General features: G+C 36.7%; 1 protein-coding gene and 1 non-coding gene across 3 annotated transcripts; one reads left to right on the top strand and one right to left on the bottom strand.

Moving 5' to 3' along the window:
• The first annotated feature begins 25,397 nt into the window (after positions 1-25,397).
• Positions 25,398-25,499, top strand: LOC112584070. Its single transcript, XR_003108425.1, has one exon. It is a non-coding gene; the product is annotated as a U6 spliceosomal RNA (small nuclear RNA).
• A 1,262-nt stretch (positions 25,500-26,761) lies between these two features.
• On the bottom strand, positions 26,762-63,064 carry CYLC2 (cylicin 2). Of its 2 annotated transcripts, XR_006549228.2 has the most exons (6): positions 63,002-63,064; positions 49,256-49,299; positions 47,823-47,944; positions 44,059-45,976; positions 43,675-43,739; positions 26,762-27,001 (listed from the first exon to the last, which is right to left on the bottom strand). XR_006549228.2 is itself a non-coding variant. In XM_006046440.4 (4 exons), the coding sequence occupies exons 1-4, from the start codon at positions 63,016-63,018 to the stop codon at positions 44,702-44,704; spliced, it is 1,458 nt and encodes a 485-aa protein (XP_006046502.4). In that variant the 5' UTR covers positions 63,019-63,064; the 3' UTR covers positions 43,989-44,701. The 2 variants fall into 2 exon arrangements, 1 of the variants encoding a protein (XP_006046502.4); XM_006046440.4 differs by lacking the exons at positions 26,762-27,001; positions 43,675-43,739 and having other exon boundaries at positions 43,989-45,976.
• Positions 63,065-72,089: the final 9,025 nt, after the last annotated feature.

The raw sequence follows: 72,089 nt of genomic DNA, 5'->3' as shown, positions 1-72,089 counted from the left end.
CTCCCACCTCCCTCCCCATACCATCCCTCTGGGTCATCTCAGTGCACCACCCCCAAGCTTCCTGTATCCTGCATCGAACCTAGACTGGTGATTCATTTCTTATATGATATTATACATATTTTAATGCCATTCTCCCAAATCATCCCCCCCCTCTCCCACAGAGTCTAAAAGACTGTTCTATACATCTGTGTCTCTTTTGCTGTCTTGCATACAGTGTTGTCGTTACCATCTTTCTAAATTCCATATATATGTGTTAGTATGCTGTATTGGTGTTTTTCTTTCTGGCTTACTTCATTCTGTATAATAGGCTCCAGTAAGCCAGAAAGAATTAATGCTTTTGAACTGTGGTGTTGGAGAAGACTCTTGAGAGTCCCTTGGACTGCAAGGAGATCCAACCAGTCCATTCTGAAGGAGATCAGCCCTGGGATTTCTTTGGAAGGAATGATGCTAAAGCTGAAACTCCAGTACTTTGGCCACCTCATGCGAAGAGTTGACTCATTGGAAAAGACCCTGATGCTGGGAGGGATTGCGGGCAGGAGGAGAAGGGGACGACAGAGGATGAGATGGCTGGATGGCATCACTACTTGGTGGATGTGAGTCTGAGTGAACTCCGGGAGTTGGTGATGGACAGGGAGGCCTGGCATGCTGCAATTCATGGGGTCGCAAAGAGTCAGACATGACTGAGTGACTGAAGTTAACTGAACTGAACTGAAGCAACACAGAATCTAAAAAAAAAAAAAAAAAACCAATAATCAAAACCAAAGCATCATATCAAGTCACATTTGTTGACTTTGCTTTGATGTGGTAAAATTAGTATTAGACCAAAATAGAGCGTGGAAAAGAAGGGTCAGACACAGAGTTGGATTTCTTTCGTAATTGAGATTCTGTATGATACTGTGTGATATCCCATTTTTCCAGTCCTAGTATCATAATAAGAAAAGAGATAAGTAGGCAAAGCAGAAACTTTTTGGTTATTGATTAAATTATAGAAATTCAAACTGTTTTTCCAGTTCATAAAATTGAACATAAGCAAAACAAATCTTACCATGTAAGCATGAATTGGCTTGAAATTATGGACCATAAAAGGGTCTGTGTTAAAGTTTATAGCAAGGCTATTCCCAGATGTCATCTGCATCAGTATTCTTTTTTATTTACTTATTTATTTTATTATTATTATTTTTTTTTTGGCTGTGCTGGGTCTTCACTGCTATGTGGGCTTTTTCTCTGTTTTCAGAGAGTGGAGGCTACTCGCCAGTTGCCATGCATGGAGGCTTCTCATTATGGTGGCTACTTTTGCTGCAGAGGACTGGCTCTAGGGTGCAGGAGCTTCAGTAGTAGCATCATGTGGGCTCAGTAGTTGTAGCTCTGGGCTCTATAGCACAGGCTCATTAGTTGTGGTGCACAGGCTTAGTTGCTCTGTGGCATGTAGGTTCTTCCCTGATCAGGGATTAAAGCCTTGTTTCCTGAGTTGGCAAGCAGATTCTTTACCACTGAATCACCAGGGCAGGGCCTCCCTGGAAGGGCCTCCCTGGTAAAGAATCGTCCTGTAATGCAGGATACCTCAGTTTGATTCCTGGGTCTAAAAGATCCCCCTGAGGAGGGGATGACAATCTTCTCCAGTATTCTTGCCTGGAGAATCCCCATGGACAGAGGAGTATGGAGGACTACAGTCCATGAAGTCTCAAAGATTCAAACACGACTGAGCGATTCAGCACAACGCAGCACAGCACTAGAACAACACTCGTTATTCTTATTTATTTGTTTTACTTGGGTTTTAGTCGCTGTAATTGCAAGAAAATTATATAAAGTGTAAGGATTAGAACATTTTTTTTTCACTCTGCAGGTGATAGGACTATCTATCTAAACAATCATATGATAATCTAATGAACAAATATCAAAAATATAAGTATTTCAATTAAGTGTTTTGTTATAAAATAAATATACAAATATCATAGATTTCTTTTTTTACTAGAGTGATAGTAAGGAGAATAACATGAAATAAAATATCTCATTCAGAGCAGTGATAAAAATGTAAAAAAAATAAAATTAAAGAAAAATGTGAACTATGCAGTAGCTATGCTTTTTAAGACTCTAAACTCTACAGTAGAGATTTGCCATGAACTTGGGCTCAGGAGATTATATATTCTAGACCTACTGTTGCTGCTGCTACTCTAGAAGATCTTCCCAACCAAGGGATTGAACCCACCATGAAGATTCTTTACCACTAGTGCCACCTGGCAAGCCCTTAGACCTACTAAATCTCTCAAAATAAAATTCACTAAATATATGACTTTCCATTATAGAACCTAATTTACATAAAATTTAACAAAATGATTCTGTAGTACTTCTGAAAGAGTATACTTGCAAATACTCTGGAAGATTTCAAATGGAAGAGTAATGAAGGAATTTATCCTTTAGATGTCAAATGTATTTTAAAACCACAGGGTTCAGATTATACATCATAAAATTAAAGTAGGTTATAAACAACATGTGAAAAGGATCATTTCTTTCTGTGGTTGTTTTACTTCTAAAATATTTTTACGTGAGATTCTTTTAAATATTGACTTAAAATGTAATGGGAATTTTTGAAAAAGCTGTATGGTGAACTACAACAGAAGCATGTATTTATAGACAGGTTAAGTATTCATTTATTTACATTAAATTAATATATGAAAGTAATTTTTCTCTGTTTTTCTATTAGCTGATTAGATTTGTCATTACATCTTACTGCACAGTCAAAGTATACTAAAGGGCAATTAGTATAATCTGATTAAGATTAAAATAATCTGAATTTTTAATATTTAGCAACTTTATTAACTTATAAAAATAAAATTTATTTTATAGAATCTTCATACATGTTTACTTCTGGAATAACAATCGGTATATAGGATAGCTGCAAAGAAAATACCATGTGTTCTGATGTACCCCTTATTTAGTTTGTTTGACATTATAATAGTTTACCTTGACACTTCAACACTAATAAATCAACTTTGGTATATTGCTATTAACTCAGTTCCAGTCTGTATTCATATTCACTTTCACTAACTTTTCTATTGGTGTCCTTTTTATATTCCAGAATATCACATTGCACTTATTTGTCAAATCTCTGGGTTAAACTCCCCTGTACTGTGTACTGTGCTTTAGTCATGTCTGATTCTATATGACCCTATGGGCCATGGCCCTCCAGGCTCCTCTGTCCGAGGAATTCTCCATGCATGAATACTAGAGTGGGTTGCCATCGCCTCCTCCAGGAGATCTTCCCAACTGAGGGATCAAACTCCTGTCTCTTCTATCTCCTGCATTGGCAGGCGGTTTCTTTACCACTAGCACCACATGGGATCTCCCTTGGTCTATGACAGTTTCCCAGTCAATTCCTTGTTTTTTATGTCTTTGAATGCTTTAAAGACTACTAGTCAATATTTTGTAGGTTTCTCAATTTGAGTTTGTCTGATGTTTTTCTAATGATTAGACTTGGTTGATTAGTTTTAGAGAAGAATATCATTGAGTTAAAGTACCTTTTTTCCCCCTTAGAGTTCTTATTATTTATATCATTTATAGGGTTGTTTGATAGCCACATAACATCATTGGTAGTTTTAGCCTTGATCATTTGATCAAGGTAGTATCTGCCAGGTTTCTCCACTTTAAAATGCTTGTTTCCCCTTTTCAGTATCCTTTATTTGGAAGTAAGTCACTATGTCCTGCCCATAGTTAAGGGGCAAGTGTTTAAACTCTACTGCCTTGAGAAGAGAATATTTACATGTAATATTTGAATTTTTTTTTCTGCTGGATGATTTGTCTCTTATTTACTTATTTATTTTATAATGTATAATAATATGACCTTGATATATATTTTATTTTTACCTTGCTAACTGAACTGAACTGAATATAATACTGTCATCTATTTTTGAATATTTTGCTCAGATTATTTCAATGGGACACTGTTTCCATTGGGAATCTTTCAGGTGGGGACACTGTTTCCATTGGGAAATCTTTCAGGTTGGTTCTTGTGCCACTATGACAATGTGGTTTTGGTTTTGAGTACTTTCTTTTCAGTACTGTAAAATGCATCTCAGTTCTCTTAGAGGCTAGAGCTGGGTAATATATGTATGATTAACTATTCATGCATATACACACATATCTATAATTGTTTATTATATATTTATCTGTATGTAGCCACACATACACACACATCAAAAAATGAGTTTATATGGATGTCTCTAACACAGGCTCTAGACTAGCTTTCCTTCTTGTCTATTTATAACTTCCATCTCTGACAGTGAAACACTTAGCTCCCAGTATTCTTGTTAATCCTTGCCACCAGGAAATATGAAATTACCAACCAGAGTGCATTGCTTATGTTGAGGAAATCCTTTTGTTTTTAACTTTAGAGTCTCCAGTCAAAACATCATTTCCCCAAATTATGTAAGATTCTGTATCCCCCCCCCACCCTTTTAAGAGAGTAAAGTGATATATCTGTAATACACTTAGATTTATTTATAATAGTTGCATTCCATCCTAGTATTCTTCACCATTATTTACATTTTTTTTTTGCATACATGAAAGATCACTCTTGGTAATAAGCGGTTCTATGGGTTTTGACAAATGCCTGATCATGTATCTTCCCTCCCTAGTTCTCCACCATTCATTATACTCTGGTAACCACAGATGATCTACTTTTTTAATGCCTCTAATTTTACCTCTTTATTAAATAATAAAAAATATAACCTATTTTTATTTTCAGGTAAAGTTTAGGTTCCCTTTTTATTATGCTTCACGTCTCATCTCTCTGACTTCCCAGGAAAGAAGTATGAGACGTTGGCATTTATTAGAAAACACAATCACCAAGGAAAAGGAGTGCATTAAGAAAAAGGAGTACTATTTGTAGGATGCAGATTGAAGCACTGAGAGTTGTCCAAGGATAGAATCTACGTGGAATGCTTTGTTTCAGTGTGTTGTTTCTCCTTGTTTAAATGTATGATAATTTAAGATCCAGTACTTTCACAAGGGTTTAGAATCACAGCAGGTCTTTTGACTGCATTGTTTTAGAATTGAAGACCTTAAGAATAGGGAAAAGAATTCTGAGCAGCGACCAGCACAGCTTACCAAAGCAGAACGTTGGGATTTCAAGCCAAAATTTTTTATGTAAACCCTTTGCTCTGTACATCACTTACCTATTGCTGAGTAACAAATTACACAAATCTTAACAGATTCAGTCCACAGTGAATATTTATCTTTTCATAATTTCTGTGCAAGAATTTGATGTCTGCCTAACTGATCAGATTTGATATTGGCATCAAGTGCTGAAAGCCTCAAAGTTGCACATTTATGGACCCTCAACCAGAGGTTAGTGAAATGAAGTGATGGTTTTAGCAGCCTAGTGCTAGCTTTTATTTCCTAATATGGATTAATTTGAAGAATAGACTGGCTAAAACTGGGATTTACATGATTGTTTCAATATAATGTATTTCTCTATGAAGGTGTATTGAGTTGTTTAGGACATCAGAAATTGTTTAAATTCCATGCCAAGTCTTTTACATGTAGCTGTTGAGTTTTCCCAGCACAATTTATTGAAGAGGCTGTCTTTGTCCTATTGTATATTCATTGCTCCTTTGTAAAAAATGAGGTACCCAGAGGTACATGGGTTTATTTCTGGGCTTTCTGTCTTGTTCCATTTGTCTATATTTCCATTTTTTGTCCAGTAACATACTTCCCAGGCTTCCCTGATAGCTCAGTAGATAAAGAATCCACCTGCACTGCAGAAGACCCTCGTTCAATTCCTGGATCAGGAAAATCACCTGGAGAAGGGAAAGAGTACCCACTCTAGTATTCTGGCCTGGAAAATTCCATGGACTATTCCATGGGGACACAAAGAGTCGGACATGACTGAGCGACTTTCACTTTCACCAAAAAATCTTGATGACTATAGCTTTGTAGTATAATCTGAAGTCAGAAAGGTTGATTCCTCCAGTCCCATTCTTCTTTCTCAAGACTGCTTTGGTTATTTGGGGTCTTTTGTGATACCATATGAATTGTGAAATTTTTTATTATAGTTCTGTGAAAAATGCCATTGGTAATTCGATAGGGATCACATTGAATCTGCAGATTGCATTTGATAGTATAGTCATTTTCACAATATTGATTCTTCCTACCCAGGAACATGCAATATCTCTCCTGTTTAAGTCATCTTTGATTTCTTTCATCAGTGTCTTTTAATTTTCTGTGTACAGTTATTTTGTCTACTTCAGTTCAGTTCAGTTCAGTTCAGTAGCTCAGTCGTGTCTGACTCTTGGCAACCCCGTGAATCACAGCACGCCAGGCCTCCCTGTCCATCACCAAATCCCGGAGTTCACTCAGACTCACGTCCATCGAGGCAGTGATGCCATCCAGCCACCTCATCCTCTGTCATCCCCTTCTCCTCTTGCCCCCAATCCCTCCAAGCATCAGGGTCTTTTCCAGTGGGTCAAGTCTTCACATGAGGTGGCCAAAGTACTGGAGTTTCAGCTTTAGCATCATTCCCTCCAAAGAAATCCCAGGGCTGATCTCCTTCAGAATGGACTGGTTGGATCTTCTTGCAGTCAAGGGACTCTCAAGAGTCTTCTCCAACACCACAGTTCAAAAGCATTAATTCTTCGGTGCTCAGCCTTCTTCACAGTCCAACTCTCACGTCCATACATGACCACAGGAAAAACCATAGCCTTGACTAGACAGACCTTTGTTGCCAAAATAATGTCTCTGCTTTTGAATATGCTATCTAGGTTGGTCATAACTTTCCTTCCAAGGAGCAAGCGTCTGTTAATTTCATGGCTGCAGTCACCAGCTGCAGTGATTTTGGAGCCCCCCCCTAAAAAAGTCGGACACTGTTTCCCCTACTATTTCCCATGAAGTGATGGGACCGGATGCCATGATCTTCGTTTTCTGAATGTTGAGCTTTAAGCCAATTTTTTCACTCTCCTCTTTCACTCTCATCAAGAGGCTCTTTAGCTCTTCTTCACTTTCTGCCATAAGGGTGGTGTCATCTGCATATCTGAGGTTATTGATATTTCTCCCAGCAATCTTGATTCCAGCTTGTGCTTCTTCCAGTCCAGCGTTTCTCATGATGTACTCTGCATAGAAGTTAAAGAAGCAGGGCGATAATATACAGCCTTGACGTACTCCTTTTTCTATTTGGAACCAGTCTGTTGTTCCATGTCCAGTTCTAACTGTTGCTTCCTGACCTGCATACAGATTTCTCAAGAGGAGGTCAGGTGGTCTAGTATTCCCATTTCTTTCAGAATGTCCCACAGTTTATTGTGATCCACTAAGTCAAAGGCTTTGGCATAGTCAATAAAGCAGAAATAGATGTTTTTATGGAACTCTCTTGCTTTTTCCACGATCCAGCAGATGTTGGCTAGATCTCTGCTTCTTCTGACTTCTAAAACCAGCTTGAACATCAGGAAGTTCACGGTTCACGTAGTGCTGAAGTCTGGCTTGGAGAATTTTGAGCATTACTTTACTAGCGTGTGAGATGAGTGCAATTGTGTGGTAATTTGAGCATTCTTTGGCATTGCCTTTCTTTGGGATTGGAATGAAAACTGACCTTTTCCAGTCCTGTGGCCACTGCTGAGTTTTCCAAATTTGCTGGCATATTGAGTGCAGCACTTTCACAGCATCATCTTTCAGGATTTGAAATAGCTCAACCGGAATTCCATCACCTCCACTAGCTTTGTTCGTAGTGATGCTTTCTGAGGCCCACTTGACTTCACATTCCAAGATGTCTGGCTCTAGGTCAGTGATCACACCATCGTGATTATCTGGGTCGTGAAGATCATTTTGTACAGTTCTTCTGTGTATTCTTGCCACCTCTTCTTAATATCTTCTGCTTCTGTTAGTTCCATACCATTTCTGTCCTTTATTGAGCCCATCTTTGCATGAAATATTCCCTTGGTATCTCTAATTTTCTTGAAGAGATCTCTAGTCTTTCCCATTCTGTTGTTTTCCTCTATTTCTTTGCATTGTTCGCTGAGGAAGGCTTTCATATCTCTTCTTGCTATTCTTTGGAACTCTGCATTCAGATGCTTATATCTTTCCTTTTCTCCTTTGCTTTTCACTTCTCTTCTTTTCACAGATATTCTTAAGTGCCGGGAGCCGGCATATTGCATATTGAGTGAGGATCTGTAATAGCTCAACTGGAATTCTATCACTGCCTGGAGCCAGCGTGAGGCACTCCGCCCATGACAAAGGTCATGAGGAAGGAGGCTCGGCATATGCAAAGGCGGGATCGAGCCTCAGGAGTCCCCCTGGAAATTCTCGAGCATCTACCCCCAAAACCAGAGTCTGCCTACTTTCTGCTTTGTGCTTTCACCTACACCTCTGACTTTACGGGGGGCTGTCTCCCACTACCTCTCTCTGAAAAAAGAGTTAGCTTACAGCTCCAGTTAATAATTCTTGGATGTGACAGTGTTTAACCTACAAACTCCTTTGGAAATCCTCTAGCCTGCCTGAATGGGTTTTTTCCGGCCACATGTGATTGTTCAGAGTCTCCCAACTGTGAGAGGCAGGAGATGTTCTAAACTGCCTAAACACAGATTCCTTTGAGTAGTTAAAAGATTGATTAGAAATTGTATTGGTGAAGGGTTTTTCACTTGTTGGGCCAATGTTTGCTGCTAAGTCTCCATACTCCTTACCTACTGTGTCCTTGGCAGTGTATTGATTGATATAATGGGTGTATAGAAATGTAAAATGCAGCTTTGTCCAGTGCTTTTTGGAAGGCTGGCGCCTGACTTTGGAATAATCACCTTTAGAGAAAGATAAGTTTCTTAAAATGTTAACAGGCCTCCGGGCCAGAAGATGATGTCTATCACCTGAACTTTTGCATATGATAAGTTTACAGGAAAAAAGCCTGGCTTGCTGCATGACTCTACCCCTTCCCCCATTATCCTCTATGCATAACTTAAGGTATAAAAACTACTTTGGAAAATAAAGTGCGGGCCTTGTTCACTGAAACTTGGTCTCCCCATGTCACTCTCTCTCCCAAATTCCAGCTGAGTGTCCATCTGGAGCGCGGATGTCCTCTGCGACCATTTATTTGCCTGGGCTTCTAAGACCCACTCGAGAAGGTGTCTAAGGTGGGGCACCTTCCGCTATTCGAGAGGGCGCCTGCGGCCTCCGTGGTCAGAGCTAACCTGGTGTCACGGGTTATATTGATTTTCCGCGTAAACCAAGCCACTTAGCTTCTTTTCTCCACTGAATTTTCCTACTGAGCTATCCTTATTTCAGCCGCTTTTCTCCACTGAATTTCCTCACTGAGCTATCCTTATTCTATTACTCTTTATATCTTTGATAAATAAATAATTAAATAAGTCGCCGACGCCGTCCCTGCTTCGAATACCCTGGAATAGCCGGGGCTGGTCCCCGGCAGGTGGCACCTGAACAGGGACATTCGAAGGTAGGTCCCCAACCCTTTCCCCCAGTGTTGAATTTTAGGGACGGATAGGACCCCACTCAGGGTGCCGCGGACCCCCCTGTAGGATAGACAGGGCGAGTAGGAGTGGGAAGTGTTGAAAGTGTTGAAGAGTTAGAGAGAAAAAACAGTTTCTGAAGTTAAAAGGCCAAAGAAAAGCCTGTTCTTTTAAAAGCTAAAAGCTTTATCTTCTATTATACTTAATTTTCTGACATGGGTAACACTGAAACTAAGAATGGCAACTCTTTATACAAGTAATCTTGAAACTGATAAAGAGGCTACTGTTAATTTAGATACTTGGGTAAAGGTAAAAAACAACTAAAAACTTATCCTATAAATATGATTAAAAATGTTCTGGACCCTCCTCATGAGGCTGTGGGATAGCCTATGGGAGAAGCTATAGCGGTAGATGGTAGTGGGTCTCCACCTTCTGCACAGATCATATTTTCTGCCATTAACGAGGAAAAGGAGGGAGACTGTGCTCTACCTCCCTAGGAGTGAGAGGGCTTACAGGACGCTACGGCCGGGCGCCCTGGCGAGCCCCCTCCCCCTCTACACAAACCTTTAAAAATTTATCCAACAATTTCTGATTTAAGGCAACTACCCCACCTCCGCTTGCACCTCCCAGGGCCTAAAAATTCCCCAGTTTACATCCAAAGTCTCCCAGAGCATTGCCTAAAGCTGAAAAAGATAAAAAAGATTTTTTTTAAAACAAAGGAGCTTTTAAAGAATACATAATATACAGAGCCTGCTCATTGCAGAAAAACCCCTCGGGGGGGCCTCACCCAAGCAAAAAAAAAAAAAGAGTAAAATAAAAAGAGAAAAAGAAAAAGAAAAAAGAAAAAAAAAGTGAAAAAAAAAAAAAAAGAAAAGAAAATAGAAAAAGATCTAGAGAAAGAGCTAAAGAGTGAAAAGGAGAGGAACGGAGAAGGAAGGAATCAGAGAACGCATCAAGATAGAGAAAGGAAGTTAAAAAAGGAGATACAGAGAAAAAGATAGGGAGAAAAAAAAAAAACAACAACAAAGATTAGGGAAGAGAAGAGGGTAAAGGGAAAGAAACGAAGGAAAGAGAAGGGTAGCGAAAAAGGAAGGGTGAGAAAAAAAGTGAGAAAGGCAGGAAGAGAGAGAGAGACAGTAAAAGACGCTGTGACCAGGTGCCCTGGCGAGCTCCCTCCCGCTCTGCGCAAACCTTTAAAAAACAAAAAACTTATCCACCACTTTCTGATTTAAGGCCATCGCTGCCGCCTCCGTTTGCGCCTTCTAGGGCCCAAGAGTTCCCCGCTTTGCCCCCAAAGCCTCTCAAAGTGTTGCCTAAGCCTGAAAAAGATAAAAAGTTTTTTAAACAGTGGAGCTTTTAAAACAAGACTGCATGCACAATATGCAGAGCATGCTCCTAGGAGAAAACCCCCTCAGGGGGGCTCTCACCCAGGCTAAGAGAAAAATGGTAAGGGGATTTAGCAACAATATTAACCCTTGACCAGCTGGTTACTCCAATTCCAATGGGATGCCCGAGGGCATTGTAGGACTTGTGCTAGGGCGTAGCTCGCTTTCTTAAAAAAAAAAAAAAAAAAAAAAAAAAAGAAGAAAGAAAAAAAAAAAAATTCGATGGTGCATGGTGTAGTAGATTCCGATTATATTGGAGAAATTAAAGTTTTGATCCCGCTGCTTACCAAATCTGTGCAAATTAATAAAGGTCAAAGAGTAACACAGTTTTTGCTTTTACCTTATCAGACAGGAAAAAAACTTGACTTCTCAAGCTAAGAGCCACAGAGCGTTTAGATCTAGCGATCTAGCTTTTTGGGTGCAGGAAATTACAGCTTCTAGGCCTTTAAAAATTTTTTTTTTAATTCAAGAAAATAAAATGTCAGGGCTATTAGACACAGGAACAGACGTCTCTTAACATTGCTGGAAAAAACTGGCCCAGTTCCTGGCCCACGCATACTACTGAAAATGAGTTGGTGAGATTAGAGAAAGTGGTATGCAGGGTGGGAATGCTGTAGAAAAAAAGGTGAGGGAGAGTTTAAAACCTTGAAGAGTAGTGAGTTCCCTGTTTCTGGAAGTATTCAAGCAAAGATTAGATGGTTACTTGTCATATAAAAAGCTATAGACCAGATTTAGTTTACAAAACAATAACTGGAGAAGCTTATAAAGATGTTGTGTAGCACCTCTTTACTTGCTTCTCATATTTAGGTGCCAAAAGTTTTAAAAATTGATAATGCCCATTTGAAGCTGCAGAGAGATTGTTTACTAACTTTAAATGATTTCCAAAAATTATTAGGGGTTATTAGGGGACAGTAATTGGATACGCCCACATTTAAAACTGACTACTGCAGATTTAAAGCCTTTGATTACTTAAAAAGCAATCCTAATTCCAGTTCTAAGAGAAAGTTGACTAAATGAGACAGACGGCTCTTGTTAAAGTAGATGAGACTTTAAATGATCAGTTAATTAGGATTAATATTACCAAAAGATGAGATTAAACTATTCTTGCCACAAAGCATACACCTACAAGGTGCTTGGGACAAAAAGGCCCATTGGTTCCATCTACCAGTAACTCCAAGAAAAATAGTTTTATCTTATCCCAGCTTGGTGACACAATTAATTATAAAAGGAGGAAAAAAAAAGTGTGAAACTTTTTAAAAAAGAAGTAGCAAATATAATAATTTCACTCAATAAGGATCAACTACAAGTCTTTTACAAAATAGTGATAATTGGCAAGTTGCCTGATAGATTTCAGGAGTCAAATTTTGTTTCATTTGCCCTCAAGCCCCCACAGTAGTTAAAAGTTCAAAAATGTTAAATTGGCAGTTTGAAGATACCTGTGGAACTTTCCAACCCTATGTAGTTCCTACGCTCCCCTTTACCCTATGGGGGAGGGACATGCTATCTCAAATAAGAGATATTCAGAGAAGTTTTCTCAATTTCTTAGTTATCAACAAGAGGTACAATTAACAATACTTTATATATTGTTATAAATATATTTGCCTAATTACAGTTTGCCTAATTAGGTATGGGTATAAATAAAATATAATAAAGGTATACCTAATTCTATTTATAGATCTATACTTAATTAATTTGTATATAAATTAATATGTATACTATATATGCATATTATATATTTACTGTATAATTAAATATATATTACAGTAATATAATGTGTGAGTGGCTGATATTAATTGGTATGGATTGATCTACTGTGATATATGTTCTATATACTATATTATTATATATGTGTGACATGTATTATTACAGTGCATTGGTTTGTGTTGGTTGGTATTAGCTGTGTACGTGTTGTATTGCTGTAGTATATATATTGATTAATATATTAATTATAAAGATTAATTCAAGCATATTGATTTATATATATGTCAATAAGTTTATACTTGTTGCCATATATAAATACATATATAAATACATTTTGCATTTAGGTATATCTGTATACTAAAATGAGATAAGGAGGTTATACATTTATTATTTAAATTTATACAGAGACCTAAACTAAACATTAGACCTAAATTAACATATCTCTAAATTCATGTTGTTAAAATGTAAATTTTAAAAATTAAATTGACAACTGCTTGACAATTCCTTTGCCATAAAACCCCCATAGGTGTAATTGGGGAAGCCAGACAAAAAATTGGATTTATGGCAAAACGGCCCCCTAGAGTGGGTCCATCTTCCCGCTCAAACTAAAAAAGTAGCGGCTTCTTATCCAGGATTGATAGCTACTTTGATAGTAAAGAAAAAAAGCGGAACATTGAATTATTTAAAGAGCCATCAGAAATTGTAATTCCATATAATAAAGAACAACTTGATGTGCTTCTAATGTTTGAAAATTGGCAGATTGCTATAGGAAACTATTTTGGTCAAAATTTTTACATCGTTTACCTTCACATGTTTTGCTGAATTTTATATCCAGACATCCAGTTAATTTTCCTGTCAGATATAAACAATCTCCTGTTCCAAATGTTCAAATAGTTTTTACTGATGAGTCAGCAAATGGTAAAGCCTTCATAGTTACTAAAAATCACCAAAAAGTTTTAAAAACACAAAAAACTTCAGCTAAAAGAGCTGAAATAACAGCAGTCATAGAGGCTTTTGCTATGTTTGCAGATGAAGAATTTAACTTTTATTCTGATTCTCAGTATATTGTCAGGTTGTTTCCACACATTGAAACTGCGGTTTTGCCTGAAAATAAAACTATGTTTCATTTGTTAACTAAATTACAACAACAATTTGGAAAAGAAATAAAATATTTTTCATTGGACATATTCGGGCTCATTCCAGATTGCCCGGCCCTTTAAATGCCTTTAATGATTTGGCTGACTTGTTAACCAGAAATACAGTGGCCACTGTGATTGAGGAGGCCAGAGCCTCTCACTCACTTTCATCAATACGCTACTGCCTTAAGATAGCAATTCCAAATTCCCAGAGAGACTGCTCCAGCGATTGTGTGTTCTTGCTTACACTGCCCCACTGTTTATAATAGTCTACCTATGGGAGTTAATCCCTGTGGTCTCAAACCTAACGTACTCTAGCAAATGGATGTAACTCATGTTTCTTCATTTGGAAAACTGTCCTTTGTTCATGTAACTGTAGATACCTTTTATCACGTTATTATTACAACTGCTCGTACTGGAGAGGCAGGTAAAGATGTGATACAACATCTCTTTACTTGTTTTTCATATTTGGGCCTGCCAAAAGCTTTGAAAACTGACAATGCTCCTGCTTACACTTCTAAGTCTTTTCAGAAATTTTATATAAAGTTTCAAATTAAACATAATACAGGCATCCCTTATTACCCACAGGGACAAGCCATTGTTGAAAAAACCCATCAAACATTAAAAATCCAAATTCAAAAATTAAAAGAAGGGGAGTTTAAGTATAGCTCTCCCCATCAAATCTTGCAACATGCTCTTTTCATAATAAATATTCTAAATACTGATCTGGCTGGAACTACTGCAGTGCTTCCTCATTGGTGCCTGGAGCAATTAAATGCAAAACCATTAGTCAAATGAAAGGACCTCCTCTCAGGACAATGGAAGGGTCCTGACCCATTATTAACTAGCGGTCGAGGATGTGCGTGTATTTTTCCACAGAATGCAGATTCTTCAATTTAGACAGGCTGATTCGCCATGTTGCAGTCCCCCAGACATCCAGTTCCCCCACTGCTTCGATCACAAAAGAGGAGCCCGCCAGAAGGGGAGGCAAGATAAACATCGAGATCCCGGCGGGACCGACGGGGCTGCTGCAGCCCGAACTCCAACCAGAAAATAATTCTACTTGTTCTGATTTGGCTTGTCTACCCTCTTCTTATGTTTTTCTCTTTACCAACGATTCTGGAAAACTTAATGTACATGTGACTTTAAACTGGTGGACCCAATGTAGTGACCTGTGAATAATGTATGCTCTCATCTTGTTTAAACCCTCAATATAATGTTTGCTCCTTTGTAGTGTTACAACGTCCACCTTATCTTACAATGTAACCACTTATTGATATAACTATAGTCTTACTGTATTACAACAACTTCAGGATTTAATGCCATTGCGACGATTTGTGGGCTTACTTATTTTAGGAATATGAGCTTTAATAACCGCAATTACTTCTGTTACTGTGGCAGCAATATCATTGACTCAACAAGTGCATACTGCCCAATATGTTGATACCATGTCTAAAAATGTTTCACTAACTCTAGCAACACAGGAAGCTATAGATAGGAAATTAGAGATGAGAGTAGATGCCTTAGAAGAGGCAATAATGCATATTGGGACTGAGTTACAGGCTTTAAAAGTGAAAATGGCTCTGTCTTGCCACGCTGATTACCAGTGGATATGCGTGACATCTTTAAAGGTAAACGAGACAGATTATAAATGGGAAAAAATCAAAAATCATATCTCAGATGTTTGGAACAGCTCTGACATTGGCCTGGACTTAGGGAAACTTCATAATCAAATACAGACCCTGGAACACTCTTGACTGGATTTTACCGCCACTGGAGCAGCTAATAACTTTTTTCACACCTTTTCTAACTTTTATTCTGGAGAAAACATTCTGTCTAATCTTCTCATAATCATTTTTCCTTGTATTGTCAGGATTCTTCGGCAGAACATTCAGAAGCTCGCGACTGAGCTGCATCTGGCTGTTTTAAGAAATAAAAAAGGGGGAGATGCCGGGAGCCGGCATATTGCATATTGAGTGAGGATCTGTAATAGCTCAACTGGAATTCTATCACTGCCTGGAGCCAGCGTGAGAAACTCCGCCCATGACAAAGGTCATGAGGAAGGAGGCTCGGCATATGCAAAGGCGGGATCGAGCCTCAGGAGTCCCCCTGGAAATTCTCGAGCATCTACCCCCAAAACCAGAGTCTGCCTACTTTCTGCTTTGTGCTTTCACCTACACCTCTGACTTTACGGGGGGCTGTCTCCCACTACCTCTCTCTGAAAAAAGAGTTAGCTTACAGCTCCAGTTAATAATTCTTGGATGTGACAGTGTTTAACCTACAAACTCCTTTGGAAATCCTCTAGCCTGCCTGAATGGGTTTTTTCCGGCCACATGTGATTGTTCAGAGTCTCCCAACTGTGAGAGGCAGGAGATGTTCTAAACTGCCTAAACACAGATTCCTTTGAGTAGTTAAAAGATTGATTAGAAATTGTATTGGTGAAGGGTTTTTCACTTGTTGGGCCAATGTTTGCTGCTAAGTCTCCATACTCCTTACCTACTGTGTCCTTGGCAGTGTATTGATTGATATAATGGGTGTATAGAAATGTAAAATGCAGCTTTGTCCAGTGCTTTTTGGAAGGCTGGCGCCTGACTTTGGAATAATCACCTTTAGAGAAAGATAAGTTTCTTAAAATGTTAACAGGCCTCCGGGCCAGAAGATGATGTCTATCACCTGAACTTTTGCATATGATAAGTTTACAGGAAAAAAGCCTGGCTTGCTGCATGACTCTACCCCTTCCCCCATTATCCTCTATGCATAACTTAAGGTATAAAAACTACTTTGGAAAATAAAGTGCGGGCCTTGTTCACTGAAACTTGGTCTCCCCATGTCACTCTCTCTCCCAAATTCCAGCTGAGTGTCCATCTGGAGCGCGGATGTCCTCTGCGACCATTTATTTGCCTGGGCTTCTAAGACCCACTCGAGAAGGTGTCTAAGGTGGGGCACCTTCCGCTATTCGAGAGGGCGCCTGCGGCCTCCGTGGTCAGAGCTAACCTGGTGTCACGGGTTATATTGATTTTCCGCGTAAACCAAGCCACTCAGCTTCTTTTCTCCACTGAATTTTCCTACTGAGCTATCCTTATTTCAGCCGCTTTTCTCCACTGAATTTCCTCACTGAGCTATCCTTATTCTATTACTCTTTATATCTTTGATGAATAAATAATTAAATAAGTCGCCGACGCCGTCCCCGCTTCGAATACCCTGGATCAGCCGGGGCTGGTCCCCGGCACTTAAGGCCTCCCTAGACAGCCATTTTGCCTTTTTGTGTTTCTTTTCCATGCAGGTGGTCTTGATCCCTAGCTCCTGTACAATGTCATGAACCTCATTCCATAGTTCATCAGGCACTCTATCTATCAGATCTAGGCCCTTAAATCTATTTCTCACTTCCACTGTATAATCATAAGGGATTTGATTTAGGTCATACCTGAATGGTCTAGTGGTTTTCCCTACTTTCTTCAATTTAAGTCTGAATTTGGTAATAAGGAGTTCATGATCTGAGCCACAGTCAGCCCCCAGTCTTGTTTTTGTTGACTGTATAGAGCTTCTCCATCTTTGGCTGCAAAGAATATAATCAATCTGTTTTCGGTGTTGACCATCTGGTGATGTCTATATGTAGAATCTTCTCTTGTGTTGTTGGAAGAGGGTGTTTGCTATGACCTGTGCATTTTCTTGGCAAAACTCTATTAGTCTTTTCCCTGCTTCGTTCCGTATTCCAAGGCCAAATTTGCCTGGTTCTCCAGGTGTTTCTTGACTTCCTACTTTTGCATTCCTGTCCCCTATAATGAAAAGGACATCTTTTTTGTGTGTTAGTTCTAAAAGGTCTTGTAAGTCTTCATAGAACCATTCAACATCAGCTTCTTCAGCGTTACTGGTTGGGGCATAGGCTTGGATTACTGTGCTATTGAATGGTTTGCCTTGGAAACGAACAGAGATCATTCTGTCGTTTCTGAGATTGCATCCAAGTACTGCATTTCAGACTTTTTTGTTGACCATAATGGCTACTCCATTTCTTCTAAGGGATTCCTGCCAACAGTAGTAGATATAATGATCATCTGAGTTAAATTCACCCATTCCAGTCCATTTTAGTTCTCTGATTCCTAGAATGTCGACATTCACTCTTGCCATCTCTTGTTTGACCACTTCCAATTTGCCTTGATTCATGGACCTGACATTCCAGGTTCCTATGCAATATTGCTCTTTACAGCATCGAACCTTGCTTCTATCACCAGTCACATCCAGAGCTGGCTATTGTTTTTGCTTTGGCTCCATCCCTTCATTCTTTCTGGAGTTATTTCTCCACTGATCTCCAGTAGCGTATTGGGCACCTACTGACCTGGGGAGTTCCTCTTTCAGTATCCTATCATTTTGCCTTTTCATACTTAAGTAAGTTTATTTCCAGATATTTAACTCTCTTTGTTGTGATGGTGAAAGGGGTTGATTCCTTAATTGCTCTTCCTGATTTTTCATTGTTAGTATACAGAAATGCAAGTGATTTCTGTGTATTGATTTTGTATCCTGCAACTTTGCTAATTTCACTAATTAGCTCTAGCAATTTTCTGATACTATTTTTAGAGTTTTCTATGTATGGAATCATGTCATCTGCAAACAGTGAAAGCTTTAATTCTTTTCCAATATGGATTCCTTGTATTTCTTTTTCTTCTCTGATTCTGTAGCTAGGACTTCCAGAACTATGTTGAATAATAGTGGTGAAAGTGGACACCTTCGTCTTGTTACTGATCTTAGGGGAAATGCTTTCAGTTTTTCACCATTGAGAATAATGCTTGTTGTAGGCTTATCATATATAGCCTTTACTATATTGAGGTAGATTCCTTTTATGTTCATTTTTTGAAGAGTTTGAATCATAAATGGGTGCTGAAATTTGTCAAAGGCTTTTTCTGCATCTATTGAGATTATCATATGGTTTTTATCTTTCAATTTCTTAATGTGGTATATCACATTGTTTGGTTAGCATATATGGAAAATTCCTTGCATTCCTGAAATAAATCCAACTTGATCATGGTGTATGAGCTTTTTCATGTGTCGCTGAATTCTGTTTGCTAAAATTTTGTTAGAGATTTTTGCATCTGTGTTCATCAGTGATATTGGCCTGCCTTTTTCTTTTTTTGTGTTGTCTTTGTCTGGTTTTGGTATCAGGGTGATGGTGGCCTCATAGAATGAGTTTGGAAGTGTTTTAGAAGGATAGGCATTAGTTCTTCTCTAAATGTTTGATAGAATTCTCCTGTGAAGACATTTGGCCTTGGACTTTTGTATTTGGGAAATTTTTGATCACAGCTTCAATTTCAGTGCTTATAATTGGATTGGTCATAATTTCTATTTCTTCCAGGTTCAGTCTTGGCAGATTGAACTTTTCTAAGACTATGTTCATTTCTTCCAGGTTATCCATTTGAGTGCTAAATAGTTGTCCATGATAGTCTCTTATAATCCTTTGTATTTCTGCATTGCCTGTTGTAACCTCTTCTTTTTCATTTCTAATTTTGTTGATTTGATTCTTCTCTCTTTTTTCTTGATGAGTCTGGCTAAAAGTTTGTCAGTTTTGTTTATCTTCTCAAAGAACCAGATTTAGTTTTATTAATCTTCACTATTGTTTCTTTCATTTCTTTTTCATTTATTTCTTCTTGGATCTTTTTTATTTCTTTCCTTCTACTAATTTTGTTTTTGTTGTTGTTGTTGTTGTTCTTCTTCTTTTTCCAGTTGTTTAGGTATAAAATTAGGTTGTCTATTCAATGTTTTTTTTGTTTCTTCAGGTAAGATTGTCTTGCTACAAACTACCCTCGTAGAACTGCTTTTGCCGCATCCCATAGGTTTTGAGTTATCATGTTTTCAATGTCATATTTTTATAGAAGTTTTCTGATTTCCCATTTGATTTCTTCAGTAACCTATTGGTCATTTAGAAACGTGTTGTTAGTCTCCATGTGTTTGTGTTTCTTACATTTGTTGTTGTTGTGATTAATATCTAATTTCATAGCATTGTGGTCGGAGAAGATGCTTGATATAATTTCAATTTTTTAAAATTTACTGAGACTTGATTTGTGACCCAAGATGTGATCTATCCTGGAGAATGTTCCATGTGCACTTGAAGAGGTGTATTCTTCTGCATTAACATGGAATGCCTTGAAGATGTCAATGAGATCCATGTCATCTAATGTATCATTTAAGATTCATGTTTCTTTATTAATACTCTGTTTTGATGATCTGTCCATTGGTGTAAGTGGGGGGTTAAAGTCTCCTACTATTATTGTGTTACTGTCAATTTCTCCTTTTATATCTGTTAGTGTTTGTCTTATGTATTGAGGTGTTTTTATGTTGGGTGCATAGTTATTTACAATTGTTATTTCTTCTTCTTGGATTGATCCCTTGATCATTATGTAGTGTCCTTCCTTATCTCTTTTAATCTTTATTTTAAGGTATTTTGTCTGATATGAGAATTGCTACTCCAGTTTTCATTTGCTTCCCATTTTCATGGAATATATTTTTTCTCTCACTTTCAGTCTATATGTGTTTTTAGGTCTGAAGCGGGTTTATTATAGACAGTATATATATGGGTCTTGTTTTTGTATCCATTCAGCCAGCCTGGGTCTTTTTATTGGAACATTTAATTCATTTACGTTTAAATTAATTATTGATATATATGTTCCTACTGCCATTTTCTTAATTGTTTCATGTAGATTTTGTAGATGTTTTTCTTCTCTTATATATCATGGCTATGTAAGTCCTTGTAACATTTATTATAAAGCTGGTTTGGTGGTACTGAATTCTCTTAACTTTTGCTTGTCTGAAAAGCTTTTTATTTTTCCATCAATTTTGAATGAGATCCTTGCTGGGTACTGTAATCTTGGTTGTAGATTTTTCCCTTCCAACACTCTAAATATATCCTGCCATTCCCTTCTGGGCTGCAGAGTTTCTGCTGAATGATCAGCCATTAAGTGTATGGGATTTCCCTTTTATGTTACTTGTTGCTTTTCCCTTACTGCTTTTGATACTCTTTTTTGTGTGTTTAGTCTTTGTTAGTTTGATTAGTATGTGCCTTAGCAAGTTTCTCCTTGGGTTTATCCTGTATGAGATTATTTGTGCCTCTTGGATTTCATTGACTATTTCCTTTTCCATGTTGGGGAAATTTTCAACTATAATACCTTCAAAAATTTTCTCATACCCCTTCTTTTCTCTTCTTATTCTTGGAGCTCTATAATTTGAAAGTTGGTGCATCTGATATTGTCCCAGAAGTCTCTAAGACTATCTTCAGTTCTTTTCATTCTACTTTATTCTGATCTTCAGAAGTTATTTCCATCATTTTATCTTTCAGTTTACTGATTCGTTCTTCTGCTTCATATATTCTGCTATTGATTCCTTCTAAAGTATTTTTTATTTCAGTAAGTGTGCTGTTTTTCTATGTATGTTTATTCTTCAATTCTTCTATATCACTGTTAATTGATTCATTTTCTCCATTTTGTTTTCAAGGTTTTTGATCATCTTTACTATCATTATTCTGAATTCTTTTTCCAGTAGTTTGCCTATCTCCTCTTCATCTATTTGGACTTCTGTGTTTCTAGTTTGTTCCTTCATTTGTGTATTTCTCTGCCTTTTCATTATTTTTTTTTCAAAATATTGTGTATGAGGTTTCCTTTTCCCAGGCTTCAGGGTTGAATTCTTTTTTCCTTTTGGTTTCTTCCCTCCCAAGGTTGGTCCAGCGGTTTGTGTAGGCTTTGCATAGGGTGAAATTTATCCTGAGGTTTTGTTTATTTTTCCTCTGATGGGTAAGGCTGAGTGATGTGGTAATCTTGTCTGCTGATGATTAAGTTTGTATTTTTGTTTTTGTTGTTTAGATTAAGCATCCTGCACAACATGCTACTGGTGGTTGGGTGATGCTGGGTCTTATATTCAAGTGGTTTGCATTGTGTGAGTTCTCTCTGATACTCCCTAGGGTTAGTTCTCTGGTAGTCTAGGGTCTTGAAGTTGGCGCTCCCACTCCAAAGCCTCAGAACTTGATATCTTGAAGCCAGAGTGAATGCTGCATGCCCTGGATCCAGATAAGTTCCTTGGTACTAGGCTTCCTTCATATTTTCCTAGTTATCTGTGTTGGAGGAAAACTGTCTGAAGCAAGGTCCTGGAATGACAATCTCACTGAGTAGTGCCTTAACTTTTTAAAATTGTGAATCACTGTTTTGCACACCTGAAACTTGTATAGTAGTATAAATCAATTATACCTTAATTAAAAAATAAATCTCTAAAGAGAGATCTTGTGATGTAGAGGTTAACTGCATAGACTCTGTAATTGGAGAGTCATGATTCAATCCTGGCTGTCACACTTGTAATCAATGTGAAAGACTGCAAACCACCTTTCTGTCCCTTAATTTCCTTATCCATCTAATGATGGTATCTGCTTCAGAATAGTTTTATGGAATAAAAAATTGTCTCTTACACATTTAATGCTAAGTGTCTGAGATAATTTTTGTGCTAGTTAGTTTTTATCCTTTTCTCTCCAGCAGAAGGAGAATAGGAAATTCACATATCTGAGTTGAGTTCTTATACCTAGTGAATCAGCACAGTGGTTGGAACACCCCATTCTCATGGGTTATCCCTGGTTTGCACCATGGTGCACTTCTCCAATAGATCTCCCTTACTTAGTCACTCTTCACAAAATTATTGTTCAAGCCTGTATTTAATTTTTATTGACCATTGGGAGATATTTTATTGAAGAGTACTATATGCTATTGTTATTGTTTAGTCATTGAGTTGAGTCCAACTATTTTGCCACTCCATGGGCTGTATCCCACCAAGCTCCTCTGTTCATGAACTTTCCTAGGTAAGAATATTGGAGTGGGTTGCCATTTCCTTCCCTAAGGGATCTTCTCAACCCAGGGATAGAACCTGCTTCTCCTGTGTTGGCAGGTGGATTATTTGCCACTGAGCCACCAGGAAAGCCTTAATATATGCCATTACTATTCAACAAAAAGTTGTTCAAATGTCTCTGAGTAATTCTCACTAACCATCAATAATCATGATGTGTTAATTATATCATTTTCTGTCTTTGATTCCCCTCTCCCCCTTCTAAGGGCTCTATGTTTACTTTCCTTAGGTGGTCTTGGAAAATCTAAATTTCTCAATTAATTTTTAAAATTAAATTTTTTGTGTGTCAGTGTTTTTATTTCCAGGCCATGCCCTGTGTGATATATTTTAGGAGTTATTTAGCAACTCAATGTGCTTTACTGAGTTAATGATAGAAGATAATTGCTTTAGAGTAAAAAAGTAATTAAAATTTACTGAAAGTCTATAAATAGTTCATTTCAGATTTAAACAAATAAAAATAAGAAAAAAATGTGATATTTGGAAACCAGAATAAACATCTAAAAGGTGGTGGGTCCAAAATCAGGACACACACAGTTTATATATTGCACTATGTTGAAATCTCCCTTTATTACTTCCATACATATAACTTTTTTCTCAAATTCTTCCTTTATGTTATATATATATATATATATATATATATATATATATATATATATATATACATATACATATATCTTACCTTCAGAGCTGTATTAAGTTTAACATGATAATACTGTGTATTGAAACCATTCAGGAGAAAAAAAGTATATAATCAATGGCTGTGGAGTGAATTTACCCCTCTGTGTTTCTCTTGTTTAATTTTAAATGTTGAACTGTGTGAGTGGCAGTGTGAGAAGGAGCTTCACTTACCTCAGAATAATTGGTATGGAGTGGTTCTTTGCTCATTCACTGGAGCATTCATTGTAATTCATTGGAGGCATGATTTACTATATAACGTGAGGGACCCAAGCCAAAAAAAAAAAAGCAAGGCTCTGGCTGGGGGCAAAACATAAGTTTCCTTTCCCTAGAGTCCACCACCCTGACACTTTCAGTGTCCCAAATGGATTACAATATCCATGAGGGTTGTACTAAGTGTCTAGATAGGGATTAGGTGAGAAGCCCTCATTAAGTCCCCCTGGAAAGTACCATGGAGCTGCCTGGATGAATCAAGGATGGACAGCAACTTACCTAGACCCAGATGCTGCAGGGTTCTCATTTAAATTTGACGCTTCCCACTCCCATTCTGCATTTTTTGATAGGATTCATTTATAAAACACACAAAGATAAAATTTCAAAACAATGACTACAGAATATTCAACTCCAAGCACAGCTAAACCCTAGCAAGTTCACTGGTCCATGAAGCCAAATTTGATGAGAAGAATTTATGGAGTTAAGCACTGTTCTTTTGGACCAATTATACTGCTATCCATAACTTACCCTGATTTCTGTTTATGAAAATAAAGAGAGCTCAACATTTCTCTAGTATACACCCACCTGGGGCCTTAAGCTCAGATTATAGGACTGGAAACTTGCTGTGAAGATAACTGCTTAAATAGGAACACTGGAGGATATTAAGAAAAAAAAAAAACAAAAAAACACAGAAACAGTGAAAGAAAATGATATTCTAGGTCAAGTAAATAGCATGATATATACACTAAGAAAGGAAATATAAACCATATTTTGGGGGGAAAAAAGAACATTGACATATATTGTTGAGTTAAGGAAGAGAGGTAAAATAATAGTGGGAATCAGATTGAAAAAAATAAATTGCTTTGATTGTAAATCATTTTCACTCAATGTAAAGACTATTTGAAACTCAAAAGTGATCTACTAAAGGGAATTATATGGCCTGATATTAATTGGTTGATATAGATTTCAGTTTTATTGATAAAATTTTGTGTTTTGTTTTGTTTTCTCTCTTAGCCTATTAATAACTACCATTGTGGCTGGACTGACCTTATAGTTCTTATTATGATTTCAAGACACCGTTCAGCAATATCATCAAGAAACTTTGAAAAAATAAAGGTTGATTAATTATGATGAAAGTGAAAGCCATTCAGTTGTGTCTGACTCCTTGCAACATGAACCCATCAGACTCCTCTGTCCATGGAATTCTCCAGGGAAGAATACTGGAGCATGTAGGCCATTTTCTTCTCCAGGGGATCTTCCCAACCTAGGGATTGAACTCAGGTTTTCCACATTTCAGGTAGATTCTTTGCCACTGAGCCACCAGGGAGCCCAAAATGTTAGTCAGTCAGTCATGTCCAACTCCTTGAAACCCCTTGGACTGTGGCCCACCAGGCTCCTCTATCCATGGAATTCTCCAGGAAAGAATAACAGAATGGGTAGCCCTTCCCTTCTCCAGGAATCTTCCCGACCCTGGAATCAAACCCAGGTCTCCCACATTGCAGGCAGACTCTTTACCATTGAGGCACCAAGGAAACCCTGATTAATTATAAGACCTAGAAATTGCACAGTGCAACTGGAGTCATACAGCAGGGAGTTGGGAATGGAAAATGTGGAGAGTGAAGGAGAATCAGAGCTAGAGTGGGTAAAAGAGTGCACTGGTCTGAGGTTCTGCTTTTATTGGGGATGAAGGTAATAGTCTAGAAGTTTTGTGGGCTCACTATTGCTGAATTTAAAACAAAAGTGGTAATTTGAAGTGTGGGGGAAAAATAAAAAGTGGCCCAAATTATCAGTTATGGAAATCAACCAGGATTTCTAAAAAAAATAAGCCTCAGTGTTGAGAGGTGGCCTGGTACTTTATCTAGTCAAGTTTCTGGGGATGTATTTATTCTAGATAGCTGACTTGGCAGTAGATAGTCCTTGAAGTGGTTGCCTCAGCAATCAAAGTTTAAGCTAGGCACTTGCATCAAAAGAAAAGAAAAGAAAATGTTCATTTTGGCAGTACGTATACTAAAATTGGAATGATACAGAGATTAGCATGGCCCCCGTTCTAGGATGAAGCACAAATTCATGAATCATTTAATATTTTTTCAAGGCAAGATCCTCTATGACCCCTCTCCTAGAGTAATGCAAATAAAAACAAAAGTAAATGAGTGGGACCTGAATTAAACTTAAACACTTTTGCACAGCAAAGGAAACTATAATGAAGTCACTCAGTCGTGTCCAGCTGTTTGTGATCCCATGGACTGTAGTCTACCAGGCTTCTCTGTCCATGGGATTTTCCAGGCAAGGGTACTGGAGTGGGTTGCCATTTCCTTCTCCAGGGGATCTTCCTGACCCAGGGATCGAACCCAGGTCTCCTGCATTGCAGGCATATGCTTTGCCCTCTGAGCCACCAGGGAAGCAAGGTGAAAAGACAGCCCTCAGAATGGGAGAAAATCATAGTAAATGAAACAACTGACAAAGGATTAATTTCCAAAATATATAAGCAGCTCATGCAACTCAATACCAGAAAAACAAACATCACTGACTTGATGGACGTGAGTCTGAGTGAACTCCGGGAGTTGGTGATGGACAGGGAGGCCTGGCATGCTGCAATTCATGGGGTCACAAAGAGTCAGACACGACTGAGCTACTGAACTGAACTGAATAATGGTTTGAGACTTCCCTGGTGGCTCAGATGATAAAGAATCTGCCTGCACTGCAGGAGACGTGGGTTTGATCCTTGGGTTGGAAAGATCCCCTAGAGAAGGAAATGGCAACCCACTCTAGTATTCTTGTCTGGGAAATCATATTGATATAGGAGCATGGTGGGCTACAGTCCATGTGATCACAAGGGATCAGACATTACTTAGGAACTAACACAACAACAAATGATAATTTTGAGTTAACTGTAAGGGTTACATGTCACAAAACTCATTAGCTAAATTTCAAACTGTAAGTTATGTGTTAGAGGGTAAACTATAAATTAAGAACCTGAGTACTAACATTTTGAGAAGGTGGGAATCCCTAAATTCCCAACTAGAAATAAGCCTTGTGGATGGGAATTTTGTGGAAGAATAAAAGTGTAAATTTTCAAATTTATGGGAACCAACACAAATTACATGAGGAAAAAAAATGAAAAATTTAGTGTTGAAATTAGAGAATGTGTTGAGAATAAAGTCAAATACATAACTGCAAAACTTGAAGGACATTTTGAAATTTCTGATACAGGAATCATATGGTGAAGAAGATCAGGATCCTTTCATATCTCAGTCTTGATGAGCAAATGCTGAAGGCAAAGTCAAGGTAGACCAGTAGGGGAAAAAAAAAAGAGAGAGAGAGAGAAATATAATTTTAAGTAAGACTGGTTTAATAGTTTGACAAAACAGAAGCCACATGCAACTGTGTGCTAGTTGTAAGTTTGGTCAGAACACACAGGAAAATAGGGAAATAGATGCACATAATACAGAGAGTAGATTTTTTTAAAATTGATATTTTTACCATTGTGGTCAGTATGTTCTTTCAAAATTAGAGCTGGCAAATCATCAAATGAGTGGGGTATTAGACTCTTCATGTGTGGTAGAACTTTCAATACATCTTCATGGCAGTCCTGAAATATAAGACCAGAATCTAGTAAGATACTAAAGTTTATCTCCAGGGACAACAATTTATACCAAAAGAATAAGTACAAATTCCTCTACTGCAGTTGTAAGTTCCAAACCTACTACCTTATGGATTTGAGTAATTAAAACTATAAAATGAGCTAGTCTTATATATGCACTTAAACTCATGTGTTGAAATCCCTGTCCCCAGTACTTCAGAATGTGGTTTGGAGATAGAGGACCTTAAATAGGTAATTATGGTTATATGAGGTCATTAAGGTGACCCCAATACAATATGAATGATATTCCTATAAAAGGTTAGGATACACACACACACAGAGGGAACACCATATGAAGAAATAGGAATAACAAGAATATCTACAAGCCAAAGAGAGATGACTCAGAAGAAATCAACTATGCACACACCTTGCTCTCAGACTTCTAGCTTCTGGAACTGTAGGAACATAAATTGATGTGACTAGGCTACCCAGTGTGTGATACTTTACTATGGAAGCCCTAGAAGACAAATATATCCTTCCTATATAAATTCTAAGAAAGATTTGTCAATTATATCTAGAAAAGCTAAAGGAGGGTCCAACTGATATTTGGTCATGCCAGTTTAGAAAAATACATGTTTTTAATATACTTCAATTCAGTTCAGTTCAGTTCAGTCGCTCAGTCATGTCCGACTCTTTGAGACCCCATGAACTGCAACATGCCAGGCCTTCCTGTCCATCACCAACTCCCAGAGTTCACCCAAACCATGTCCATCCAGTTGGTGATGCCATCCAGCCATCTCATCCTCTGTAGTCGCCTTCTCCTCCTGCCCCCACCCCCCAATCCTTCCCAGCATTAGGATTTTTTCCAATGAGTCAACTCTTCACATGAGGTGGCCAAAGTATTGGAGTTTCAGCTTCAACATCAGCCCTTCCAATAAATACCCAGGACTGATTTCCTTTAGGATGGACTGGTTGGAACTTCTTGCAGTCCATGGAACTCTCAAGACTCTTCTCCAACACCATAGTTCAAAAGCATCGATTCTTTAGCGCTCAGCTTTCTTCACAGTCCAATTCTCACATATATACATGGCTACTGGAAAAACCATAGCCTTGACTAGATGGACCTTTGTTGGCAAAGTAATGTCTCTGCTTTTCAATATGCTATCTAGGTTGATCATAACTTTCCTTCTAAGAAGTAAGTGTCTTTTAATTTCATGGCTGCAATCACCATCTGCAGTGATTTTGGAGCCCAGAAAAATGAAGTGTGACACTGTTTCCACTGTTTCCCCATCTATTTCCCATGAAGTGATGGGACCAGATGCCATGATCTTCGTTTTCTGAATGTTGAACTTTAAGCCAACTTTTTCATTCTCCTCCTTCACTTTCGTCAAGAGGCTTTGTAGTTCCTCTTCACTTTCTGCCATAATTGGAGGTGTCATCTGCATATCTGAGATTATTGATATTTCTCCCAGCACTCTTGATTCCAGCTTGTGCTTCTTCCAGCCCAGCGTTTCTCATGGTGTACTCGGCATATAAGTTAAATAAGCAGGGTGACAATATACAGCCTTCAGTTCAGTTTAGTTCAGTTCAGTTGCTTAGTCGTGTCTGACTCTTTGTGACCCCATGAATCGCAGCATGCCAGGCCTCCCTGTCCATCACCAACTCCCATAGTTCACTCAGACTCACGTCCATCGAGTCAGTGATGCCATCCAGCCATCTCATCCTCTGTCATCCCCTTCTCCTCCTGCCCCCAATCCCTCCCAACATCAGAGTCTTTTCCAGTGAGTCAACTCTTCGCATGAGGTGGCCAAAGTACTGGAGTTTCAGCTTTAGCATCATTCCTTCCAAATCCCAGGGCTGATATTCTTCAGAATGGACTGGTTGGATCTCCTTGCAGTCCAAGGAACTCTCAAGAGTCTTCTCCAACACCACAGTTCAAAAGCATCAATTATTCGGCACTTAGCTTTCTTCACAGTCCAACTCTCACATCCATACATGACCACTGGAAAAACCATAGCCTTGACGTACTCCTTTTCCTATTTGGAACCAGTCTGTTGTTCCATGTCCAGTTCTAACTGTTGCTTCCTGACCTGCATACAGGTTTCTTAAGAGACAGGTCAGATGGTCTGGTATTCCCATCTCTTTAAAAATTTTCCAGTTTATTGTGATCCACACAGTCAAAGGCTTTGGCATAGTCAATAAAGCACAAATAGATGTTTTTCTGGAACTCTCTTGCTTTTTCGAATATACTTACTTACATTCAAACATGTATAAATAGAGTAAAATGCCATGAAAGAGAAGTTTCTGAATAGATAAACAGAATATATAATTGATGACTATATTTTTTTCAGATCAATTCATTAGTTAAATTAGAGGCAACAGCTAAAGCATGCTTTCCTTGAAAATTAAACAACTCTTTATGAAATAAATATATTTCTGATGACACCAAACCTTAAGCAATCTGTCTATATCCTTTATGTCTAAATAAGAAACCTATAACTATAATCACATGAACCTTAAGATTTTCTAACTCTTTAATATTAGTTTGAATTTTGAGAGTTTTTCAGTATTAATAGGATGTATTTTAATAATTCATTTTTAAACTTGTTTCACAGCTGCTTCCCACTTTACATTTCATTTTAAATTTCTTTCTCTATTCTTATTATTTCCTAACATTTCATTTATTCTCCATAAATATCATTAAAACAAGTATAATGGTAGAAATGATTTTTATTGCAGATATGGGACAGCAGATGATGACAATAGATGTGGCAAGAAAAAAAAAACATATACTAAACATGATTGTCTTAAAATTAGATCTTCATTACACATAAAGGGTAATTTAATATTTTTCCTGGTTTTCTTACGTCCTTTTTCGCTACTTTACCCTTGCCACTTAGGATAACTTTAGCACTAGCTGCCAGCTTCACTCTCTCCATCTCAATCAACAACAAGAACAATAATTTCCTTTTTATTTCTTATGTAGAGGAATTGACTTTTCTAATGTAAATATCTTTTATCTGGGCTATGCTTAGAAGACCTCATCTCTCATGCTTAATTATCTTATTATTCTATTTCAAGGTATTTTATTTAAGATAAAGAAAACTTTTCCTGTTAATTCAACTAAATCAATCAGCATGCAGCTTTTTTCACTTGATCACAAGAAAATAATTTACAATCAATAATTTAATGAGAAGCTGGGTGCATGCCAATTTGCTTCAGTCAGGTCTTTAACTGGAGATGGATAAGATAACAGAATAATCTAAACCAAAAAGAAAAGAAAGTCTTAAACTACCATGCAATGTCCTTAGAAGTAGTAAAAGCAGAAAGTATAACAATAATGGTGTTACTGGCTAGCACATACAAAAATTCTATTAAAATTGTGAAGGGAAGGATAAATGAATAGCATGAATAAGAATAATATAATTGATAAGTAAGAATGCACTGATTTAAGATTTAATGCACTTCACCCAGTTCATACAGTTCATGATAGGGCTCCTAATGGGTGGAGACTTTTCACGTAGTCATAGTATTGATTACCCTCTTTTGCTTCACTCCCAATATGTGGTTCAGGGAACCACACTCATTAAGAGCTGTTCTCCTAGCTGGCTTTTAATCCTCAAGGGATTAAAGGACAGGAGAAGAAGAATCATCCTACACCGATGCTACCAACACCTCACAGTAACTATGACATCGCTTTGCACCATTTTTCTGCTGAGAGAGAGCAGCAGCATGCAATGATCTTCCCATGGCAAAGCACTCAAGAGAAAAGCTGTCCCATTGTTTGACCTGGTTTCTACCCATGATGATGAATTTCTGCTTCCAGAGATTGCTGCTTTCCCTCAATCTTAGGCCACTCTCTTTGCCCAGTTTTGAGTTCTTTATCAGTTTTCATTTGATTTCCATTCACTCAGTCATTCACTTCTATCTCCAAAGCTGAGCTTGGACTGGGCCTGAGCAATTGAGATTTGTCTCTGTCTTTCCATTTTTTGTGGTTTAATGCATACTTAAATTTGAATGAATACAGTTATTTGGGGCAAAGCAAGAAGTGAAACTAGAAGGTTAGAATCTGCATAGGGAAAGTGTATAGCTAGATGTAGGGAGAATGTCTTCTAAAAGCCATAGATAGTCAGAGACAGAAATGCTGTATCCTGAAATCTAGTAATCCATATCACTTGACATGCTCACATAGATGCTCCAAGGAATACTTAAGAGATACATTTTAGAGATGATTCATGTTGAAAATATCTCAAGGATTATTATTCTAGATTTATCCTTAGATTTCCAAACATATTACATGGTACTTAATCTTGGTATGAATAAAATTACATCTTTACTTCTTTCTCTAAAAAATGTATTTCCATTGTTTATGTATGTTTTTGATTTAACATTCTTTATCCCAAAACTGTGTTGCACAATTCAGTGTTCTGTCACTATTACCCACTCACACACTCTGAAACTTATTTTATTTCTAACTGTAAGAACTGCAAGTGTAATTATCATGGATGCTATTTGTTTTTGCATTCAAGAACTTAGGAAATATAAAAATTATAGCATGTATTATAACTTTCTGAGAACCATAAAATTAATTCTTAAACAGATTCAGCACTACAAATAGATTTCCTGTTATTTGTCTCCCACTACCTCAATCTGGTAAGAAAACTAGAAGTCACTATCCAGATACCTTCCTCTTACATTTACTCATAGTAATATTTTTCATTCATAACATGCTATATGTGTTTCATATACTTGTTCTGTAACTGCCTATGGAAGCACTTTTTTTTTATAGACAATTTCATTTTTATAATACACTAGGCTCCAGATTAGACTGAGTGCAGTTCTGTTTGAATCATTTAACAAGGAGAGTCTTGAAATCAGAGCTGTGTTTTCTTATAAATTATTAGATTTCTCCAGATACCATGTTCAATGATGACCAAAACCAGAATTCTTCCATCTGGTGTACTTGAAAGTGAAAGTGAGAGTGAAAGTCACTCAGTCATGTCCGACTCTTTGCAATCCCATGAACTATACAGTCCATGGAATTCTCCAGGCCAGCATACTGGAGTGGGTAGCCTTTCCCTTCTAGAGGGGGTCTTCCCAACCCAGGTATCAAATCCAGGTCTCCCACATTGTGGGTGGATTCTTTACAAGCTGAGCCACCAGGGAAGCCCAATAATTACTATCCCTTTTCCAGCAGATCTTCCTGACCCAGTAGTCAAACCAGGGTCTCCTGCATTGCAGGTGGATTCTTTACCAACTGAGCTATCAGGGAAGCCCATCTGGTATACTTACTAGTGAATTATTGTCCAATGAATAAATAAAATTGAAACAGCAAGGCATGATGCAAAAATACTAAAATAACTGAAAGCAGACCATAGAGATAGATGGCAGGTAGGTAGACAGGTAGGTGTATAAGTAGATAGGTATGCCAGTGGATGGATGGATGGGTAGATAGATAAATATATAGGTGGAAGGATATTCCTCACTAGTGACCTTTAGAGAAATTTGTTATAACAATGATTACCCCTCTCTCATTTTTGCAGAGATTGATCCAGATTTTAGCAAGTTATTCCTTTCCTACCTGAGAAAGGTATACATTGCAAAGGGATTTTGAATAATACCTTATTCAAAATTGCTTTCATACTTTCCCTGAACTATCACTTTCTTGATGAGGCCACATTTTGTGTAAAAAGAAAATTATGCATGCCCATAAAACCTTCATGTAAGTTTTGGATACTTATAGGTTTTATATTAATATCTTCTTCCTTGGAGGTAAACTTTATATGTATACTTCATGAAGAAAATTTAGAGACTTTATTGTTTTGTTCTTCTGGATGCTTGTCTTTACTCAGGGTGTGCTGGCCATTATCTCTTTGATAGAGGGTGTAGTTGGTGTTGATTTATCTGAAGCCTGTGCAGGATATGAGTCAGGGCTTCCTCTCTGTTATATATGCCAATGTCCTGTTGGGTGTGAAGTCTGCCCCCCAGTTGTTGGATAAGAAGCTCTGAGGGTCAAGTTCAACCAGGTTTTGTTGCCCATGAGTGTGCACTTTGCCCCAAAAGAGGGACTGATAATGCAGGTAAGGCCTGTGTGGTCACCCAGGACCAATGAATCATCTCTGTATGTATCCATGGTTCTGCTCAGAAGCAGTCCCCATCACAAACCTTTCTCTTTTATTTTCATCACAGATCTAGTTAGTGTAAAGCTGTTGTGTTTAGTAGTCTGGGCCTAGAGCTGGTGGTTTGGAGTTGTGGCTATGCAAGAATTGAGGCGACTGCACTGCTGCCTGAGATCTTGGCTGCCTCTGTGGCAGTCTTCTCCCAGGACCTGTCTGCCCCAGATTTAGCAAGTTTCAGTGTGGACTGAGCAGAACTGGAGTACTCTCTCTGGGAGACAAACCACTGTGTACTTCTGAGTGTGCCGACAATGACTGCCACCCTCCCACTGTAACAGCCCAGATCCTCCAGGCTGCCTCTGTGTAGCTAAATGAGTCCTATGCCAGGGGCTCTCTGCCCTAGATTCAGTGGTTAGCCTTTGCACACTGTTGGGTCACCAACTCCCTCTGCACACACTGACAAAGGCCAGTTTTGACTGTGTTGGAGCTTTTCTGCCAGTTTCCAGTTAGTTTTCCATGAGAATTATTCCACATGTGTGTGCATCATATGTGTGTGTGTGTATATATATATATATATATATATATATATATATATATATATACATATATTACTATTGCTACATTGTGATGAAGCTAAATACAGGTATATTAGCAGTAGTGGTTTGGGCAGGACCTGATGGTAGTTTTTACTCTTAAGCATTACTGGAGATGAGATTTGAGGGCTACTAAAGAATAACCAGGACTTCCCTGGTGGCTCACATGGTAACGTGTCTGCCTACAATGCGGCAGACCCGGGTTCGATCCCTGGTTCAGGAAGATGCTCTGGAGAAGGAAATGGCAACCCACTCCAGTACTCTTGCCTAGAAAATCCCATAGATGGAGGAACCTGGTAGGCTACAGTCCATGGCGTTGCAGAGAGTCGGACACAACTGAGCGACTTCACTTCACTTAGGAATAACCATAGAACTTGAAATTGAGTTGTGTTGCAAAAGTAGTTGAGATATTGTACTTATTGTTGGAGTCTGAAGTTCAAATAATGTCTTAGAGTAAATGGTGATAGTTTCCTCATTAAGATATTATGACAGATGAATAATTTTTTTTTGCCCACTTGATTTAATGATTCATTTTCCTCTAAGGATTTTTTTTTCCAGTTTTATTGAGGTATAATTGACAAAAGTACACATCATGGTTATTTGATATACATATACATTGTGAAAGGATTCCTCCCATCTAACTAATTAACATATCCATATTTGTTAACACTGTATTGTTTAATGAAAATTACTAAGAGAACTGATATATTAACACCCCTCATTGTTCCAACATTGATGACTATGACCAAGCACTGACACTATTAAACACTGTCTTTCTTTAATATGTTTTGTATCTTATGGTTAATATCATGACTGATTTTGTGTATAACTGAGAAAAAAATATCATGTTTACTTGAAGCATGTAGCAGAATAACAAAGCTAATGCCCAAACTACTGTGCTTTTGAAGTTATCCCAGTTTTATTCATAACATTAATTGGAGAATTTGCCTGTTGACCAAAGATACCTCACATGCTGTGCATTTTGAAAGATCAAATCTGTGGAATAATTTATTAAAGAAATAACATTCAGTGATGGTATTAATAAAAATACTCTCTACTTTAAAGAGTATGGCACATACATGGCCCACATGCTGTCCCTCTGTTCTTCCATTTCCATCAAGATACAATATCCTACTAAGCCTTTTGAGAATCCTCCTCAACATAGCACTGTGCATCCAGTTAATCAGAGATGGTATGAGAGTTGGAATTCATTTGTCATCCCCATTTTGTGCATACCTGTCCAGTCGCTTCAGTTGGGTCTGACTCTTTGCTATCCCATGGACAGTAACCCACCAGGCTCTTCTGTCCATGGGATTGTCCTGATGAGTAGGTTGCCATTTCCTCCTCCAGGGGGATCTTCCCAACCCAGGAATTGAACCCACAGTCTCCTGTGGTTCCAGCACTGCAGGCAGATTCTTTACCACTGAGCCACCAGGGAAGCCCATTCCCATTTTAACAGTAAGTAAAGCCTTTGTTCCCCCCAAATAATCATTTTAAGTGTGTATCATCTAGGTTTTTCTCCCACCATAAGTATAGTTTTCTGGTTTTTGTCAACAAGATCTGCTGTCCCTTATCTTCTCAGCTCGTCTGAGCTCACAGACAGCTGTGGATGTTTCTAGCAAACTGACAGTCCTACCTTAAACACCAGAATCTCTTAGTCTCTGCTTCAGAACTTTCTCTGGCACTACAGGTTTCTCTTGATTAGGGACAACCCAGAATTGTGGGAAAGTGCAGTCTGCAATACTCAGTGAGGAGCAATCTATTTCCCCAAGTGGGAGAGAAGAATCAGAGGATAAATGTCCTGGCCTTGCCATTCCCTTATGGCTCAGCTGGTAAACAATCCCACTGCAATGTGGGAGACATGAGTGTAATCCCTAGGTTGGGAAGATCCCCTGGTGAAGGGAACAGCTATCCATTCCAGTAATCTGGCTTGGAGAATTCCATGGACTGCATAGTCCATGGGGTTGCAAAGAGTCTGCCACCGACTGAGTGTCTTTCACTTTCATTTTCACTTGCCATTCCACTGTAGGAAGGTCCCGGTATGTGTTCTCCATGGCTTATCAAAAGTTCCAGAGGGGGACTTAGTGATTATCTGCTCATTAGTGTTTCATTTCCCTGATTTTCTTTCTTCATTCTTCATTTGTGTTTCCTAGCATCACCCAAGTCCTCATGTCAGGGTCTGCTCTTAGAACTAAAGCTAAAATGGTGTCTTTTGTCTTCATGTTATGTAGAACATTTATTCACAAACCTCAGTCAGTGAACTTCCTGCTGATGATCCATAGACTGAGATGCAAGCTCTAACTCACCACTTCATAGAAGATCCAATAAAAACATCTTTTTTCCCTTCTATGGAAAGTCCCACAGGAGAATTATCTGATAGCACTATAGGTCAGAAATCCAACAGGGTTCTCACTGGCAAAAATCAACATGTCAGCACAGTAGCTTTCTTTTTTGGAGCCTCAGTTTCCTTGCCTTTTCTAGTTTTTGAAACTGTGCACATTTGCCATCACTGTCTCTATAGATGTATTTTTGATGTTGCATATTATGCGGAGGTGAGCTCTATGTCTTCCTACCCTGCCATCTTAATCCCCCTCCTTTTTACTATTGATTTTTATTCCTGTATTAGAATTATTGATAATAGTGATTTTAGTGAAATTGAAGGAAACTGGTAATATCTAAAATCTATTATTTCAGAAAATAAGTGGGTATTTTATATTGGGCATACTGTGATGTTTGTTTTCTCTTACATAAAACAAACAATTAAAGTCAATCAGTAATTTAATCTTAAATGATATTCACTTTTAACATTTGTATTTGCTCTCTAACATTGAAAAAATTACATAAACACAGACAGACACACATATACACACAGAGAAGAAAAAAATCTTCAAACCAGGAACACCTTGCAAATATTCATACCATTGCAAGTAATGAAGCATATTGTGGAGTATCTATAGAATTCTAAAATATCAAACATGACTAAAGAATGATTTATTGTACTACCTTAATTTTCCACACAAGGAGGCCAGAGAAATTATGTATTTTTTTCCAGACATATACATTGCTAAAGATAATATTTCCTTTTTCTTTTAAACAGTAACTGCTAATGTGATTTTAGTCATACTGAAAATCTTTAGCCATCACTGCAAGTCATCTCAATGATTTAATCATATATCCACTGATCACAAGCTTACAAAAGTAGCAATTCTTTAATATCTGGATTTCAATTTTACAGCTCTAAACTTTACTCAAGAAAAATTAACCAGTAAGAGAAGAAGACAATCTTCCCCTGCAAACTGTGTGATGAAAAGTCAAAATTGAGAATTGAATCATATGTCAAGATTATGGAGACGAATGTTGTCCTATACATGGAGTTCTCCATTTGAATTGATATCCCATCCTGTTTCACTTCCTGTTTGGCCTTAGTAGGAGACAAGGTCAATAAGGGTTACAGAAACAACCCATAGTTAAACAATCAATCATCTCTGCTGCTGCTTATTGTTAGAAATAAAGAAAAAGCAAATGACTAAAAGTTAGAAAACTGGATATATTTAGAAACAGGTATAATCTTCATTGATTGAAGAGTTTTCTTAATATATATTATATTTATTATGTTACTGGCCAAAAGCCTTTTTTGTATATGAATTACAGGTTTATTTTTTTATCATTTCCATATATTTCTAACAGAACTCATAGTCCACATTTGGCTCATAAAATATAGAATTAGGAAAAAACCAAGAGCCTCTGCTATAGATCAGAGTCTAAATTGATAAGTATAGTTGTTTTTAGGTGATACCAGTAGCCCTTGTAGAAGAATTAATTACATAGGTTAGAAATCAGAGCTACAAGTAATGACTCAAAAAATTGAACCTGTACTTTTTCTTCATACTACATTTGGAGGGGATATGATCCTTAATTGTTTCTATGTAGTGGAAACCTTTTTTTTTTTTTTTAATTCTAATCTATTTTGCCAGATCATAAACAGGAAGGGTGTGAAACTAGGTAACATAACTTCTAAGTTGAGCTAACCATTTGAGAGTGAATCCCATCACTTCATGGGAAATAGATGGGGAAACAGTGGAAACAGTGTCAGACTTTATTTTTCTGGGCTCCAAAATCACTACAGATGGTGACTGCAGCCATGATATTAAAAGACGCTTACTCATTGGAAGGAAAGTTATGACCAACCTAGATAGCATATTCAAAAGCAGAAACATTACTTTGCCAACAAAGGTCCGTATAGTCAAGGCTATGGTTTTTCCTGTGGTCATGTATGGATGTGAGAGTTGGACTGTGGAGAAGGCTGAGCACCGAAGAATTAATGCTTTTGAACTATAGTGTTGGAGAAGACTCTTGCGAGTCCCTTGGACTGCAAGGAGATCCAACCAGTCCATTCTGAAGGAGATCAGCCCTGGGATTTCTTTGGAAGGAATGATGCTAAAGCTGAAACTCCAGTACTTTGGCCACCTCATGCAAAGAGTTGACTCATTGGATTGGGGTCAGGAGGAGAAGGGGATGACAGAGGATGAGATGGCTGGATGGCATCACTGACTCGATGGACATGAGTCTCGGTGAACTTCAGGAGTTGGTGATGGACAGGGAGGCCTGGCGTGCTGCGATTCATGGGGTCACAAAGAATCGGACACGACTGAGCAACTGATCTGATCTGATCTGATAGTCACATTGAGAGGAATCTTATCAAATGAGATTAGGCCATATCCTTGTGAGCTAAATAGCAATTGGAGAATTAGTTTGATTTTTCTAAGTCATAAGTTTCAGTTTAGGATCTTGGAGATGCCTACCCCAAGTAAGTAATTTCAAGTAGATACTCAAACTGACACATTCATTTACCAGACACATGGTTTGAGTGTATACTTCATGTACAGTGTAGTATACACTGTATACTACAGACAGCAGTAAATAAGTCCCATAATTTTCCTTCCCTGGTGAAGTTTTTATTCTTATCAAGAAAACAGGAAGAATGCAATAAATGATTTTGACTAGAGAGAGAAGTAGATAGATTAAAGATAAATTACATTGGAAAACAAATAAAATAGATTGATGGATATAGACAGACAACAGGTGGTTATATATGTTACACAGAAGAATATAGAATGTTAGAGGAGAGAAGTAGCTGGGTGACAGGGAAGTGAAGGACAAAAAGATCTACAGAGAAACATGTCTGGATCAAATGGATCACAGACCTAAATAGAAAATGTAAAACTCTAAAAGTCTTAGACTGTAAGAGAAAAACTAAATAATCTTGGGTTTGGTAATAACTTTTTAAATACAAAACCAAAGAAATTCATGAAAGAAAGAATTGATAAGCTAGACTTCATTAAAACAAATTTAAAAACTGTGCTTTATGTAAACATTGACTAGAGAATAGAAAGATAAGCCACAGAGTGGGAGAAAATATTTGAAAAAGATATATCTGATAAGTAATGTCTATCAAAAATATTCACAGAATTCTTGAAAATCAACAATAAGTAAACAGACAATCTGGTTAAAAAATGAGTCAAAACCTTGACCTCATCAAAGAAGATAGATTGCAAATAGCATATGAAAGGGTTCTCACCTGTGTGTCTTGGAAGACATGCAAATCAAAACAATGAGATACCACACCAATTAGAATGGCCAAAATCCAAAACACTGATGCTGCCAAATGCTAAGAAGTGTGTAGAGCAAGAGTAACTCTCATTCATTGCTGGTGGGAATGCAGAACTGTGAAGTTCACTATAAAAAGTAGTTTTCAAATTTCTTTTGTGTATGTGTGTATATGAGCATGTGTAATAAGTAAAGTACATATACATGCATGTGTGTCTGACTCAGTCGCTCAATTGTGTCCAACTCTTCGCAACCTCATGGACTGTAGCTCGCCAGGTCCCTCTGTCTGTGGGATTTTACAAGCAAGAATACTGGAGTGGGTTGTCATTTCCTTCTCTGGGAGAGCTTCCCAACCCAGGGATTGAGCCTGTACATGTATATATCTGTATGTATACACATATATACATACACACATACCTTTTTGACTTACAAAAAGCTATAGATATTTAATGTAGACACCTTGATGACTTTATGAGTTTGGAGATAAATATATATCTTAGAAACCATCACACCAGTCTTCACTGTAAACATATTCATACCTCCAAAAGTTTCCTTTCACCTTCTTTATATATTGTTACCATTTTTAATATGATAAATACAGACCTAACCTTTTAGCAAATTTCTAAGTATATAATATAGTATTGTTACAAAACTAAACATTCTTATCATACAATCCATTAATTTGCTCCATGGTTTTTACCCAAAGTGGTAGAAAATTTATGCCTATAAAAATATCTACATATGCATGTTTATAGTAGCTTTATACATAATTGCTAACGTTTAGAATCAACTAATATATTTTCCAGTAGGTGGTGGTGGTGGTGGTTTAGTCGCTAAGCTGTATCCGACTCTTGCGACCTCATGGACTATAGCCTGCCAGGCTCCTCTGTTCATGGGATCCTCCAGGCAAGAATGCTAGAGTGGATTGTCATTTCTTTCTGCATTTCAGTAGGTAAATAGACAAATTGTGGTGTTTCTAGGTAATAGAATATTATTTAGCACTACAAAGAAATGAGCTATTAAGGCATTCAAAGACATGGAGGAATCTTAAATGCATATTACTAGATGAAAGAAGCCAGTCTAATAAAAGCTATTAATATTCCAACAATATGATATTCTTGAAAAGGAAAAACTCTGAAGACAGTAAAAAGATCATTGGTTGCTAGGGGTAGGGGGCAACAGTGAGATGAATCAACAGAGCACAGAAGAGTTTTAGGACAGTGAAACTATTATGTGTCATTATGCATTTTTAAAGACCCACAAAATGTACACCACCAATGGTAAACTACTGGTTTTATGTAATAATGATATATAAATATAGGTTCATCAGTAGTAACATGTGTTACTCTGGTGAGGGGTGTTGACAATGGAGAAAACTATGCATGTGTGGGTTCAGGGCATGCATGGGAAATCTCTGTACTCACAGATTAATTTTTTTGTAAACCTAAAACTGTTCTAAAAGTAAAATTTATTTTAAAACACTCAGGTAAAGTTTAAGCTGAAGACAATTAATTTGAAGATGTCAACAATGTGAAGTGTGTGGAGATTTGTGTTATAAGCAGAGGAAACAAGTGTGAAGCCTAAAAACCTTGCTGGTCTGTATAGTTAAATATAGAAAGAAATCCAGTATGAAAAGACCATTCTAGGCAATTTTGATACAAAAGGGCAGAGAAGTAGTGAGCAGTCAGATTATTAAAGACTTTATAACCTAGAGCAGAAGGAAAGTTTATGCTTAATGTGATGGTAATACACTCGGAAGTTTGAGTAATGGAGAAACATCATGACTTTTTGTTAAGAATGATTTACAGCATAGTGGTGAGACATGATAGAGGGGGCTTCCCCTACATTTAGGTGGAATTTGGGAGGTATCCAACAGAGTTATAATAGCTAATTGGACTTCTAGTATGAAAGTGATAGAAATGCAGTGAAAAGACCAATTCCATTATCTTGGAGGTAATCAGGAAGAATTTGTTAATTAATAAGTAGGATAAAAGGAAAAATTAATTATGAATGACCCATAAATTTTGGATTGAGTCAGCAGATTAGATACCACTGTCATTTACTGATTTGGTGAAATTTTGGAGAACCACAGGAGGGTTCTATTTGGGAAATGTTAATTTGAGAAAATGAAGAGCTCCTTGGAAGAATAGCTATGACAAATCACCTAGACAATGTATTAAAAAGTAGAAATACCAATTTGCCAAATATAGTCAAAGCTGTAGTTTTTCTAGTAATCATGTATGAATGTGAAAGTTGGGCCATAAAGAAGGCTGAGCGCTGAAGAACTGACATTTTCAAATGTGGTGCTGGACAAGACTCTTGAGAGTTCCTTGGACAGCAAGGAGATCAAACCAGTCAATCCTAAAGGAAATCAACCCTGAATATTCATTGGGAGGACTGATACTGAAGCTGAAACTCCAATATTTTGACCACCTGATGCAAAGAAGAGTCACATTAGGGGGAATGCTGGGGAAGATTGAGGGCAAGAGGAGAAAGGGGTGAGGATTTCATCTCAACCATTGAGGATGAGATGGTTGGGTGGCATCACTGACTCAATGGACATTTGAGCAAACTTAGGGAGATAATGAAGGACAGAGAAACCTGGCATGCTGCAGTTCACGGTGTCACAAAGAGTCAGACACAACTTAGTGACTGAACAACAAAAAAATTGAGATGCGCTTCCTGTACCATTCAGCAGTAAAGAATCTGCCTCTCAGTGGAGAATGTGCTGGTTCAGTCCCTGGGTTGGGATCCCCTGGAGAAGGAAATGGCAACCCACTCTAGTATTCTTGCCTGGGGAATCCCATGGACAGAAGAGCCTGGTGGGCTACAATCAATTGGTTGCAAAAGAGTCAGGCATGACTGAGAAACTAAGTGAAACAATTTTGAGTTGCCTGGAAGAGAGTGATGTAGATGCTTTAATTTAATATTTGGATATATTAATTTGGAGTTGAGTGGAGAAATCAATACTATGTTTAAAATGCAGGATTCAACAGTGTAAGAATGATCTATAAATCCCTTTGAATGGATAGGATAACTCAGGGAAATATACAGATAGAAAAGAGACAAGCTGTAAGGATAAAAATCTACCGCTGTTTGATTTGGCTATATGGAGGTTTCCTGATGACTTTGGTGCAGTTCAGTAGAATGGTAAAGGCAAATGTTCAGATGTTCTTTCACTAGATATTAAATTTGAATCTAAAATTGACTTTTGAATATTATGTTAGAAAATTTTAAGGTATTTTTAGAGGTAAATGGGAGACTTTAAATGATTTCCTAAACTAATACAACATTGTAAATTAACTACACTTCAATAAATTTTGTTTTTAAAATGTTTTCCTAAATTTTCAGACTGATGCTAATATTTTCAGAAAGGGTTGAATATCTGAACACAGGATTTTACTATAAGCAGAGGGAGAATGAGGAGTTTCCTGGAAGGGGGAGAGGAGACCAACGGGGCAGGATTCAACTGTTTGCCATCACAATTGTTTCAGATCAGCAAGGTAAGACCACCTGGAAGACCATGAGCTACAACAGCCATTAACCCCTGAGTAGTTGATATATGGGGACAGAGGCCAATATTTTAAGAACAGGCAAAGAAACTATACTTCACTCTTAATAGAAAGTTAGCTTTTGAGTGCATATGGAATCGGAGACCCTTCCTTTAATATTAAAGGGGAAGCTTTATCTTAGATCTAGAGTTTATATTGGGAATAAGAAAGGGGAGAGAAGCAAGTTCTGCAACATTGTTGAGTTCATCTGAAAGAGTATGTTTTAAATCAAAAAAAGATTTAATTGACGCTAATTGGCAAGTCCAAGGTTTTGACTTTTGTTTTATATTGCTTCTTAATTTTTTCACATTAATAAGATTCATGGGATAGAAGAGAATTTAATATAGTTATAAAGTTAACTATTTGCACATGAAAATAATATCATGGCAGTATTTTCACTCTGCTAGTGAGTGAGTGAAGGTCACTCATTCATGTCTGATTCTTTGTGACCCCGTGGACTATACAGTCCATGGAATTCTCCAGGCCAGAATACTGGAATGGGTAGACTTTTCCTTCTCCAAGGGATCTTCCTGATCCAGGGATCGAACCCAGGTCTCCAGCGCTGCAAGAGGATTCTTTACTAGCTGAGCCACAATGGAAGCCCAAGAATACTGGGGTGGGTAGCCTATCACTTCGCCAGCAAGTCTTCCTAACCCAAGAATCAAACCAGGTCTCCTGCATTACAGGCGGATTATTTACCAACTGAGCTATCAGGGAAGCCCCTGCTAAACTCGGTTTAATTCTGGTTCATTTGTTTTTATATATGTATTTATCAGATTATCAAGAATCAATATCTCTCGTTTAAATTTACTCACATTTGTAATTTGGACAATTTTGATTTACGTCATTCCTTAAATGGAGAGAAATTGGCCACCATTTTCTGTTAAAACAATCAAATACATAAAATTTTTGGTAAGTACTTATGTTGTATATCATAAACCAGTCTCTTCTCCCTCACCTTAAATAATTCTGCTTCCCTTAACCTTTCGACTGGCACTTTAAAAACCTTCATTCATGTGGTGTCCCCACCACATTCTTAAATATTTCTTATGAAAATGTTCAAACCTGATGAAAATCTAGTAAAAATCTAATCAGATTACAGAGATTTTATAAGAATTATAAATTTAAACTCAAACCTTTAAGCTAGTTCAATTGATTTTTAATCTTATTTTATTTAAAAGGAAGCAAAACTAACTTACCAAGTATGTTTATCTTGTCTTGGAAGCAGAGTATTCAATATCCATCAACTTGTTTGTGGCTGGTTATTCTTCAGAGATGGTATAGGCTCACAAAAAAGCAGTAATTTTTTTTTTCTTTTTCCTTTTTTTTTCTTTTCTTTTTTTTTTTTTTTTTTTTAGGAATGCTGTATTTGTGCTTATTTGAAAGTAGATTTTATGAAATTTGTTTGACTTCCCCTCCGACTTCTACGATTCTTTATTTAAATCTGTGGGTATTAACTTCAAGTTGTTTAAATCTATGTATTCAACATCTGTATCCATGATTTTTTTTTACTCCTTTGTTGATTTTGTTTCTTCCTTGTATCCATAGATTCAACATCATTAACTTCTACTTTCTTATTTGAATATTCTTTTTGAATCTTTCTGGGGGTCTTTCTTTGAATCCTCGTCTCCCCAAATATTTTGTAACTAACCTCCAAGCCCTTTTAATGTTTTTCCTTATTTTTTTTTAATGAAGCTTTTTTGAGTCCATCTTTTGAATTCTTCTTTCCCACATTTTACAAATTATGTCATTAATTCTTTGGATACAACTTCCACTCATAGATGCAGTTTCAGACTACTAAAATTGTTTCATCAAATATGCTTTTGAATTATCATCCAAGGCCTACTTTCCCTTTTTGGCATCCTTCTTGGCATCCTTCTTGGCATCCTTCTTGGCGTCCTTCTTGGCATCCTTCTTGGCTGAATCCTTTGGCTCACTTTCTGCCTCACCAGGCTTCTTCTCATCTTTCTTTTCTTTTTTACTGTCCTTCTTCTTTGCATCTTTTTTGTCCTTTGATTCATCACCTTTCTCACCTGCTTTCTTTGGATCTTTTTTCCCTTCCTTATCCTTTGAATCTTTCTTTTCGCCTTCTGGTTCTGTAGCAGACTCCTTGCCCTTCTTTGAACCTTTCTTATCTTTTTTGTCATCTTTCTTTGCATCTCCTTTATCACCTTCTGATTCTGTAGCAGACTCTTTGCCCTTCTTTGAACCTTTTTTACCTTTTTTGTCATCTTTCTTTGCATCTCCTTTTTCACTTTCTGATTCTGTAGCAGACTCTTTGCCCTTCTTTGAACCTTTTTTACCTTTTTTGTCATCTTTCTTTGCATCTCCTTTTTCACCTTCTAATTCTGTAGCAGACTCCTTGCCCTTCTTTGAACCTTTCTTATCTTTTTTGTCATCTTTCTTTGCATCTCCTTTATCACCTTCTGCCTTTGAATCAGACTCCTTGACCTTCTTTGAACCTTTTTTACCTTTTTTGTCATCTTTCTTTGCATCTCCTTTTTCACCTTCTGATTCTGTAGCAGACTCTTTGCCCTTCTTTGAACCTTTTTTACCTTTTTTGTCATCTTTCTTTGCATCTCCTTTTTCACCTTCTGATTCTGTAGCAGACTCTTTGCCCTTCTTTGAACCTTTTTTACCTTTTTTGTCATCTTTCTTTGCATCTCCTTTTTCACCTTCTGATTCTGTAGCAGACTCCTTGCCCTTCTTTGAACCTTTTTTACCTTTTTTAGCACCTTTCTCTGCACCTGCTTTTTCATCTTCAGATTCTGTCGCTGATTCCTTGCCCTTCTTTGAATCTTTTCTTTCTTTTTTTAAATCTTTCTTTTCATCTGGTTTCTCTTCTTTAGCTTTTGAAAGTTTCCTGGGTTTTTCCTTTGAAACTATGGACTCTGCTTCTGAATCTGATTTGTCCTTGTCTTCTTTACTTTTCTTAACAATCGGAGATGAAGGTTTTGCTGCCTGTTTAGCATCCTCCTGGGAGGGAGGAGTTTCTTTCTGGGGATGCCGACTCCTGGCAGCTAAATAAACAGATGGTCTCTCAGAAATTCTCATTAAAGAACGGTGCATCCATAAAGGTTGTTTACGATCTCCCCTTAACTTCTCTGCATCATATTTCTGAAATATGGGTTAGAATAATGATGAACAACTTGTGTGTGAATTACACAGCCCTTTTTACCAGATATTGAATGCACTCAACTTTGACCATGAAAAGATTTTGGGAAAGGAAGAAAAGTCACTCAGTCGTGTCCAACTCTTTGCGACCCCATGGACTGTAGCCTACCAGGCTCTTCCCTCCATGGGATTCTCCAGGCAAGAGTACTGGAGTGGGTTGCCATTTCCTTCTCCAGGGGATCTTCCCAACCCAGGGATCAAACCTGGATCTCCTGCATTCCAGGCAGACACTTTAACCTCTGAGCCACCAAGGAAGCAGATAAGTGGTAGTTTGCACAGTTTATTGTGCTTTTTAAAAAATTTTGTTCCTTGTTGTACTAAAGGACAGACATACCTCATCTTAGGGCTAATTTTAATTTAGAGGACCTTCATAATTCTCTCAAGATTTATGTTAAAATTCTCAGAGACATCCATTTTCTAATGACGTATCAGAAGCTCTCTTCACAATCATGAGAGACCTTTTTTTTTTTTTTTTTTTGAACTCTGTGTTCTTAAAGCTTGTTGGAATATCTTACCCACTTTCCATTTCTATGCTAACTCAAGAACTAATTATTCTCTAATATCTAAGAGTTTCATGTTCAAGCATATCCTGGTCTCTATTGTCACATTCAAGGTCTCTGGAAGTTTGAATGCTACCTGTGGTTAAAATTAAAAGCCTGGTACTCTTCTCCTTGACAAGATATAATTTGAACATCAGCTAAGAACCTGCAATAATGAAAGCAATAACCTTTCATTGACAACTAGTTTCTGCAGAATGGTGTATTCTGTTTTCAACTCATAGTCAAATATTTTTAAAAACTTAATTGCAAAAATAACAAATTTTGGAAAGAATGTTAATGAATGATAAAACAAACAAGAAAGAAAGAAAGAAAAAGAACATGAAAAAACAGAAGAAATTGGGTTACATCAATAAGAGTTGAAGATACATCATTTTGTGAAAATTTTTCTTGAAATTTTTCATATTCCATGATGATCCCAGAAACATTGGGAAATATTAATCTTCTAATGCTCAGAATTCTGAATTATATATTTCTGGAAATGGGAAAGCATTGAAACTTTCTCAGTGTATGATGTAACTCCATGATTCTAATAAGGGGATATCTCCAGCTGATGAATATTTTCTGAATGTTCATACTAAATGTAACATTAGGATATACAGATTTCTATGTTTCTTGGATACATATTTTCTGTAATGTGGAATTGCTGAAGTAATATTTGATAGAAAATATGGGAATACTTTTTATACAGTGAAATGCAAATAAAATATATCTACTTTCTCCAAGTAGTAGAATTGAATTACCTTTAACTGTACTATTCATGAACTTCCCAGGTGGCATTAGTGGTAAACAATCTGCCTCCTAATTTAAGAGGCATAAGAGATGGAGGTTAGATCCCTGGGTTGGGAATATCCGCTGGAGAAGGGCATGGAAGTCCACTCTAGTATTCTTACCTGGAGAATCTCATGGACAGAGGAGTCCAGTGGGCTACAGTCCATAAGGTTGCAAAGAGTTAGACATGACTGAAGCAACTTAACACACATGTATGGTCCAGTATGCTATTTAAAAGCCTCATGTGAACTGAATCCAACTGAATTGTAAAATCCAATTGCACAGTTGGACTAGTCTCATTTCAAGTGTTCAGTAGCAATATTGGAATTAGAATGTAAAGATATAAAATACTTCCATCGTCACGGAAATTCCATTGGTCAACACTGATCTATAACATATTTAAAATATTCATAATTTGAAGATTGTTATGAGTAATATTATATAACTTTTTCAATACTCACAGGACTTGTATTTTCTTGTAGTAGGGAAGGTTTTGATCTCCTTTTTTTTCCTGGCCTTGGTGGTTTGGGAAATACCAGGGCAAAATGTTGCTGATTCCATGATTTTTTGCTTAATTCACTGACTGAAATAAAAAACAAAAAATAAGCATACATCTCAGAGTAAATAGAATTTTATCAGGTATAAAATGGCAGTAAGGTAATTATATGTAAATGAATAAATAAATGATTCAAATTATGGTTTCATGCATTTGGTAATATTTGAAAAATTTTATTATTAATATGAGGAAATTAAATTTGATCATTTTTAAATTTTGACCAGCTTTATGGTTAGCTATATAGTCACTGTGAAACTAATATAGTCTGTCATGTAAATAGAAAGAAGCAGTTTTACTGTTTCCTCTTAATCCTTCTATCTCTCCATTCTAGATTTTTTTTTTTTTAATACTCTTTTGGTTGGAATACAATTCTGCTGAGAACAGAAGATGTGGTAACTACTTCTGTAACTTCCAAAGCACTTAGCACATTTCTTGTTTAAAATAATCAGTAAATATATGATTGAGTCTAAGATTCTCTTAATTATTAATCATTTTCTAAGCTACAAGAATAAATGTTATATGCCCAAGAACTGCACTATTATAAGTGATATACTAATGAAGAAAATTGATAAGGAGTACCTACAGAATTATGATTATGATGGTTGAGTTACATAGAAACTATAATATAAACAGTTAAAAACATTAAGGTTACCAGTGAGACCAGTGAAAGAGATATGTTCACTCAATTTAAATATGTACAAAACATGCTATATATGAGACTTGTCATTCTAAAGACAGAATCAGGATCAATGAGAAAATATGCAAAATGAAAGATGTGTTTAAGTTCAATATATGAGTTAAAATTGATTACTTGATATAAGAGAAGAAGAAGGAAATGGCAACCCACTCCAGTATCTTTGCCTGGAAAATCTCATGGACAGAGAAGCCTGGTGGGCTGCAGTCCATGGGGTTGCAAAGAGTCAGGCACGATTAAGCAGCTAACACTTACTTACACTTCAACATCAGATTGATTGGCCTTGTCAAGTAATGAATTCTTTGTCAGTTATAAGTGTGGTACAGAGTATCAGGAATGTAGCAGAAGACATTTCTGACACAGATGAAAAGTTGTTTATCCATTCTTTACACTGCCTCTCATGTAAGATTTTCTGATTGTTTTGAGTTCTAACATGTAAATATGTCCTTTATGTTGCTAAACATATTTACTTAATTTTCTTTGAATTAAAGACAAAATATCTTTAGAAGGTATTTACTGAACCCATCATAAAAGTGCTTGAAAAATTAAAAGTTGATTTTTAATAATGCTCCTTAACAGCTGTTGTTTTATCACTTACCCCTAAAATTACTTATACATTTTTTTTTAAATGAACTCTTTCTTACCTGGAACGTAATTATCATATTCTCCAAAGTTTATTTTTTGGCTACTGAAATAAGAGGGAAAAGTTTTAATCAATTTATATAAAATCACTCTATTTAATGATCATTATTACACATAAACACTTGCCACTGCAAGCTAGAGAAATATTTTGCATTCTTAGATCTGTTTATTATGTAAGATTACTTCAACACAGAAAAATGGAGAGCAGTAGCACAAACTTCAACATAATTAAAATAAGGTGGGTAAAGATTTTTCAGAAAAAACTCAATTGACATATCTTAAATATTGACATTTATGATTTATTTTTAATGTGAAACCATGAGTGAAATTTTCCCCACTTTGTGTTCCAAAGACTCTTAAAATTGAACTGTAAGACATTGTAAGAATTATAAGATATAGTCTTAAAAAGACTATGCCTAGGTAAGGCCAGATCCTCAAAATAATCTCAGAATTTAACCAAATCCAAATTAATAAATGGCAAACATGTTTTTCCATGAGATGCATGTGTGTGTGTGTGTGTGTGTGTTGGTCAGTGGTTACCACAATTATTGATATGGATTTTGATGCTTTCAAGATAATTATATATATATATATATATATATATATATATATATATATAACTGGTGTTATAAAGTAGTTTCTGTTTGTCTTAGCAGTATAAGCACGTTTATGCTCACAAAGAAACATTTTACATCTAATTCTTATTTTAACTAAGGCACATAATAAGATCTGTTAAAGGAATATATTTATATATTAGCCCATTATATTACAAAAATAAAGTCACTGATGATCATGAGTTTCAGTTTTACACACACACACAAACACACACACACACAAACACACATATGCATACACCTAAAAACACACATGCCCACAAAGCATTTTACTTTTTTGACATTGCATAAATAATACTAATAAAATATAGTAAAAAAAAAAAAAGTATCTTGGAAGCTTCATTAAAATTTTAGTTCCCAGCAGAAAACCTGGCACACGTTTGCCACTCTACAAAAATTTGAATGAATTAATTGAATAAAATTTAAGATGTATTGACTATTAAGTTATCTGACCTAGTATTTCTTGACTGGGGATGTGTATTAAAATTACTTGTCCTACTATATCTAAATTTCTAGGCTTAGATCTTGCCAATGTACATTTATATACTGGTGAAATTTTTTTATTTTCAATCATGGTTATAAACTTTTTTTCTCTAAGTGCTCTGAAACAGAAAACACATTATTATATATGAGATTTTAAAGTGGTACATAAGCATGGTCCATGAAATTGTATGTAATCTCTGAGGAATATTCTTTGATCATAAAGCAATTGAATTAAAAGTCAATAACAAAATTACAGTTGACCCTTGAACAAGGATTTGAACTCATCAGTTCAGTTGCTCAGTCGTGTCCAACTCTTTGTGACCCCATTGACTCCAACATGCCAGGCTTCTCTTTCCATCACCAATTCCCAGCTTGCTCAAACTCATGTCTATTTAGTCAGTGATGCCATCTAACCATCTCATCCTCTGTTGTCCACTTATCCTCCTGCCTTCAGTCTTTCCCAGCATCAAGGTCTTTTCTAATGAGTCACATCTTCTCTCAGGTGTCCAAAGTATTGGAACTTCAGTTTCAGCATCAGTCCTTCCAATGAATATTCAGGACTGATTTCCTTTAGGATGGACTGGATTGATCTCCTTGCACTCCAAGGGACTCTGAAATCTTTTCCAACAATACAATTCAAAAGAATCAATTATTCAGCTCTCAGCCTTCTTTATGGTACAACTCTCACATCCATACATGACTACTGGCTACACAGACCTTGCTGGCAAAGTAATGTCTCTTCTTGTTAATATGCTGTCTAGGTTGGAAATAGCTTTTCTTTCAAGGAACAAGTGTCTTTTAATTTCATGGCTGCAGTCACCATCTGAAAATTTTTGGAGCACAAGAAAAAAAAGTCTGTCACTGTTTCCATTGTTTCCCCATCTACTTGCCATGAAATGATGGGACTGGATGCCATTATCTTTGTTTTTTGAATGTTGAATTTTAAGCCAGATTTTTCACACTCTTCTTTCACTTTCATCAAAAGGCTCTTTAGTTCCTCTTTGCTTTCTGCCATAAGGGTGATGTCATCTGTGTATTTGAGGTTATTGATATTTCTCCCAGCAATCTTGATACCAGCTTGGGCTTCCTCCAGCCCAGAATTTCACATGATGTACTCTGCATATAAGTTAAATAAGCAGGGTGACAATATACAGTCTTGACGTACTCCTTTCCCAATGTGGAACCAGTCCTGTTGTTCAGTGTCCAGTTCTAACTGTTGCTTCTTGACCTGCATACAGTTTTCACATGAGGCAGGTAAGGTGGTCTGGTATTCCCATCTCTTGAAGAATTTCCCACAGTTTGCTGTGATCCACACAGTTAAAAGCTTTAGTGTAGTCAATGAAGCAGAAATAGATGTTTTTCTGAAATTATCTTGCTTTTTCTATAATCCAACAGATGTTGGCAATTTAATATGTGCTTCCTCTGTCTTTCTAATCCAGCTTGAACATCTGGAAGTTCATGGTTCATGTATTGTTGAAGTCTGGCTTGGAGAATTTTGAGCATTACTTTGCTAGCATGTGAGATGGATGCAATTGTGCAGTAGTTTGAACAGTCCTTGGCATTGCCTTTATTTGGGACTGGAATGAAAACTGACATTTTCCAGTCCTCTGGCCACTGCTGAGTTTTCCAAATTTGCTGGTATATTGAGTGCAGCACTTTCACCACATCAGGATTTGAAATTAGGATTTGAAATAACTCAGCTGGAATTCCATTACTTCCACTAACTTTGTTCATAGTGATGCTTCCTAAAGCCCACTTGACTTTGCACTCCAGGATGTCTGGATCTAGGTGAGTGATCACACCATCATTGTTATCTGGGTCATTAAGATCTTTTTGTATAGTTCTTCTTTGTATTCTTGCCACCTCTTAATATCTTCTGCTTCTGTTAGGTCCATACTGTTTCTCTCTTTTATTGAGCCCATCTTTGCATGAAATGTTCCCTTAGTGTGTCTAATTTTTGAAGAGATCTCTAGTCTTTCCCATTCTGTTGTTCTCCTCTATTTCTTTGTACTGATCACTGAGGAAGGCTTTCTTATTTCTCCTTGCTATTCTTTGGAACTCTGCATGCAGATGGTGTATTTTTGCTTTTCTCCTTTGCCTTTTGCTTCCCTTCTTTTCTTAGCTATTTGCAAGGCCTCCTCAGACAACCATTTTGAATTTTTGCTTTCTTTTTCTTGGGGATGCACTTGATCACTGCCTCCTGTACTTTTAGAATTTACTTTTAGGATTTGAAAAAAGTGTTCACATAGTTACTTGATACTTACAGGGGAACTTAATTGATATTTGTAGAACATTCCATCATAAGCAGAAGAATGCATTTTTTTCCCAATGTACATGGAACATTCCTCAGGATTGATCATATTCTGGGTGTCAAAATGAGCCTTGATTAATTTAAGAAAGTTGAAATCAAGCATATTTTCTGACCACAAGTCTATGACATTAGTAATCAATTTTTTTAAAAAGCCTAAAAAACATAAACATGTAGAGACTAAAAAAAACTGCTACTAAACAATCAATTGATCATTGAAAAAATCAAAGAGAAAATTAAAAAATTCCTAGAGACAAATGACAATGAGAGCATCACAATTCAAAACCTAGGAGACAGAGCAAAAGCAGTTCTCAGAGGAAAGTTTATAGCAATACAATCTTACATGAGGCAACAAGAAAAATCTCTAATAAACAACCCAATCTTACCCTAAAGTAACTAAAGAAGTAACTAAACCCAAAATTAGTAGGACAAAAATCATAAAGATAACAGGATAAATAAATGAAATAGAGATGAAAATACAATATAAAACATTAATGAAGCTAAAAGCTGGTTTTTTGAAAAGATAAACAAAATTGATAAACTGTTAGTGAGACTCATCAAGAGAAAAAGGAAGAGGGCCCAAATCAATAAAATAGCAAATGAAAAAGAAGTTAGAGCTGACATTAAAGAAATACAAAATATCATAATAGACTACTCATGGCATTATATACCAATAAAATGGACAAACTAGAAGAAATGGACAAATTCTTAGACAATTACAATCTCCCAAGACTGAACTAGGAAGAAATAGAAAATATGAACAGACCAATCACAAGTACTGAATTTGAAACTGTGATTTATAAATTCCCAACAAACAAAAGTCTGGGACCAGATGGTTTCACAGGCCAAGTCTCTCAAATGTTTAGAGAAGAGTTGGTGGGTTGTCATTTCCTTCTTCAGGAGATCTTTCTGACCCAGGGATTGAACCCCTATCACCTGCATTGGCAGGTGGATTCTTTGCCACTGAGTCACCAGAGAAACCATCCTTCTGAAACTATTCAAAAAAAAAAAAAAAAAAAACACAGAGGAAGGAACATTCCAAAATTCATTCAATGAGGCCACCATCACCATGATGCCAAAACCAAAGACACCACAAAAAATAGAAAATTACAGGCCAATAAACTGATGAATATAGATGCAAAAATTCTCAACAAAATACTAGCAAATGAAATCCCTTCAGTACATTAAAGGATCATCAGTTCAGTTCAGTTCAGTCACTCAGTCATATCCAACTCTTTGCGACCCCATAAATTGCAGCACCCCAGGCCTCCCTGTCCATCTTCAACTTCCGGAGTTCACTCAAACTCACTTCCATCGAGTTGGTGATGCCATCCAGCCATCTCATCCTCTGTCATCCCCTTCTCTTCCTGCCCCCAATCCCTCCCAGCATCAGAGTCTTTTCCAATGAGTCAACTCTTCGCATGAGGTGGCCAAAGTACTGGAGTTTCAGCTTTAGCATCATTCCTTCCAAAGAACACCCAGGGCTGATGTCCTTTAGAATGGATTGGTTGGATCTCCTTGCAATCCAAGGGACTCTCAAGAGTCTTCTCCAACACTGCAGTTCAAAAGCATCAATTTTTTGGTGTTCAGCTTTCTTCACAGTCCAACTCTCACATCCATACATGACCACTGGATCAACCATAGACTTGACTAGATGGACCTTTGTTGGCGAAGTAATGTCTCTGCTTAAAGGACATACACCACTTATTAAGTAGGATTTATCCCAAGAATACAAGCAGTTTTCTATATCCACAAATCAATTAGTGTGTTACATCACAATAACACATTGAAGACTAAAAACCATATGATTATCTCAATAGATGATAAAAAGCTTTTGATCAAATTCAACAAGCATTTATGATAAAAACTCTCCAGAAAGTGGGCAATGAGGGCACATGCCTCAACATAATAAAGGCTATTTGGAAGCAACCTAGATGTCCATCAACAGATGAATGGATAAGAAAGCTGTGGTACATATACACAATGGAGTATTACTCAGCCATTAAAAAGAATACATTTGAATCAGTTCTAATGAGGTGGATGAAACTGGAGCTTATTATACAGAGTGAATTAAACCAGAAAGAAAAACACCAATACAGTATACTAACACATATATATGGAATTTAGAAAGTAACAATATGGTAACAATAACCCTGTGTATGAGACAGCAAAAGAGACACTGATGTATAGAACAGTCTTATGGACTCTGTTGGAGAGGGAGAGGGTGGGAAGATTTGGGAGAATGGCATTGAAACATGTAGAATATCTTGTATGAAACGAGTTGCCAGACCAGGTTTGATGCACGATACTGGGTGCTTGGGGCTAGTGCACTGGGATGACCCAGAGGGATGGTATGGGGAGGGAGGAGGGAGGAGGGTTCAGGATGGGGAACACATGTATACCTGTGGCAGATTAATTTTGATATTTGGCAAAACTAATACAATTTTGAAAAGTTTAAAAATAAAATAAAATTTAAAATTAAAAAAAAAACATAATAAAGTCTACATATTTCAGAACTCCAATTAACATCATACTCAATGTTGAAAAGTTGAAAGCATTTCCTCTAATCTGTGATGAAGAACCAAGAATATGCAATGGAGAAGACACAGTCTTTTCAATAAATGATTCTGGGAGAACTGGACTGCTACATGTAAAAAAATGAAATTAAAACATCTGATCACACCATACACATGAACAAACTCAGAATGGATTAAAGACCTAAATCTGAGACTGGATATTATAAAACTCTTAGAAGAAAACATAAGTCCACAGTATATTACAATGCTTTTTGACATAAATTGCAGCAATATATTTTTGGTCCATCTCCTAGAATAATGGAAATAAAAATAAACAAATGTGACCTAATTATGCTCAAATATTTTTCACAGCAAAAGAAACCATAAACAAAAAGAAAAGAAAATCTACAGAATAGGAGAAAATATTTGCGAACAATGCATCCAAGAAGCCATTAATCTCCAAAATTTACAAACAGCTCACTCAGCTCAATGCCAAAAGAATGAATAACCCAATCTAAAAGTGAGCAGAAGACCTAAATAGACATTTATCTAAAGAAGACATAGAAATGTCCAAAAGACACGTGGAAAGATACTCACCTTCACTAATTATTAGATAAATGCAAGTGATAACTACAAATGAGATCACCTCATAGCAGTCAGAATGGCCATCATCAAAAAGTCTACAAACAATAAATGCTGGAGAGAATGTGGCAAAAAAGGAACCCACCTACACTGTTGGTGGAAATGTTAATTGGTATAGCCAGTATGGAGAACAGTATAAAGGTTCCTGAAACAAACTAAAAATAAAGCTATCATATGATTCCACAATCCCACTCCAGGGCATATATCTGAAGGAAAACATGGTTTCGAAGTGTACATGCACCCCATTGTTTATTGCAGCATTGTTTACAATAAGCAAGACATGGAAGCAGCCTAAATGTCAATTGATGAAGGAATGGATAAAAAAGATATGGTACACATATACAATGGAATATTAGTCATTAAAAAGAATGAAATAATGCCATTTGTTAACAACATGGATGGACCTGGATATTATCATATTAAGTATGTTAGATAATGATAAACATAATTACTTATATGTGGAATCTTAATAAAAAGATACAAATGAACTTATTTACAAAGCAGAAAGGAACTCACAGACTTAAAAACACACTTTAGTAGGGGGATGAATAAATTGGGTTCCTGGGTTGCCATATACATACTACTGTATTTAAAAGTAGATAACAAACAGGGACCTACACTATAGCACGAGAAACCTTGATCAATATTCTGAAATAACCTCAATGGGAAAAGTATTTGAAAAAGAGTTGGTTCATGTATATGTATAACTGAGTTACTTTGTTGTACCCCTGAAACCTGCAAATCAGCTATATTCCAATATAAAATGATAATTTTAAAAAATTAGAGCAAATATAAAAATCCAATGTTTGCTTTTTGAAAAGGTTATTAAAATATATTGACTTTTAAGAAGATTGATTAGAAAAAGAGAGAGAATACACAGATTACCAGTATCAGGACAGATGAAGGTTTTATAATTATATATATTTTAAAGGATAATGAGCTATATCAGTAATAATTTTATTACAGTAAATTGAACAACTTATGTGAAATAGATGAGCTCCTTGTAAAATTTGTTTATTTACCAATAAGTATGTTAGTCTCTCAGCCGTGTCCAACACTTTGCGACCCCATGGACTATAGCCCACCAGGCTCCTCTATCCATAAAATTTTCCAGGCAAGGATACTGGAGTGAGTTCCCTTCTCCAGGATTGTTTACCAGTACTGACACTCAATGAAAAAATAAAATGGTGAATAGTCCAATAACTATTAAATAAATTTCATCTATTATCTTAAAGCTTCCCAGAAAGCAAAGCCCAGGCTCATAGCATTTTATTGATAAATCAAATTTAAAACTTAAGGCAAAAATACTAACTCTACACAATTTTTTCAGAAACAAGAAGGAGCAAAGGTTTATACCCATTCTTGAGGCTGATATAAAGAACAGTCATCAAAATGTCTCAAGAACATTACTAGAAATGTATATTATAGACTAATACTATGCATTATTACAGACAAAATTCCTTAACGATTTCTTATTCTTGCTGAACAATATGTAATATACATAAAGTCTAATACATCATGATCATTGAGGTATACTCTCTCGAATGTAAATATGTTAGTTTAAGGTATATGAATTAATCAATGTAATTACCTCAAAAAATATAAGAAAATCCTCTTGATCATCTCAAAATATTTAGAAGTTTTGAAAAAAAGTAACATTCATTCATGATTAAAGAGTCTGAGAAAACAAAAAACAGAACACATCTTCCTCAAATTGATAAATGAGTCTAGACCATACTTACTATTAAAATTAAATTAATGGTGGAATATTGACTGTCTTTCCTCTAAAATCTGTAAACAAGTTATGGATATTCACTTCATTCCTGCATTGTAACCTAGACCCTGTTTTGTTCTATAAGGCACTAAAAACATAAGACTGGACAGGAAGCAAAATGGTCTTTATTCACAGAGCGCAAGATTGAGTAAATACTATATTGAATGACAGCTAAAATATAATTATTTAGAGATATTTAGTGAATGTAATAAGATCATATAAGCTCTAATTATATAAATTAATTATATATTTATAATTATAAAAGAATTTACATTTAAAGAAACAATAGAATATAACTTGTAATAAATTATTTTAAAACAATTTTATTGAAATATATGGACCTATGTAAAGAAACCAAAAAATAAATAAATAAATCCTCTGGGAAATGAAAGATGAAAAGGAAAAAATTATACATGTAAAAATATATATTTCTCTGATTAGAAATAAAAGAACCTTTTTCTCTGATTAAAAATAAAAGAACCATTTCAACCCACTAGAATAACTAAAGTTTTAAGGATTAATGACACCAGTCATCAGCTACAATATAGAGCATCTGACATGTTCATCATCAATGATGGATATACAAATAGTACTATCAATTTTGAATGTAATTTGATATTTTAAAATAAAGTTAAGCATACACATGTTTTATGGTTCAGTATTTTCACTAGTAGCTTACCCAAGAGAATTCTACCAAAAACTTGGGGAAAATATTTATAGCAGCTTTATTCATAAGAACCCAAAACTGAAGTACCCCATAATAATCAAAAACTAAAGCAATCAATTGGGGAATGGGTAAACTAAATACAGTATATCCATGTAATGGAATACTACTCAGCAATGTAGAGGAATGAATTACTAGTGTATGCAACATGGCAACATGGATGATTCAAAAAAATGCTATACTGAAAGAAAAAAAAATTCCAGAAGCCAAAAATTAAAGTGTATATATGTTATGATTTAATTTGTATGATTTTCAGGAATAGGAAAGATTTTCAATGATAACTTAGCAGCCATTTATGAAGAGGGGAGGAATGGACTGAGTATAAACTGGCAAAATGTAACTTAATGATATGGTTGAAATTCCTGTTTCTTAAGGTTGGCTAGGTTAGGGTTAATGACAATTCAATGCATTTAATTTTGTTTTTACTGAAGAGAATTTATAGGACCTGAAAATAGCAATGATCCAAATATCATAGTTCTCACTCACTATGTAAATGTACACACATCATAAGCAGTTAAATCAATTTACTATTTTAGGACTCAGTAGTTACCCTAAGTCTGGTTCTGCTAGTAATCGAATCTCTCTCCTTGCCTCTCTGTAACAGTCAAGAAATTTGTTTAGACCAGGATGTATTCATATTTAATTTTTGAAGTTTCTTATGAAAAAAAAAAAAACAACCACAAACTGCCAGTATATGTTTTAACAGGTTTTATTTAAAAACCATTTTTATGTGACTATAAATTTATTTCTATCCTTCTTTAAAGAGGTCCCTCAAAAGTTTGGAAATGGTCTAATTTAATTACTTTACAAAGATGAAACATGATATTTAAGTCAAAAGGCTGTTATTTTGTGAAACGATTAGTGTTTGAATTAAGGTCTTTGAATATATATATATTAAGGTCTTTGGGCTTCCCTGGTTGCTCGGACAGTAAACAATCCACCTATAATGCGGGAGGTGCAAGTTCCATCTCAGGGTAGGGAAGATCTCCTGGAGGAGAGTATGGCAACCCACTCCAGTATTCTTGCCTGGAGAATCCCCATGGACAGAGAAGCCTGGTAGAGTCCTCCATAGGGTCACAAAGAGTTGGATACAACTGAAGCAACTTAGTGCACGTGTATGCACACTCACTCACTCACACACACACACACACGATGTATTATCCATACATACAGAGTAACTAATACTTCATCTTAACTAAGATTAAATGGAACACAGAAGCCACAAATTGATCTTTACTTCCAATCCACATATCTAATTGTTAGAAAAAAGTTTGAGTATCTGTGAAGCTTTTTTATGTGAAGAAGATAGACATTGTCAGCATTAGGGAATATAATATGTTCAGGACTTAACAAAGGGAAGCTAGCTTTAGATTTTCCTGAATAAAAGGTTGAGATCCCAAACTAGGAGATATGAAGAGATCATATGTTAAGAGAAAACTCTGTTTTTATATTACCACTGGAAATTGTACTTTATTAAAGGGTTACACATTCAACCAAGTTTGTAGGATTTAGTTTTGGTCTGGAAACTTAATATAAGAACAAAATACACCTGCTTTTACTTTTTCCTTTAATAGTATCTCTGTTTGGAAATAATTATAAAAATGAATAATAAATTCATAGGGTAAGGACTCTCAATAATGGGATATTGCCTCCAATTTCATTTTATTGAAGTCTTTTTATGTTATAGTAGATGTACAATTTTAAAGGTTATATTCCATTTCCATTTACACTTATTATAAAATATTGGCTATATTCACTATATTTTACAGTATATCATTGTAGCTTATTTATACTAGTTCATGCAACTCTTATTGCCTCCCTCTTTATTGCCCCTCCTCACTTCCCTGTCCCCACTGGTAGCCACAGGTTTATCTTCTGTATTTCTGTTTCTTGTTTGTTATATTCACTAGTTTGTTTTTTTTTTTTAGGTTCTATGTGTGATATCATGCAGTATTTTTCTTTCTTTAACTTATTTTACTTAATAAAACATTCTTCAAGTCCATCTATTTTGTTAGAGTAGCACAATTTCATTCCTTTTTTATGGCTGAGCCATATTCTATTTCATATATATATATATGAAATACATATATGTGTGTATATACATAAATATATAAATGAGCACGAGTCAGACATGTGCTCAGTTGTGTCTGATTCTTTGCAGCCCATGGACTATAGTCCACCAGGCTCCCCTGTCTGTGGGATTCTCCAGGCAAGAACACTGGAGTTCTTCACCATTTCCTTCTCCTTATGTATAATAATATGTACATATATATATAGTGGCTTACCAAGTACCACGACAGTGGTAAAGAATCTGCCTGCCAATTGAGGAGACACAAGCGACACAGGTTTGATCTCTGGATCAGGAAGATCCCTTGGAGTAGGAAATAGCAACCCACTCCAGTATTCTTGCCTAGAAAATTTCAGGGACAGAGGAGCCTGGCAGGCTATAGTCCACTGGGTCACAAAAAATCATATGTGACAGAAATGTGGCATATATATCATCTTTATCCATTCATCTGTTGATGGATATTTACATTGCTTCCATATCTTGGTGCCTGCAGTTCCATTTGAAATGCCCATAGACAGCCTTTATGTGTGAATATCCCAATATATCCAGTCAACAGGTTTTGGATTTTGGGGTTCTGTATCAATTGCATAGTAAATAAGGGCACAGAAGACTTAGCAAAAAGTTTTCCCGGGACTGGCAGGGGCCTGAGTCAATCTTGTATTTGCAGAGGTGTCTCTAAATAAGGGCAAATGTCAAGAGCCACATGGGATTTTCTTGGTGAGGGATGGCTCTTAGTGCGCGCGCACACGCGCGCACACACACACACTTGCTGATACTGACATCTAGTGGGTAAGAATACTGCTACACATCTTACAATACACAGGACTTCCAGTCCTCCCTGCACCCCCCTACCCCATCTGCAACTCCAAAAAAAGAGTTATCCCTCCTAAAATGTCAACTGTACCAAGGTTGGTAAACCCTGTTCTATATATCAAGGTGAATCTCTAGGCCAAGAGAGTAAGAAAGAACTTATTAATGCAATGTATAGAAGAGAAAGATAAAATGCACAATGGATATGAGATGTGGAAGCTAACGCTGGAAGTTTTTGAAGTTCAGATTTTTAGATACCATATGTAATGCCAAATTTTGGGGAAAACCTCTCCACTTCCTTCATATGTCCTATATAGACTTAAAATTAGTAATGGAAGGGTAGAGTTGACTGACAAAACCTGCATTAGAGGCGAAAGCAAGATGAGGTAAAACTCTTCAGGTTCGGATGAATAAAGATACTAAAGAAGAATAAATGGGAGGAAGGCATAGTGAGCCCAATGAGGAGAATTTTATTTATCAGGGACAAAGCTGGTAGTCATGGAACAGAAATGTAAGCCTAATATTAAGTTCCTATCATTGCCAGACAAATTCAAAGGAACGACAAAGTAGAAATTTATTTTCTGCATTTCAAAATGAGAATGAGAACTTGCCACTTGAGACAGAAGGTATATGATAATTTTATTAAGGATTTTTGTATGTCATTGGCCAAAAATGAAGCTATTTGATTATGAATTGAACCATACTTTTATTCTATAATAGCACAAGTGTTTGGGGATTACAGTAGAAACCAACATTATAAAAATATTACTAAAACCAAAAATAAAGTTTTTAACCATTATGGTGAAATTCTTTGAAAGCTACACAATGCTCATGATAATAATAACATAAGTATTTTATTGCACTGAAACATTTTAAAGAAATTACAATATAATGTTATTCTGTCATGCTGTATACCTGAGCAGAGATTACTGTGAAATAGTCAGCAAGTCACCCAACATCTAAAAAGCAGTCATTACAATTATAAACATTTTGCCAAAGATTTTCCTTTAAAGTAGTGATTGTATTATAAAGAGGTAGGCACAGAGAAGCCTGTTTTATTTTCAAGATTTGTGTTTTATCTTTCCTTTAACAGTAGTGTCCAAAGAAAACCCAATTGCACTTTCCTTTATATTTCAGAGTTACATGCCTTTGCCTGTGTTCCATGTCTTCACAGTAAAAAAGAAAAAGCTTTAAATAATTGAAAAGTTTTATTTTTCTAGCTCATTTTAACACAAGATAATTTAAGGATAAGCATGCTATTATCATCCTAGGTCTGGATAATCTGCTTCTAATTGCAAAGTACTTTTGCACACTCAATATTTCTCAAGGAAATACATTTAGTGTTTAATTGTTCTTTATGTTGGGCTGTGCCACTTACTGCCAAAGTTTTCGCACCCTTGACCTATGTCCCCTAAATTTCAGTAACATTCCTTAGTCACTGTGACAAAGAATATGTTCCCATAAATTTCCAAATGGCCTCTAAGGAGATGATAGTTCTCTGAATATCAATCATGTATTCTTTCATTTTATATGATCCAAAATACAATATAATAAAAAATGAAGAATCACATTGAAAAAGAATTATCCATTGTCATATATATATATTACTTGAGTGAATGAACTAGTTAAGTCTTGGATCAAAACAATTTATGATGCTGCTTGAGAACATAAGTGTCTACTAAACACATGCTCTCTGTCACTGGAATAAAATAATATAGCAAACATCTCTTTACACTGAAGAGAATAAATGTAAAGTTAACTAGAGCATTTCAGTTACTTTAAAAGATAAAATTTGACAAGAGGACTTACAATCTTGGTACAGACATTTCCCCCACCTATGATTTTCCAGGACTTAAGCATTGTGAGTTCAAATTAGTGATGATGAGTGGTGACATCATAAAGAGCCAAGAACCCTGAGAGTTAAAGGAAAAAAAAAAAAAAAAAAGGAGCCACTTTTACTTGTGTTTTATGTTTTCTACTACTCAGTCTATTATTGGTGTTTACTTTCATAAACATTTACTGACTAAATGGTTTTAAAATAACCAATTGATTTACATCTTAATAAAAATTGTTGCAGTTTTTCATAAGGGTTAATTTATTGGGTGACATGACAGAAGTATGAATCTAAACATCTGTTAAGCTTGGTTGTAATCCTAACTTCCCTGACATTCATGTGTCTTTTGTTAAATCCTTTGCATAACCTTACATTGCCTTTTACTTTTGTAACCTTATTGGTTGCTCACGGATACAAGTTTTTAAAGAAGACTTGGGCTTATGCTTAGCTGCTCAGTCATGTCAGACTCTTTACGACCCTATGGACTACAGTCCATAAGGCTCCTCTGTCCATGCAGATTCCCCAGGCAAGAATACTGGAGTGGGTTGCTGTGCCCTCCTCTAAGGGATCTTCCCAACCCAGGGATCGAACCCAGGTCTTCCACCTCGCAGGCAGCTTCTTTACTGTCTGAGCCACCAGGGAAGACTTAAAGAAGTCTAGGTGCTTATTAACATTATCAACTTATTGATAGAGCTGAGTTAGAAAATTTTAGTTCTACCTACCAGTCCATCCAACTAATATATATGAATAAAAATACTACATAGAATATTATTTGCATATGTTGCCATTATTTAGCTCCTCAGGGAATTTCAGCTGACTTTCTTTCCCCCAAAATTATATACATATATATAATTTTTGAATCAATATTAAAATTATTTTGATTTCTGCTCTACAAGAAAGTAATTCACATTCTTTTACATTATGGATTATCACAGGATATTGGATAGTTTCCTAGTGCTATACAGTTGGGACCTTACTGTTTTATTCTCCATATACATAATAATTTGCATCTGCTAATCCCAAACTCCCAATCCTTCCCTACCCAACTCCCCACTCCCTTGGTGATGACAAGTCTGTTCTCCATGTCTGTGATTCTGTTTATGTTTCATAGATATGTTCATTTCTGGTATATTTTAGATTCCTTATATAAGTGATATCATATAGTATTTGTCTTTCTCTTTCTGACTCACTTTGATAAGTATGATAAGCTCTAGATTCATCCATGTTACTGCAAATGGCATTATTTTATTCTTTTATGGCTGAGTTATGTTCCATTATGTGTGTGTGTGTGTGTGTGTGTGTGTCACTTCTTTATCCATTATCTGTTGATGGACATTTAGGTTGCTTCTATGCCCTGGCTATGACTATGGTAAATAGTGTTGCTATGAACATAAAGATGCGTGTATGTTTTTGAATTATAGTTTTTTCTGGATATAAGCTCAAGAATGGAATTGCTAGGTCATATGGTAACTCCATTTTTAATTTTTTGAAGAAACTCCATATTTTTTTCCATAGTGACTGTACCAGTTTAAATACCCCCACCAGTATAGGAGGGTCCCCCTTAACTCCTCATTACCTTCAGCATCAGACCCTCAAGCCATACACAAAAATAAACTCAAATGTCTTAAAGACTTAAACACGAGACATGAAAACTCCTATAAGAGAACATAGGCAAAACATTCTCTGGCGTAAATTGTACCAATGTTTTCTTAGATTAGTCTTCCAAAGTAATAGAAATAAAACCAAAAATAAACAAATTAAACCTGATTAAATTTAGAAGATTTTTCATAGTAAAGCAAACCATAAACAAAACAAAATGACAGCCTATGAACTGGGAGAATATATTGTAAATGATGTGACTGCTAAGTGCTTAATTTTCAAAATATAGCACAGCTCCTACAATTCAATAACAACAACAACAAAAATAAATGACTCTGTTGAAAAATGGAAAGAAGACCTAAATAGACTTTTATCCAAAGAAGACACACAGCTAGCTAATAGCCACATGAGAAAAAAAAAAAAAAAACATCATTGCTAATAACTACAGAAATGCAAATCAAAACTACAGTGAGGTGCCACCACACACCAGCTGGAATGTTGTTGTTGAGTCACAAAGTCATGTCTGACTTTGATATATTGCTTTGCTGCTGCTGCTACTGCTGCTAAGTCGCTTCAGTTGTGTCTGACTCTGTGCGACCCCATAGATGGCAGCCCACTAGGCTCCCCCATCCCTGGGATTCTACAGGCAAGAACACTGGAGTGGGTTGCCATTTCCTTCTCCAATGCATGAAAGTGAAAAGTGAAAGTGAAGTCGCTCAGTCGTGTCCGACTCTTCGCGACCCCATGGACTGCAGCCTACCAGGCTCCTCCATCCATGGGATTTTCCAGGCAGGAGTACTGGAGTGGGGTGCCATTGCCTTCCCCGGATATATTGCTTTACTATCCACTAATTCAACACTATTAATGCTGATGTTTTCCTGCAAAGTGCTTATTTAGTAAGAAAAGTATGAATTTCTAAGCCCACAGTAAGTATTTTGTAGGCTAAAATTTTTATATTAGTTAATTCTTAAATAACACAGTAAAAAGGTAAGGCTAACTGGTCCTGGATATTAACAGTTATTTTCTAAGATTTTGCAAAATGTTGCTAATTGAAAATGTGGCACATAATTTTTCCCATAAAATATGTATATATAGATATATAGATATTAATACATAAAAGTGGTTCTGAAATAAAACAGGTTCTTCAAACTTGTGATGGTTTCAGTGATTCACCTATTTATGTGTATATGCCTGTAAAGATCTATATATGTATGATTTGTATATCTATCTATCCATCCATAGATGGACTATCAATTTGGTCATTTCCCTCTGTGTTGCAAAAAAGATTTCAGACACTAAACAATGGCACACAAAAGTAAAAATAAAATTACTAAGTGAATTCAAAGTGATTTTGTATAATAGCATGTATGTTTGTTATAAAAAGTGACCCTGTAATTGTGCAAGTATCTCAAGTTTTCATTCAGTTCAGTTCAGTTCAGTCGCTCAGTCATGTCCGACTCTTTGTGACCCCATGAATTGCAGCACGCCAGGCCTCCCTGTTGGCTTAAAGCTCAACATTCATAAAACTAAGACCATGGCATCTGGTCCAATCACTTCTTTGCAAATAGATGGGAAAAAATGGAAACAGTAAGAGACTTTATTTTTAGGGGCTCCAAAATGACTGCAGATGGTGACTGCAGCCATGAAATTAAAGGATGGTTTCTCCTTGGAAGAAAAGCTATGACCAACCTCAGTTCAGTTCAGTCACTCAGTCGTCTCCGACTGTTTGCAACCCCATGAATCACAGCACGCAAGGCCTCCCTGTCCATCACCAACTCCCAGAGGTCACTCAGACTCACGTCCATCCAGTCAGTGATGCCATCCAGCCATCTCATCCTCTGTCGTCCCCTTCTCCTCCTGCCCCCAATTCCTCCCAGCATCAGAGTCTTTTCCAATGAGTCAACTCTTTGCATGAGGTGGCCAAAGTACTGGAGTTTCAGCTTTAGCATCATTCCTTCCAAAGAAGTCCCAGGGCTGATCTCCTTCAGAATGGACTGGTTGGATCTCCTTGCAGTCCAAGGGACTCTCAAGAGTCTTCTCCAACACCACAGTTCAAAAGCATCAGTTCTTCGGTGCTCAGCTTTCTTCACAATCCAACTCTCACATCCATACATGACCACAGGAAAAACCATAGCCTTGACTAGACAGACCTTTGTTGGCAAAGGTGCCACCACACCTTTGCCAGAGAAGGCAAAGTAATGTCTCTATTGGCAAAGTAATGTCTCTGCTTTTTAATATGCTGTCTTGGTTGTTCATAGCTTTTCTTCCAAGGAGTAAGCGTCTTTTAATTTCATGGCTGCAATCACCATCTGCAGTGATTCTGGAGCCCAAGGAAATAAAGTTTGTCACTGTTTCCACTGTTTACCCATCTATTTGCCATGAAATGATGGGACCAGATGCCATGATTTTAGTTTTCTGAATGTTGAGTTTTAAGCCAACTTTTTCAGTCTCCTCTTTCACTTTCATCAAGAGGCTCTGGAGTTCTTCTTCACTTTCTGCCATAAGGGTGGTGTCATCTGTATATCGGAGGTTATTGATATTTCTCTTGGCAATCCTAATTCCAGTTTGTTCTTCATCCAGCCTGGCATTTCATATGATGTACTCTGCATATAAGTTAAATAAACAGGGTGACAATATACAGCCTTGACATACTCTTTTCCCAATTTGGATTCCAGTCTGTTCTTCCATTCCCAGTTCTAACTGTTGCTTCTTGACCTGCATACAGATTTCTCAGGAGGCAAGTCATGTGATCTGGTACTCCTATAACTTTAAGAATTTTCCACAGTTTGTTGTAATCAACACAATCAAAGGCTTTGGCATAGTCAATAAAGCAGACTTTCTTTTTTTCCGGAACTCTGACTTTTTCAATGACCCAAAGGATGTTGGCACTTTGATCTCTGGTTCCTCTGCCTTTTCTAAATCCAGCTTGAACATCTGGAAGTTCATGGTCCACATACTGTTGAAGCCTGGCTCAGAGAATTTTGAGTATTACTTTGCTAGCATGTGGGATGAGTGCAATTGTACAGTGATTTGAACACTCTTTGGCAATGCTCTTCTTGGGATGTGAATGAAAATTGCCTTTTTCCAGTCCTATGGCCACTGCTGAGTCTTCCAAATTTGCTGGCATATTGAGTATGGCACTTTCACAGGATCTTCTTCTAGGATTTGAAATAGCTCAACTAGAATTCCACCACCTCCACTAGCCTTACTCACAGTGATGCTTCCAAAGGCCCACTTGACTTCACATTCCAGGATGTCTGGTTCTAGGTGAGTGACCACACCATTGTGGTTATCTGGGTAATGAAGATCTTTTCTTTCTTTTTTTTTTAATGGGTCACAGTACAGACCACCCAACTCCTGGGCACCAGCAACTGGTGAGGATGCCTTGACTGCAGTCAGTCGGGAAACTTTATCATCAGTTATTTGCACAGTTGTACTCATCTCAGATGCTAGTAAAGTAATGCTCAAAATTCTCCAAGCCAGGCTTCAGCAATACGTGAACTGTGAACTTCCACATGTTCAAGCTGGTTTTAGAAAAGGCAGAGGAACCAGAGATCAAATTGCCAACATCTGCTGGATCATTGAAAAAGCAAGAGAGTTCCAGAAAAACATCTATTTCTGCTTTATTGACTATGCCAAAGCCTTTGACTGTGTGGGTCACAATAAACTTGGGAAAATTCTTCAATAGACGGGAATCCCAGACCACCTGACCTGCCTCTTGAGAAACTTATATGCAGGTCAGGAAGAAACAGTTAGAACTGGACATGGAACAAGTGACTGATTCCAAATAGGAAAAGGAGTACATCAAAGCTGTATATTGTCACCCTGCTTATTTAACTTATATGCAGAGTACATCATGAGAAAGGCTGGGCTGGAAGAAGCACAAACTGGAATCAAGATTTCTGGGAGAAATATCAATAACCTCAGATATGCAGATGACACCACCTTTATGACAGAAAGTGAGGAAGAACTAAAGAGCATCTTAATGAAAGTGAAAGAGGAGAGTGAAAAAGTTGGCTTAAAGCTGAACATTCAGAAAACGAAGATCATGGCATCTGGTCCCATCACTTCTTGGGAAATAGATTGGGAAACAGTGGAAACAATGTCAGACTTTATTTTGGGGGGCTCCAAAATCACTGCAGATTTGACTGCAGCCATGAAATTAAAAGACGCTTACTCCTTGGAAGAAAAGCTATTAACAACCAAGACAGCATATTAAAAAGCAGAGACATTACTTTGCCAACAAATTTTCATCTAGTCAAAGCTATGGTTTGTCCAGTAGTCATGTATGGATGTGAGAGTTGAACTATAAAGAAAGCTAAGCTCTGAATAACTGATGCTATTTTGAGATGATTGGATGGCATCACCGACTTAATGGAGATGAGTGAATAAGCTCCAGAAGTTGAAGATGGACAGGGAAACCTGGCATGCTGCAATCCATGGGGTTGCAAAGAGTTGGACATGTCTGAATGACTGAACTGAACTGATATATTTGCAGTTTTTTCATAATTTCTCTACATATAATTATTTGTATAATACAGGGTTTCCAGATGGCACTAGTGGTGAGTATCCACCTGTGAATGTAAGAGACCCAGGAGACTTGGGTTCGGCCCCTGGATTAGGAAAACCCCTGGAAGAGGACACAGCAACCTACTCCAGTACTCTTGCCAGAATAATCCCATGGACAGGGAAGCCTGCTGTGCTACAGCCCATTAGGTTGCAAAGAGCTGGACATGACTGAAGTGATTGAGTATACATACACACACACACACACACACACACACACCAACTCTACATTTAAGAAGCAAGGATATCCAACACCCTTTGAGAAAATACGTTCTCATCGACTGTATGGATCATAGAAATTCAAGAAGTGGCCCTCACTGTAGCTCTCAAGAATTTCCTTTTTAAAGCTGAAGTCATCTCTTTATGAAGCATGAGGAGAGATCTGCCCCTTACCTAGTGCCTGGGCACAATGGAGTATTACTCAGCCATTAAAAAGAATACATTTGAATCAGTTCTAATAAGGTGGATGAAACTGGAACCTATTATACAGAGTGAAGTGGGCCAGAAAGAAAAACACCAATACAGTATACTAACACATATATATGGAATTTAGAAAGATGGTAACAATAACCCTGTGTATGAGACAGCAAAAGAGACACTGATGTATAGATCAGTCTTATGGACTCTGTGGGAGAGGGAGAGGGTGGGGAGATTTGGGAAAATGGCATTGAAACATGTATAATACCATGTATGAAATGAGTCGCCAGTCCAGGTTCGATGCACGATACTGGATGCTTGGGTCTGGTGCACTGGGCCGACCCAGAGGGAGGGTATGGGGAGGGAGGAGGGAGGAGGGCTCAGGATGGGGAGCACGGGTATACCTGTGGTGGATTCATTTCTATGTTGGGCAAAACTAATACAATATTGTAAAGTTTAAAAATAAAATAAAATTAATTTAAAAAATAAATAAATAAATAAATAAAAATTAAATATTCAGTAAACGTTTGTTGAGTAAGTTAATAAACTTGAAATTGGCTACACAATTGAATAAGAAATCAAATCAGTAAGTGTCAGAGTTTCCACCCACTGTCTTCCTGGAAACACAACATAGAATTTGAAAGAGGCAGTCAGTTCGGGCTTTACCACCCCCTTGTCCAAAGGTTTACAAAGTTGAATGTTAAACTAGTCTCATAAAGCTGATGTTTTAATAGCATCATTAGATTGTTTTCAGGCATTGAAAAATTTGACATATTGAAGAAATAAAAATGTTGCTGCATAACAAGCTATTTCCAAAATGTCGATTAACTTAAATCAGTATATAATAGATCTAACCATTACTGCCCTTGAATGCACCACCAAACAAGCTCTCCAACAAATACTAAAGGATATTCTCTAGACAGGAAACACAAAAACGGTGTATAAATTCGAACCCAAAAAAATAAAGTAAATGGCAATGGGATCATACTTATCAGTAATTACCTTAAACGTAAATGGGTTGAATGCTCCAACCAAAAGACAAAGACTGGCTGAATGGATACAAAAACAAGACCTCTACATATGTTGTCTACAAGAGACCCACCTCAAAACAGGGGACACATACAGACTGAAAGTGAAGGGCTGGAAAAAGGTTTTCCATGCAAATAGGGGCCAAAAGAAAGCAGGAGTAGCAATACTTATATCAGATAAAATAGACTTTAAAACAAAGGCTGTGAAAAGAGACAAAGATGGTCACTACATAATGATCAAAGGATCAATCCAAGAAGAAGATATAACAATTATAAATATATATGCACCCAACATGGGAGCACCGCAGTATGTAAGACAAATGCTAACAAGTATGAAAGAAGAAATTAACAATAACACAATAATAGTGGGAGACTTTAATACCCCACTCACACCTATGGATAGATCAACTAAACAGAAAATTAACAAGGAAACACAAACTTTAAATGATACAATAGACCAGTTAGACCTAATTGATATCTATAGGACATTTCATCCCAAAACAATGAATTTCACCTTTTTTCTCAAGCGCACATGGAACCTTCTCCAGGATAGATCACATCCTGGGCCATAAAGCTAGCCTTGGTAAATTCAAAAAAATAGAAATCATTCCAAGCATCTTTTCTGACCACAATGCAGTAAGATTAGATCTCAATTACAGGAGAAAAACTATTAAAATTCCAACATATGGAGGCTAAACAACACGCTGCTGAATAACCAACAAATCACAGAAGAAATAAAAAAAGAATCAAAATGTGCATAGAAACGAATGAAAATGAAAACACAACAACCCAAAACCTGTGGGACACGGTAAAAGCAGTCCTAAGGGGAAATTTCATAGCAATACAGGCACACCTCAAGAAACAAGAAAAAAGTCAAATAAATAACCTAACTCTACACCTAAAGCAAATAGAAAAGGAAGAAATGAAGAACCCCAGGGTTAGTAGAAGGAAAGAAATCTTAAAACTTAGAGCAGAAATAAATGCAAAAGAAACAAAAGAGATCATAGCAAAAATCAACAAAACCAAAAGCTGGTTTTTTGAAAGGATAAATAAAATTGACAAACCATTAGCCAGACTCATCAAGAAACAAAGGGAGAAAAATCAAATCAATAAATTAGAAATGAAAATGGAGAGATCACAACAGACAACACAGAAATACAAAGGATCATAAGAGACTACTATCAACAATGATATGCCAATAAAATGGACAACGTGGACGAAATGGACAAATTCTTAGAAAAGTACAACTTTCCAAAACTTGACCAGGAAGAAATAGAAAATTTCAACAGACCCATCACAAGCATGGAAATTGAAACTGTAATCAAAAATCTTCCAGCAAACAAAAGCCCAGGTCCAGACGGCTTCACAGCTGAATTCTACCAAAAATTTAGAGAAGAGCTAACACCTATCCTGCTCAAACTCTTCCAGAAAATTGCAGAGGATGGTAAACTTC

Source organism: Bubalus bubalis, chromosome 3 (genome assembly GCF_019923935.1).
Source record: "Bubalus bubalis isolate 160015118507 breed Murrah chromosome 3, NDDB_SH_1, whole genome shotgun sequence".
NCBI lineage: Eukaryota > Metazoa > Chordata > Mammalia > Artiodactyla > Bovidae > Bubalus > Bubalus bubalis.
The sequence above is the reverse complement of the archived record's forward strand: the minus strand, read 5'-3'. Positions and strand labels throughout refer to the sequence as shown.

Coding starts and splice junctions, on each gene's coding strand:
- CYLC2 (XM_006046440.4), bottom strand. Junction 47,945..49,255: donor ATATGATAATTACGTTCCAG/GTAAGAAAGAGT, acceptor TTTTTATTTCAG/TCAGTGAATTAAGCAAAAAA. Junction 45,977..47,822: donor TACAAGAAAATACAAGTCCT/GTGAGTATTGAA, acceptor CCCATATTTCAG/AAATATGATGCAGAGAAGTT.